Genomic DNA, 70,882 nt, shown 5'->3' on the forward strand with positions numbered 1-70,882 from the left:
TGTTAGGAAAGTTGGTGAGGCCATTGCCTACCAGAGTTTATGGTCCCCACCTGGAACTAGCCACCACTGGAGGAATGAGTTAACTGTGAGCCTCCCGTTAGATGCAGGCCTCATGCCAGAGATAGAAGTCAAGATGGCTCTTTTGGTTGATGGGAATTGTGAATGAGTACCGTCCCCCTGAGCAATTATTACATTCATAAGAACTTGCAACGAAAGTGACTTCAATGTATATCAAAACTGAGTATGGCGAAACCGAAAATAAAGCCAGGCCATTGGTCCGTTTTGTCCAGTATTGTCTGCATTGATTGGCAGTGAGTTCCAGAAAGGAGTCCCCCCTCCCCACTTTCTACACAATAGCCCTATCTCAGGGATGGCAAACCTATGACACGGGTGCCAGAGGTGGCACTCAGAGCCCTCTCTGTGGGCATGAGCAAACAGAGTCGCCCTTCCCTCCCCCACACATCTAGGCTGGCCTGGGCCACTGGGCTTGATTATTAACATTAAACCTAAGACCTAGTTTTGGGGAAGCAGTGCAGGTAACCCTGTTAAGCGCTGTTAAACCCCACTGATTTTCATGTAAAGAACTAAAGTGTGATCCTTTACCTGGGAGTAAGCTTGGTTGCTGGCAATGGGGCTTGCTTCTGAGTAAACCTTCTTAGGGTCATGATTCACCTGTTGGAAGAGTTGCACAGTTGCTTCAAAGCAAAGCCACCAACTACCACCAAGCTTACTCCCGAGTAACGCACGCCTCGGAGCCAACCGTTTTTTCTAAACTAAGACCTCAGTATTCAGGTTCAATTGCCGTGTTGGCACTTTGCGATCAATAAGTGGGTTCTGGGTTGCAATCTGTGCACTCGGTCTCGAAAAGGTTCGCCGTCACTGCCCTATCTTGTACTCTGATACCTTAGCATTCATTGATTAGAGTGGGAAATCAAATCCGGTCCCCCAGATTAGAATCCACCTGCTCTTAACCACTACACCACGCTCGCTGGATCCAACCCATTGACTCACGACTTCAGAGAACGCAACGAGCTGATCCACTTTCACTAGCCACCGAAACAAAGCATGGTGGTTAAAGTAACTTGCACACAACCCATTTCCCCATGCCATGCTGCATGACTGGCATTTCCTAATCACCCACCACCAAACATTGCTAGGTTCCACTCCCCTTGCCAAGGCTTGGCAGAGTGCCCAGGAATCCTGGTTCTTCCTGTCCTTCTACCCACCGGGCAACATGATCTTCTTGGAGAACCCAGGAATCCTGTTTCCCCATCCGCCTCCTCAGTCTGGCTACCTCCTGTGCCCTCTGCAGGAAGGAAAATGCCAAACAGTTTTAAATAGCAAACCCTCCCGCTTTTCTCCAGTAAGCAGATCCCCATTATTCCTTGGGAACAGCCGGTTCCCTCTTGAGCAAAGAAAGGATTAATTCTCCCCACAACCTCCATGCGCAGTTGTGTGTTTAAGGCCCCGGTGTCTCCCACGCCCTGTGCCTGCTCCGGTGTCTCTTTAAATCATTCCTTGCTTGCCTTGCAGGCCCTGCCAAGTGTCCTATTTTTAGAGGCGTTCCTTGCCTCCCGTCCGACCCGCCCCTATCAACCTGTTTTGCTGCTTCTCCTGCCAGCCTGTCCAAGCCTGGGCCAAGGGGGCAGATCAGTGCCAACTACCCCCCACATCCCAAGATGGTCCCCATGTCTTTAGATACACCCTCCCGCCGGTACTGCCACAAAATATCCCACCACACACTTTGGGTTCTGGACATTTGCATCCAAAAGGCCACTCCAAAGTAGTTGCAGAAACCTTGCTTGTCCCCTCTTCATTCAAAGCAAGCTGGGATGGGGGGGGGGGGGGTTTCTACTTCAAGCACTGGGTTGTTTTGTATGCCTTTGTCAAAACCCGGCGCTTTCTCGCTTTCTCTTTTTCTCCGGGTGCTCCCCTTTCGAACTCGAGAGGCGGAGGGAAGAGAAAAGAGCAAAGTTGAGGCCGGCTTCTTGGCACCGCTCTGAAGAGCCGGGAACAACATGTCCCAGAAGCTGGTCCAAAAAAATAAAAGTTGGGGTTGAGGGGTGTGAGGAGCTGAGGAAGAAGAGCAAGGAGCTCTCTGGAAATGCCAGTTGGGCTCGCCTGGTAATCCTGAGGAGAAACAGGCACTGCTGGCTCAGATTTTGACACCAAAGCGGACCCTTGATATGTAGGCAGATTTTTGGGCGCTGTTGGGGGCGAATTGTCAGTTATTTATTATATTTGTGCTGTTGGCATGGTGCTGTTTGGGTTTTCTGTCTCCAGTGCCAACATATCTTAGGCCATCCCTATTAGGATGGCTTCCTATCATTACAAAATGTAGGACTTTCAGGAAACCTAAATTTTTTTTCTCTATATACACATGCACAGCCTGGATGTATGTCCATCTCGTCATAAAGTACATGAGGCAGCTTAATTGTTAAACGGCCTACTGTAAAAGGTCTTGGGATCAAAGGGGTGGCACAAAATTGGTAGGAGGGCTGTAGTTATGTTAATCTACGGTACCAAAAGTTTAATGTGTCAGCGAGGTTTTGTTTTATTTAGCAATGATAAATTGGTGATAGCTGCTTCACCAACATAAATATACAAAAAGTATATATACTTACCAGGATTTTTTTTATCCACATAGTCTTCTTGGGTTCAAAGAGGTTTACAGTAACATATTCCATATATAACAAACCTAAAATTTTAAAAATACCACGAAATATCAACAGCCAAGGAATTAGGTTGAACACAGAACTCTACAACTCAATAGCCACTACCCAGACAACTCGGTCAGGTCTCACTGCAGTAATACCCTCCTCCCAATGATTGCTGTGAGACACTTGCTAAAGCATGAGCAGAAATTATTACTTAAAGGCTCCTGTAAGACAAAAGCCCATCCACAAAAGATGCTGCCCGTTGTATCTCTGCATGCTGTTACTCTAGCCTTGCATCTTTTCTCATCAGCCTCTACTAGGGTCAGCTAATTCTGTTGCATCAGATGTGATCAGATTATTCCATCAATGTCAGTGCAAAGAGGGAAACAGAATTACTGTCTTCAGAAGAAGTTGTGTGTTGCATCTTGGTCCTGAGTTTATCTCCTACTGAAGAAGCAAGTTCAAAAAAGTGATATCAAAAACAATGAGATGTTTTCCCTTAAGAACAGGTAATTCCCACTGTTGGGGAAATACTGGCTTGCTTTAAAGTCTGCTGGAAGTGAAAAGTCTTAATATGGTTTGTTTTCAGATTACTGAAAGAGAAGAATATGTGTGCACCTCCAAAAGATATGCATTTCAGAAGCAGGGGGAGGGGGGGGGCTAATTCTGCCCCTGACCAGTTCTCACTTATTTCAGTGATGAAACCTTGAATGTGAGGAAGGATATAATAAAACAGGGTAGATAAAAATTAGTGATTTTTAAAATTGAAATCAGATTTTTTGATTAAATTTGGATTTTTTTAACCAAAGACCCCTTGAGGAACAAAATCTTTAACTATTTTCTGTTCAAGATCCATTATAGCCCAAAACCTACCTATTAATCATGAAATAAGAATTAATTTTAGATCATGAGATCTAAACTTTCTTCTGGTTGTAAATATTAAGATTATACCAGCAAGAATGAGTTTTTATGTAGAAAACCATGATTTAAATCAAGTCTTGCTGGCTAGTAATTTAAATTGTGATTTAAATCCAATCCACCCTGTAATTAAAAAAGTACTGATATTCTTGATCACTTGTCCCTTCCTGGTATGTTTATCAAATGTCAAAACATGCATGTGTAGAAACAGGGCCACGCATATTTACATTTTGTGTTTTGGGGTGTACAAAGACAGCCCGGATACTTTGGGGCCTCTGGGCAGAAAAATCCCAGCGGCCACATCCTCCTTGGTTGATATATAAACTTAAGTCACAAAAACTTGACTGGAAAACCTGCTGCCGGAGGCCGGCTGATTTACCCTGGGGCTAGCTCTGCATGCATAGTTGTTGTTGCAGAGCCTGAGATTTGAATGGTTGTATAAACCTAAATTATTGCAAATGGTTTTGGCAGACAGTAGCAGGAAAAGCAAGAGGAAGAAGAGATGAATGCATAATTTAGAGGCTTAACAGTGACATTCTAAGTAGAATTCCACCCTTCTCAGCCCACCTTTCAACAGACATACAGTGGTGCAACTCTGGTTATGGTTGTGCTGCCGATAACTACCTCGCATTGCAGTTTGAGTGCTGTTATTTTGTTTACATTTTTTAAAATTAATTTTTAATAAGTAAAAAGAACAAAAATACAAAGGAGGGCAAAAACACAAAACGACAATGCAATGCAAAACCGTTACAAAACCATAGCAGCCATCGCAATCAAAACTGATGAGCTTTCTTTAAAAAGAAATAGCAGAAGGCCGTCACAAGAAAATAGTTGGATATGCCAAAAAATCCCAAAAGCCAACAGCTCTAAAATTCTTAGTCATGTTCTCCCCCCTTCCCCAGTCCCAAATTCAGATTTTGTCATGCCACCTGGTACATGCACAGTGTTTTTCTAGACAACCCTTACAAGTAATTATTACATTAACACTTCAACAAAACACACACAAGGCCATGACTATACCAACATCTTATTTGGGAGCAGCTGTTGAATATATTTGCTGTAATCAGGTAACAGGGATAGGCTTGACTTACCATACATCCTGGTTTGGCTGGGACAGTCCCAGTTTGAAGGGTCTGTCCCGGTGTCCCATCCTGGTCCCCTCCCGTCCCACTGGCAGCAGACCCACCTGCTGCCATGACTCTTGCCACCCCTGCTCCTGCCAGGCGCCACAGCCAATAGATCTACAGTTGCCCACCCAGCCTGCCTTCTTCCTCCTTAAATATGCAGAGAGAGGCGAGGCGAGGCGAGGCGAGGCGAGGAACCGAAAAGGATGGAGACAAGGCCCACCTGAGACTGTTTATTTGTTTCATTTATAGTCCACCTTTCTTATAAGTCTCAAGGCAGATTATAGAACTGGAAAACAAAGCACTGAAGACCAGGGTAACACATATAATAAACAGTGCTTTAAAGAAAAACTTCAGAATTAGAGAACAGTGTACAAGAAAAAGAGTCAAATAATACAATAAAAATATTTTTACTGAATATTTCCTCCTTCGGTTGTCATTCTAATCCTCTTTACAAAAGAGCTTATCTGAACCATTTCGGGCCTCACCAGGAGGTCATTCCACAAAACAGGAGTGACCATAGAGAATTCTCGGAGTCTGGTGGCTGTTAGTAATTTGCATCCTTTCCTCCAGTGGACTAATGCCCCTTCTGCACGCGAAGAATAACGCACTTTCAATCCACGTTCACAATTGTTTACAAGTGGATTTTGCTATTTCCGCACAGCTGCAAAGTGGATTGAAAGTGCATTGAAAGTGCATTATTCTGCATGTGCAGAAGTGGTGGCGAACCTTTGGCACTCCAGATGTTATGGACTACAATTCCCATCAGCCTCTTCCAGCATGGCCAATTGACCATGCTGGCAGGGGCTGATGGGAATTGTAGTCTATAACAACTGGAGTGCCCAAGGTTCGCCAACACTGGAAGCCATGACTCACCAAAACTCATACTTGTCAGAAATGTTATTAGTCTTTAAGGCGATACTGGACTTTTGTTCTTTTTTACACCTACAGATCAACACAGCTACTCATCATGATCTGTATGTCAGGCTGTGAGCGTGCCTGTTTATTCATATAACTGATGTTTACACGGATAACTTTTGAAGTAAGAAAATAACCAAGTGCATGAAAAATTTGATGTGGGCACAAAGGAATTTTTTTGGATTTTCCTCCAGTTTTGCCTTGGGGTGACAACAATATACTCTTAGCAAAATAATCTAATACGTGTGCCTGTTGTTAGATTTACGACCCCATCCAAAGGAGGGGGCGAATCCACCAGTGGGAGCTGTGCAGGGTCACGCCGGTGGATTTGCCTTCCCAGGGCATTTGCCCCAGTGGAAGGGTGAATCCACAGGTGGGAAGCCAAAGGAGCCTTAGGTTGAGCCTAAGAAATTGTGGTAAGCCTACACAGGGGGGGTTGTCTATACAAGGTTTATACATCAATAGCAAAGACGGGGAAAGTGGCAAATAGGAAGGAGGGTTATATGAACAAGACCTGTACATTTATTTATTTTTAAAATCACTGCTTAGTGTGATTGTTTTACTTAACGGTTCTTGGCCCCTTCTGCACATGCAAAATAATGCATTTTCAAACCACTTTCACAACTGTTTGCAAGTGGATTTTGCTATTCCACACAGTTTCAAAGAGCACTGAAAGCAGTTTGAAAGTGCATTATTCTGCATGTGCGGAATGAGCCTCATCTTGTTCTTTCTGCAGTCAATCTTGAAAAGAAATGTGGGGAATTAAATTCCAAAACCAAATAAATGCCAAGTTCACTGTGAAAATAAATGCACCTTCCACTTGTATATGCATGCAACCTAACCAACCAGCCACTCTCCTAAGCCCATTGACTTCAGTGGATTTGGGGGGGGGGGGGGGGGGGGTGTCTGTGAAAAGTATTCTGCAAATGTTCAGAAATACCCACCCTTCTGTTATGCATTCACACTAGGATCAGAGCTGCAGCGTTCATCCGATTGAATTCATGCTTGAGCGCGATATCAAACTGGGAATGTATGGGAAGCCTCACCAAGCCATGCAGTGGGTAAGCAGGGAACAGGGCGTGTTTCCATGTGGGCTAGTGACTGTGCTCTAGGATTGGGTCAGGATGCAAGCAGCTCAGAGGGAACCTAACTGGTTCGACCAGATCGACGTGCCCAAGGAATGCGCCAGGCAAAACAGTCCCACCCAGCCCTGCCAGAAAAAGCAACGTTTAAGTGGGTGGGCTTGAAGAAACAGAACACGGCCATAGGCTGAGAAGTGGGGAAAGCAAGAGGCTTAAGAAACAATTCCTTTTTTAAAAAAGGGTCGGGGGGAGAGTCGCAGTGGCTCAAGGCTGTTCGGGGCTTGCGCTTCTGATTTTGCCGTGTCTGCTTTGCTTGGCAAGGGGGTGTAAGTTAGCACACGGGACTTTCTTCTTAGAGGAGGCTCACCCCACTTGTAGCTGTCCAAACCAGTGTTTCCCAATCTTTTCGAGGTCAGGGTACCCTTGACCTCACTCTTCATATCTCACGGTACCCCTGCCGCCACCCCCCACCTTCCCCTTCCATTGCCCCTGCTTGCCACACCCCCCACCTTCCCCTCCCAGGGTGAAGGGAAGCACTGGGGGGGGGGGGTGGCTGCTGACCTTGCGGCAGGCCCTGCCCCATGGGCCAGCTCCATGTCCTTGCCGGTGCCAGTGGGAGACACCACAAAAATGAGGGGGGTGGTAGTGTTGCTGCGGTACCCTTGGGACATGCTCACGGCACCCCAAGGTTAGGGTTAGGGTTCCAACCATGGAACCCTGGTTGAGAATGGCTGGTCCAAACTAAATATAACATCCCTGTAGGGTTGCCATCCTCCAGGTGGTGGATGGAGATCTGCTCTTACAACTGATCTCCACGCGACAGAGATCAGCTCGTGTGGAGAAAATGGCCGCTTATAAATTTGCTATAGATACCCCATTGGAGTCCCCTCCCTCTACAACCCCCGCCTTCCTCAGGTTCCAGCCCCCAAATCTCCAGGTATCTCCCAACCTGGAACTGGCGGCCCTACTTCCCTGCCATGGGTCCCGTGAACACTCTGGTTATCCTATCATCTCGGCTGTGCAAGCAAGCCCTAGCAGATAACAGTGTGTGCCTATTGATTTTGCTTGATAGATCAGAAGTGTTTCAGGCCTTCATTAGTGGAACTAATCAGGGGACAGCCTAGCCAATTTAAAGATTTCTTTCACTCTTCCTGCTGCGTGCGGCTTGCAGATCTCTCAAAATTACAGCTGATCTCTAGACAACAAGAACAATTCCCTTGGTGACAAAAAGCCTGCATTGAAAGGGGAACTCTAGGGGGTGGGGGGGGGGGGGGGTGGGGGGGGGGGGGGGTGGGGGGGGGGGGGGGTGGGGGGGGGGGGGGGTGGGGGGGGGGGGGGGTGGGGGGGGGGGGGGGTGGGGGGGGGGGGGGGTGGGGGGGGGGGGGGGTGGGGGGGGGGGGGGGTGGGGGGGGGGGGGGGTGGGGGGGGGGGGGGGTGGGGGGGGGGGGGGGTGGGGGGGGGGGGGGGTGGGGGGGGGGGGGGGTGGGGGGGGGGGGGGGTGGGGGGGGGGGGGGGTGGGGGGGGGGGGGGGTGGGGGGGGGGGGGGGTGGGGGGGGGGGGGGGTGGGGGGGGGGGGGGGTGGGGGGGGGGGGGGGTGGGGGGGGGGGGGGGTGGGGGGGGGGGGGGGTGGGGGGGGGGGGGGGTGGGGGGGGGGGGGGGTGGGGGGGGGGGGGGGTGGGGGGGGGGGGGGGTGGGGGGGGGGGGGGGTGGGGGGGGGGGGGGGTGGGGGGGGGGGGGGGTGGGGGGGGGGGGGGGTGGGGGGGGGGGGGGGTGGGGGGGGGGGGGGGTGGGGGGGGGGGGGGGTGGGGGGGGGGGGGGGTGGGGGGGGGGGGGGGTGGGGGGGGGGGGGGGTGGGGGGGGGGGGGGGTGGGGGGGGGGGGGGGTGGGGGGGGGGGGGGGTGGGGGGGGGGGGGGGTGGGGGGGGGGGGGGGTGGGGGGGGGGGGGGGTGGGGGGGGGGGGGGGTGGGGGGGGGGGGGGGTGGGGGGGGGGGGGGGTGGGGGGGGGGGGGGGTGGGGGGGGGGGGGGGTGGGGGGGGGGGGGGGTGGGGGGGGGGGGGGGTGGGGGGGGGGGGGGGTGGGGGGGGGGGGGGGTGGGGGGGGGGGGGGGTGGGGGGGGGGGGGGGTGGGGGGGGGGGGGGGTGGGGGGGGGGGGGGGTGGGGGGGGGGGGGGGTGGGGGGGGGGGGGGGTGGGGGGGGGGGGGGGTGGGGGGGGGGGGGGGTGGGGGGGGGGGGGGGTGGGGGGGGGGGGGGGTGGGGGGGGGGGGGGGTGGGGGGGGGGGGGGGTGGGGGGGGGGGGGGGTGGGGGGGGGGGGGGGTGGGGGGGGGGGGGGGTGGGGGGGGGGGGGGGTGGGGGGGGGGGGGGGTGGGGGGGGGGGGGGGTGGGGGGGGGGGGGGGTGGGGGGGGGGGGGGGTGGGGGGGGGGGGGGGTGGGGGGGGGGGGGGGTGGGGGGGGGGGGGGGTGGGGGGGGGGGGGGGTGGGGGGGGGGGGGGGTGGGGGGGGGGGGGGGTGGGGGGGGGGGGGGGTGGGGGGGGGGGGGGGTGGGGGGGGGGGGGGGTGGGGGGGGGGGGGGGTGGGGGGGGGGGGGGGTGGGGGGGGGGGGGGGTGGGGGGGGGGGGGGGTGGGGGGGGGGGGGGGTGGGGGGGGGGGGGGGTGGGGGGGGGGGGGGGTGGGGGGGGGGGGGGGTGGGGGGGGGGGGGGGTGGGGGGGGGGGGGGGTGGGGGGGGGGGGGGGTGGGGGGGGGGGGGGGTGGGGGGGGGGGGGGGTGGGGGGGGGGGGGGGTGGGGGGGGGGGGGGGTGGGGGGGGGGGGGGGTGGGGGGGGGGGGGGGTGGGGGGGGGGGGGGGTGGGGGGGGGGGGGGGTGGGGGGGGGGGGGGGTGGGGGGGGGGGGGGGTGGGGGGGGGGGGGGGTGGGGGGGGGGGGGGGTGGGGGGGGGGGGGGGTGGGGGGGGGGGGGGGTGGGGGGGGGGGGGGGTGGGGGGGGGGGGGGGTGGGGGGGGGGGGGGGTGGGGGGGGGGGGGGGTGGGGGGGGGGGGGGGTGGGGGGGGGGGGGGGTGGGGGGGGGGGGGGGTGGGGGGGGGGGGGGGTGGGGGGGGGGGGGGGTGGGGGGGGGGGGGGGTGGGGGGGGGGGGGGGTGGGGGGGGGGGGGGGTGGGGGGGGGGGGGGGTGGGGGGGGGGGGGGGTGGGGGGGGGGGGGGGTGGGGGGGGGGGGGGGTGGGGGGGGGGGGGGGTGGGGGGGGGGGGGGGTGGGGGGGGGGGGGGGTGGGGGGGGGGGGGGGTGGGGGGGGGGGGGGGTGGGGGGGGGGGGGGGTGGGGGGGGGGGGGGGTGGGGGGGGGGGGGGGTGGGGGGGGGGGGGGGTGGGGGGGGGGGGGGGTGGGGGGGGGGGGGGGTGGGGGGGGGGGGGGGTGGGGGGGGGGGGGGGTGGGGGGGGGGGGGGGTGGGGGGGGGGGGGGGTGGGGGGGGGGGGGGGTGGGGGGGGGGGGGGGTGGGGGGGGGGGGGGGTGGGGGGGGGGGGGGGTGGGGGGGGGGGGGGGTGGGGGGGGGGGGGGGTGGGGGGGGGGGGGGGTGGGGGGGGGGGGGGGTGGGGGGGGGGGGGGGTGGGGGGGGGGGGGGGTGGGGGGGGGGGGGGGTGGGGGGGGGGGGGGGTGGGGGGGGGGGGGGGTGGGGGGGGGGGGGGGTGGGGGGGGGGGGGGGTGGGGGGGGGGGGGGGTGGGGGGGGGGGGGGGTGGGGGGGGGGGGGGGTGGGGGGGGGGGGGGGTGGGGGGGGGGGGGGGTGGGGGGGGGGGGGGGTGGGGGGGGGGGGGGGTGGGGGGGGGGGGGGGTGGGGGGGGGGGGGGGTGGGGGGGGGGGGGGGTGGGGGGGGGGGGGGGTGGGGGGGGGGGGGGGTGGGGGGGGGGGGGGGTGGGGGGGGGGGGGGGTGGGGGGGGGGGGGGGTGGGGGGGGGGGGGGGTGGGGGGGGGGGGGGGTGGGGGGGGGGGGGGGTGGGGGGGGGGGGGGGTGGGGGGGGGGGGGGGTGGGGGGGGGGGGGGGTGGGGGGGGGGGGGGGTGGGGGGGGGGGGGGGTGGGGGGGGGGGGGGGTGGGGGGGGGGGGGGGTGGGGGGGGGGGGGGGTGGGGGGGGGGGGGGGTGGGGGGGGGGGGGGGTGGGGGGGGGGGGGGGTGGGGGGGGGGGGGGGTGGGGGGGGGGGGGGGTGGGGGGGGGGGGGGGTGGGGGGGGGGGGGGGTGGGGGGGGGGGGGGGTGGGGGGGGGGGGGGGTGGGGGGGGGGGGGGGTGGGGGGGGGGGGGGGTGGGGGGGGGGGGGGGTGGGGGGGGGGGGGGGTGGGGGGGGGGGGGGGTGGGGGGGGGGGGGGGTGGGGGGGGGGGGGGGTGGGGGGGGGGGGGGGTGGGGGGGGGGGGGGGTGGGGGGGGGGGGGGGTGGGGGGGGGGGGGGGTGGGGGGGGGGGGGGGTGGGGGGGGGGGGGGGTGGGGGGGGGGGGGGGTGGGGGGGGGGGGGGGTGGGGGGGGGGGGGGGTGGGGGGGGGGGGGGGTGGGGGGGGGGGGGGGTGGGGGGGGGGGGGGGTGGGGGGGGGGGGGGGTGGGGGGGGGGGGGGGTGGGGGGGGGGGGGGGTGGGGGGGGGGGGGGGTGGGGGGGGGGGGGGGTGGGGGGGGGGGGGGGTGGGGGGGGGGGGGGGTGGGGGGGGGGGGGGGTGGGGGGGGGGGGGGGTGGGGGGGGGGGGGGGTGGGGGGGGGGGGGGGTGGGGGGGGGGGGGGGTGGGGGGGGGGGGGGGTGGGGGGGGGGGGGGGTGGGGGGGGGGGGGGGTGGGGGGGGGGGGGGGTGGGGGGGGGGGGGGGTGGGGGGGGGGGGGGGTGGGGGGGGGGGGGGGTGGGGGGGGGGGGGGGTGGGGGGGGGGGGGGGTGGGGGGGGGGGGGGGTGGGGGGGGGGGGGGGTGGGGGGGGGGGGGGGTGGGGGGGGGGGGGGGTGGGGGGGGGGGGGGGTGGGGGGGGGGGGGGGTGGGGGGGGGGGGGGGTGGGGGGGGGGGGGGGTGGGGGGGGGGGGGGGTGGGGGGGGGGGGGGGTGGGGGGGGGGGGGGGTGGGGGGGGGGGGGGGTGGGGGGGGGGGGGGGTGGGGGGGGGGGGGGGTGGGGGGGGGGGGGGGTGGGGGGGGGGGGGGGTGGGGGGGGGGGGGGGTGGGGGGGGGGGGGGGTGGGGGGGGGGGGGGGTGGGGGGGGGGGGGGGTGGGGGGGGGGGGGGGTGGGGGGGGGGGGGGGTGGGGGGGGGGGGGGGTGGGGGGGGGGGGGGGTGGGGGGGGGGGGGGGTGGGGGGGGGGGGGGGTGGGGGGGGGGGGGGGTGGGGGGGGGGGGGGGTGGGGGGGGGGGGGGGTGGGGGGGGGGGGGGGTGGGGGGGGGGGGGGGTGGGGGGGGGGGGGGGTGGGGGGGGGGGGGGGTGGGGGGGGGGGGGGGTGGGGGGGGGGGGGGGTGGGGGGGGGGGGGGGTGGGGGGGGGGGGGGGTGGGGGGGGGGGGGGGTGGGGGGGGGGGGGGGTGGGGGGGGGGGGGGGTGGGGGGGGGGGGGGGTGGGGGGGGGGGGGGGTGGGGGGGGGGGGGGGTGGGGGGGGGGGGGGGTGGGGGGGGGGGGGGGTGGGGGGGGGGGGGGGTGGGGGGGGGGGGGGGTGGGGGGGGGGGGGGGTGGGGGGGGGGGGGGGTGGGGGGGGGGGGGGGTGGGGGGGGGGGGGGGTGGGGGGGGGGGGGGGTGGGGGGGGGGGGGGGTGGGGGGGGGGGGGGGTGGGGGGGGGGGGGGGTGGGGGGGGGGGGGGGTGGGGGGGGGGGGGGGTGGGGGGGGGGGGGGGTGGGGGGGGGGGGGGGTGGGGGGGGGGGGGGGTGGGGGGGGGGGGGGGTGGGGGGGGGGGGGGGTGGGGGGGGGGGGGGGTGGGGGGGGGGGGGGGTGGGGGGGGGGGGGGGTGGGGGGGGGGGGGGGTGGGGGGGGGGGGGGGTGGGGGGGGGGGGGGGTGGGGGGGGGGGGGGGTGGGGGGGGGGGGGGGTGGGGGGGGGGGGGGGTGGGGGGGGGGGGGGGTGGGGGGGGGGGGGGGTGGGGGGGGGGGGGGGTGGGGGGGGGGGGGGGTGGGGGGGGGGGGGGGTGGGGGGGGGGGGGGGTGGGGGGGGGGGGGGGGGTGGGGGGGGGGGGGTCGGGGGGGGGGGGGTTGGGGTGGGGGGGCTCGGGGGGGGGGGGGCGGGGGGTGGGGGTGCGGGGGGGGGGGGGGGGGGGGGGGGGGGGGTGGGGGGGGGGGGGGGTGTCATTGTTTAACTACATTACCTGGATTAGTGCTTTGCCTGTTTAAAATTCATGATGCTCCCCACTGCAAAATGTCAGGCCTCAAGCCTATGCGCATTTGAAATCGCATGTAGGAAGCACTGGGTGAACGAACTGTGTGAGCAACGGTGCTAAAACAACCTCTATTTTGTCCTCAGCCGGGAGCTGAAATTAATGTTAGGGGAAACGATCTCATCGAATGCTCCCTGGGATTTTTGCCGCAAGGCACATTGAGGGAGATGCTGGAGAGAATCTCAGAGCATGTGCAGACTCATGTGCGGAGTATTTGCCCACCACCACCACTCCCGAGGAAACACAACCAGCCCTCCCAGCCAGAGAAGGTCGACAGCCCCCAAATGCCAGAGTGCAACTTTGGGGCCGATTTTGAGGTGCTTCCCCTAGACCAGGGGTAGGGAACCTTTAACACTCAAAGAGCCATTTGGACCCATTTTCCACGGGAAAAGAAACACTTGGAGCCGCAAATAATTTTTGACATTTAAAATAAAGATAACACTGTATATATTGGGTTTTTTTACCTTTTACTCGGCTCATTCTGAGAAGCGCATGGATGCGTCCGCCCCGCTGCTTGCAGGGCGGGCAAGGATGGGGCCAGCAGCTCGGCCTTGCCGGCCGCCGGGAAAGCGCCCGCCCTGCTCCAATGGGGCGGGCGAGAGGGGGCAGTTGGTGCCAGCCATGGGCAGTTGGTGCGCCTGCCCTGCTGCCTGCAGGGCGGGCAAGGATGGGGTTGGCAGCTCGGCTCAGGGCGCCGCAGTGTAAGGGCAGAAGAGCCGCAGGTTCCCTACCCCTGCCCTAGACCATCACCTGATCCCCATCTCAAATGCAGGAGGTGAGTTCCAGAGTTACCTAAAACACACTCTGTAGGTGCTGGTGACATTTTTCTATTTGGCCCCCCAGGACTTTGTTCCAAAACAGGGTGTGTGTTTTGGAGGGAGGGGGGCGAGCCTTGCGGGTTTCAATGATGCTTCGCATTAGCCCCTGAAGCGAAGGTCCATTGGGTGTGATTGTTTGTTTGTTTGCTTTGTTTGGGAATATCCGCTGTCCCAGTGATGGCAAACTTGATTCTGCTGCCGTGTCAACCCCACCCCCCCAACAAAAGTGAAACAGTTCTTAACCTATTCATTTAAGCTATTTATAAAACATATGTTTTAAGCTTATTTTTATATTATTTATTGTCTGGATTGTTTTATATATGTTTTATTGTGAGCCGCCCTGAGTCTGTGGGAGACTGGCGGGATAGAAATGTAATGAATAAATTAATATATATATGGACATCTGGAGTCCATGAACATCTGGAGCACCAAAGGTTGGCTACCCCTGCCATAGGCTATTCCACTTGTGACACCCCTCCAAATCCACCACCCTCACAACTAGATGGAAGAGTGTTTTAAACAAAATTGAGTAAAGCTGAGGATGGTGATGGGGTTTTAAAATCCCACAATTCACTATTCCTGTTCTGTAGGACATAAGATGTTATTGTCAAATAACGATAATGAGGGGGGGGGGGGGGAACCATAAATAAAATGCATCCAAAAATACAAAATTGCAGGTCAAAAACATTATACACCTTGGCCGGAGGTCCCCTAGATTTTTAGCCAAACTTATAGGTAAATCCTGAACTGGGTGTCATGTCATATCACCCTCAAACTCGTGGCGGGTCACCTTTGACACGCGTGTCATAGGTTCGGGCAGAGTGGAGGTTTTGTTTGAGGGGGACTTGTGCCCTGCAGGGGGCGCTGCCTCTCCGCTTCCCATCCGCTTCCCCAAACGTTGTTGCTGTCTACGTGCGTGCAAAAGTCTCTCGGGCCAAGGCGACCCGGGTTCGAGCCCCGGGGGGTCCTTCTCCCGCCCTTCGCGGGGACCCCCTTTTGTTGCCGGACTCCGGAGAAGATGGTTGCCTTTCGACTGCCTCCTCCTCCCTCCCCCCTCCTCCTCCTCCTCTCCACCCGCCCCCTTTCCTTTCCTTGTTGCCAGTCCGGATTGGCAGAGGCGGAGCTGGGGGGAGGGGATCTGGGGGGAGGGGTCTCTCCCCGGGGGGGGGGGGGGGGGGAGGTGTCGTTTGCAGTCAGAGTCAAAGGCAAGTGAAGGTGGAAAGGCAGACCAAGCGACCGAGAGCGGGCAGGGCGGCCGCCGCAGACAGACGGACAGACAGTGGGTACCAGCCTGGGGAGGTGGGGGGGGGTGCCAGATTTTCGGGAGGGGGCCCCGGAGTGCCAGCTTTCCAAACCAAGCTGCTCTTTTTCTCTCTCCCCCACCCTCCCCACCCCGGGTGTTTGCATCTGATCCCTCCCAAGAACCCCGAGACGGGGGAGGAGATCTCTGGCCAGATGTTGCCCGGTTTAGAGGGGATTAAATGCCCTTTACACCAACCCCCCCCCCCCCCCCCCCCGCCCCAGCCTATTAGATCGTGTGCCCTTCATCCCCGCGGCAGGTTATACAAAGGAAATCTCCGCTCCCTAAAGACAAAAAAATAGCAAACAGTGTGTTGTTATTGTGTGTGTGTGTGGGGGGGGGGTGTCTCGGGGGGGGGGGTTTGCTCCGGTTCGGTTCGCTTGCATTTCCCTGCCTGCTCGCCTCGCTTGGCTTTTTTGCGATTGACACGAGCCCGCGGACTCAAATGTCAAATGGAAAAACCCCGCGTGGGTAGCCCTCCTCGCTGCTCCCCCCCCCCCAAGACACCCCCTCGAGGGCACCCGGTGGACGATGCGTGGATGGGGAGGTCGGCCTCCGTGTGAAAGGGGGGGGGGGGTCCATCATGTTGGAGCGGGGAGAAAGAGGGGAGTGTGCAGAGGCTGGGGTGGGATTTTGCCTCCTGCTAGAGAGGAAGGGGATTAAAGGGGGCTTGCAGAGTGGGGGGTCCGGCGGGGGGGGGGGTTCCTGGATTCTTGTGGAGGGGAGAAGGTCGCCAGCGTGGGGTGGGGGGCGGGCCCAATGCTGCTGGGTGCTGCTGACCCTGTTTGTGGGAGAGCCACCGAGCGAAGGGGGTGTGGAGAGCAGAGGAAAGGCTGCTCGGTTCCAGAGCGTGGTAGGGAGGCAGGTTCCAGAGCGTGCTAAGGAGGTGGATGCCTGGATTTTCCGGAACAGGTGTGATCCAGGCAGGTGAGAGCAGGTGGGGACGAGTCCAGAGAGGGTTTGCTCCCCCCCCCCCCCCCCGAGTTCGCAACTTGGGCCAGGAAAGAGCTCTTGTCATCTTGACTCTTAGGTTTTAACTTCAGGGCAGTAAATGACTGGGCGTTCCTGGAAGAGGCAGGTGGGTCTGGGGGCATCTTTGTCCTTTGGGAGTGATGGGCAGGAGGGGAAGCCAGGACTTTGTGAGGGGAAACTGGGTTCGAAGGTGAAGGATCTTTGGGGAGCAGGTCACACGAGGACTCTGGAGGGATCTGGTAGGACTCCACCTTTGGTTCCAGAAGAGCTGAGGTGCGTGACCTAGAGTTTTCAAGTCAGGGACTTTTGACTCTTTATCAAGCGGACAGGGGGTCTGCCCAGCTCTGTGGTGCGACTCTTTTGCTTCATGATTCAGCGGCAGCTGTAATCTTGGCTACAGGTGTGTGCCTGTCTTTCCAATGCATTTGGTACGGCTGCCAAGGGCTGCTGGCACACTGTGTGCCAAAGGTTCCTGGCACGGAGTAACTCCCTGTGTATGAACCTGCAGTTGCGTGGATGCTCTCTGTCGGCCCACATTGTGTGGCCGCCCATATTGTGTGGCAGTACACACACGTTCATACACGCACGCTCTAAGACACCACAACGGTGCCCCCCTTCTTTGCTAGATACTGGGGGGAGAGGGGATAGTTAAAAATATTGGGGACCCACATGCTATCCAGAGTTTATCTCCAGCTTTGTGGCCTAGCTTCCTGGTTTTTGGACCACCACGTGGGCAAACCCCCTCATTCCAGCAGACGTGAAGGACAGAATTAAGACAGTCTATTTCCCTGTCCAGTTACCTGCAGTCTAAACCAATGGACTGGATCGCAATTGGCATGTTGTAGGTCAGAGCATTGGGTCGGAGGGGGGTATGGCAGGAGGACAGCCTTGACGGAGCCTGACCTTAGTCCAGAAGACACTCACATAGGCGAGTGGTAGATAAATTACGTTGTTGTTCTTTTAAGTTGCAGTGCCGAGATGCCAAGTTGGGAGCATGGGTGAGATATTGCAGAACTTGTGACGCTCTACGCCAAACACAGACTGCCAGTTGGTCCTACCAATCCTCCGCTTTTGTTTTCTTTGCTTCCTTGGGACTCCAAAAGATGGGGGGGGGGGGGCGGGGACAGGCCAGGCTATGTCCAGCTTGATATGGATTTGGTTCATTTCAACAACAGGAGTTGCCAGAGCTCTGGTTTGCTTTTAACACTGTGTGGATATAGCGGTGGGAGGAATTAACTTTGCACATGCTCAGTGACGCTCATTCCAATATTTCTTAAGGTTGTGAAAATGCGGGAGGGATTGAGAAAAAGTCCTGGATCAGACTAGCCTGTGAGAGATAGGAGGGGGAAGAGAAAATTTCTCACCTTCAAGCAATCTTTGACTCTATGGCTTAAAATCCTTTGCAGTACCTTTGTGAGTTGCTACTGCTCTGCTGGCTTGGTGGATGGAAACTTCATTCCTGGCACGCTCCTGTGCCTTTAATAGTTGCCAAACAGGCATACATTCAACAGGTGTTACTTCCTTCCACCAGTGCAACTCCTTGCCAGGAAAACAACACCTGTTGGGCTTTGGCTTGGCAATTCAACTGATGAAATCACCAAAGCCCAGGCAGGGAATTGTGGGATAGCAGTTTTCAAAGGGCTTACCTATCAGACAGTGTGACAGAAGGGAACCAGGAACCCAGAATCCTTCAGGCTTTCTTTGGTGCCATCTGGGCCCCTGGATTTGCTGTTTTTGTCCTCTTGTTATGATGTCTGCCAAAGATGACTTTTATGTATGCGATTGCTCCTTTGGAGGCAACCAAAGGGATTATCTTCTGACTTGCCTGTTTGTCGCAGATCCCGTTACGGGGCCCCAGAAAGGCAGGGAGCCACTGGTGAACTGGATCTCTGCCTGGGGTCGGGATGAGGGAAGCAGCTATTTATGGCCCAGGAAGGGGGATCCTTGGATAGAGGCCAGAGTGGAAGCTAGTTGAGTCACCTGGGAGAAAGCGAGACTGGATAAGAGGGGGGGGGACTGCCTGCTCTTCCCGGGCTCTGGGGAGGCAGCCCCTGTGCCAGCAGTGGAAAGTCACCCAGGGATGGGGGGAGAAGAAGGCTTGAAGCCAGAACTCCTGAGTTCTTTTCCCAGCGTTGGCAGGGAAGCTGAGTTGGTAGGGGGGAGGTGCTTAGTCATCCAACACTCCCTTTGAACTGTTCTCTTTTTCCTGCTCTTGGAAGATAATTCCATTTTTTTAATCCCTCAGTGGCATGGTCGGGCACGGAAGAGTTCGCAGTAATCTATCAGGAACGTGGGAGAGGGATAGAAGCTGCTCTAATGAGGGCCTTTTCCGCACATGCAGAATAATGCACTTTCAGTTCACTTTCACAATTGTTTGCAAGTGGATTTGGCTATTCCGCACAGCTGCAAAGTGCACTGAAAGTGGATTGAAAGTGCATTATTCTGCATGTGCGGAAGGGGCGAGGACATAAAGAATCCCATAGTTCAAGTTTGAACTTTTTGCATCTTTGCTTCAATGCCTATTGAATGCTACATTTGCTTGATATAGGAGCAAGTGTAGGTTAGGGTTCGGGGGGCAGGGGGTTAAGTTCTTGGGAACATAATTCGGTGATCTCGAGGGGGAGCTAGGTGCAATGTGCATCTATCCCTTTGCTATTTGGCGTGCCTCAGGGAGGTAGGAATATCAGTTTTTCAGCACAGAGTTTCATCAAGATCTGAGTTTTGGCAGTGTATATGTGAACACACCCCTGTCCAGTTCATTGATTTCAAGAGCATGAGTCGTAACAATGGACCCCACAATCCTCATCTTGTTTTGTCTTTACCACGCAACCTTGCAAGAATGGTTAAGGCCCCTTCCACACGTGCAGAATAATGCACTTTCACTCCACTTTCAATGCACTTTGCAGCTGTGCGGAATAGTGAAATCCACTTGCAAACAATTGTGGAAGTGGATTGAAAGTGCATTGTACTGTATGTGCGGAAGGGGCCGAAGCTGGAGTGCCAATTCACATGTTTTCTTATGAGATGACTGCTGTCTCACGTAATGACTTGTACGTGTGAATTAGTATTTCACAGGTAGAATGGACACCACCTCTGGAGACGTTCAGTTGCCTGTCATCAGATATTGATCAAGTGGTGACCGAAGCCCGTGTGGATCATCTTGGGAGATAATGTGATTCACCCAAAACCCACATAACGAGCTTTGTAGCTTAAGCTGAAAGGGTTGACTTAAATCACCGAGTTGGCGGCGGGGTCTGATTTAAATCAAGCTTCCCATTTTGAAATCCATACATAATACCTGGCTGCTCTAATAATGGAACCAGCAATCTCAGGACACAATCAAAAATCTTTGGCAGGAGGCCAGTGTGTTTTTAGTATTGTGCTTGGATCAACGGCTTGCAGTTTGGGAATCCTGCCGTATACACGCAAGGACGCTGAGCAAGATCGGTTACTTGCAGGCTTCCTCTATTCGCTCAAGTGGGATTTGGTCCGCCGAAGAATAGTTTATAGCTTCAGCCTGTACATATTTGCTCAGATGTGACTGTTCGGAACATTCAGTAAATAATGTCTAGTAGTTCCTGGATGAAATAGTGTTCCTCAATTAGATGGAACATAGATTTCCATGCTGTGTGATTAACTGAGTCATAAATATTCATAATGGGAAGAGAGAGCACATAGAACAGTGGTTCTCAACCTGGGGGTCGGGACCCCTTTGGGGGTCGAACGACCCTTTCACAGGGGTCGCCTAAGACTCTCTACATCAATGTTCTCCATCTGTAAAATGGATAAATGTTAGGGTTGGGGGTCACCACAACATGAGGAACTGTATTAAAGGGTCGCGGCACTAGGAAGGTTGAGAACCCCTGACATAGAAGAATACAGATATTCGGAAAGTGTCGAATGGGAGTACAAGATTGCCCAGGCTGTCAATTTGGATGATGCTGGTGGTACAGAAAGGATGGCACTTGTGCTACCTTGCTCTTCCCCAGGTCTGATGGGAAGTTCATTCTGATGTAATTGACACATGACCATGCACTTAATGTACAAAGAAGACTCCACGGTTCTTTTTTGTTTTGTTTTCAGAACTAAAAAAAAACCAACGTTTAACTCTTCATTGGGTCATAGATGACCATGCTTTAGTTTTAAAAGTTTGCAAGCGCAGACTGTAAGAAGTCTGTATTTCAGATTAGGTTATTCCGGGGGGGGGGGAGGGGGGAGGGGGGAGAGAGAAGAAAAGACATAGGCTCATTCCACACATGCAGAATAATGCACTTTCAAGCTGCTTTCAGTGCCCTTTGAAGCTGTTCGGAATAGCAAAATCCGCTTGCAAACAGTTGTGAAAGTGGTTTGAAAACGCATTATTTTGCGTGTGCGGAAGGGGCCGTAGTGTTGGACCTGGCACAGCACTTCCACCAGTTTTAGGAGTTTTGCTAGCAGTGGGTTAAAAGCACCCCATTCCCATTGCATCCTGAAATGCCCCCTGAAACCTTCACCGTGGGGCCCCCTGAACCCAGGAAGAGGATCTAATGAGGAACTTTAAGCTGATACAAATGTGTATGGGGGGTGTTGACAAAATCATGCCGCTTGGGCCAAACCCCTTTCTCCTGATTTTAAAAACCCTCTCATTTTATGCAAACGCTCAGGTTTGGTTTGGTTTTTTTTTTTAATTATTTATTTATTTATTTATGTATGTATGTATGTTTCAAATTTCTATCCCGCCCCGTCCCCGAAGGGCTCTGGGCGGCGCACAACATATAATGGATACAATCATAAAATATCATAAATAAACTAAAACTTGTAAAAGCAGCGAAACTAACTACACATTAACATTTAAAATGTGAAATGAGTAAAAGCACAAGTATAGGTATAGGTGGCGCCCAATACCTAATATCAAATACTTCCCCCTAGAGATAAAAGGCGTCCAACCCCAATTTAAAACCTACCCCCATGGGGGGGGGTGGGTGGCAGGACCCCTCAATATGAGGGGACCCTGATGTAACTGTCCTAGGGGTAAATCATATCGGGGTAACATTTCCAGTATCAGGGATCTGAACTTAAATATTTCAGCCGCTACACATACCAGCCAGGAAAAGCTGGCTTAGAAATAAGGGTGAGGAACAAGCAGTTCTGGGGAAACTTCAGAACCTGAGACATGGTATAAAGTTTTCCAGTGGCCCAAGCATCGGGACTTCAGTTCCCAGACTAATTCTTTGCCCTCTCCGTTTATCAAATGTGCTGACCGAGTTTTTCAAAAAGAAAACAGTTCTCTGCGAATTTGCTTATTCTCACAAAATCCAACTATCCTTGGTAAATTTGGTTTCCCTTAGATTTGGGTTTAAAAAAATGAACACAGAAGATAAACAGCTCCGTTGCTTGTTCCCTTTTCACAAATTGCGTCAAACATCTCTTCTAATTGAACACAAATAAGAACACAAGAGGAGCGGATCAGTGGTCCATCTAGTCCAGCATACTGTTTCATGGACTTTTACACAACCTAAATAAAACGTTTTGAGGCAAGAAAGACAGTATTTCCTCCATTGAGTTCCACAATGTTTTTCGCCCAAAATAGTTTTATTTCCAGCCTCAAAACATTTCATTGGCATGCTGTTCCCTTGCAATTATTTTCCCAAAAACATTTTGAAGACATTTTCGTTTGCTGTGAGATCTCTCTGTTTCCCACACCTCCCAGACTTTGTCATCGGTGCCATTTTCTGAGTTTGCGCCAGCTGTCTCGTGCTGTATTTCCTTAATTTTGTTTTTATTTTGCGGGGGTCGTGTCTTCAAAGCTGCAAAGACACAACCCCTAGAGCAGTGGTGGCGAACCTTTGGCGCTCCAGATGTTATGGACTACAATTCCCATCAGCCCCTGCCAGCATGACCAATTGGCCACGGCCCTAGAGAAACGCAGCACGAGGCTTTGAAGCCTCCTAGCATCAGATCCACAGATCAAACAAAGAAATGGAATGACCACAAAATGGCGGCCTGGCATCATTTTGAGGGGCTGAGTGCGAACAAAGGGGGTGGGGAAATTGAAAATGTTTTCCAAACATTTTCAGGATCTTGTGCAGAATGAACAACTGGCTAACCAGTTGTAAAAGCCCAACAGACAAGGCCTTCCCGTGGTGTCACCTCCTAGTACTGGATATGGAGGTTTTTTTTGTAGTCACCATAACTAGTGTCCACTGATGGAGCTGTTCTCAAATTAATGACCCTCTTGTAAACCCAGCCCTAATTCACTGTTGCCATTCTTGGTTGTGTATGTGCTTCTTTCAAGTATTAGTATGCCACCTGGGCATAGCTGGCCCGGAATGTTCTGTTGCCTTTGAGCAAGGAGGGTTGAATCCCAGTTGGGTTGGGAGATGTGCCACTACGCCTGGAGCATAGATGTACGCCATCTGAAAACTGTTTTGTTCAACTGCCTTATAAAAAGTATGATGTTACAGCTTTTGTGTAAAACCTGACTAGCTGTTTTTAGCTCGCTTCAACATTTCTGAGGAAGTGCACTGTGACTCATGGAAGTTCATATTGGAAGAAATGTGGTTAATCTTTAAGGGCCTGTTAGAATTTTATCTTATTTTGGCTGTTTTATGAACGGGGGAAATATCTGGTTGGAAGTCACCGGTAGTGATTGATGCCCGCCTCCCAAAAAGTTGCAGAGTGCCAAGCTCCAACCATGTGACCTGGCCTATCTTTGCCAAACCAAGATTCCCTCTAGATTTTTTCCAACGCTGCAATTCTCTAATGTTTAAAATCTGGGCGGGGGCACCTTTTCCCTGCTACGGTTGTGACCTTGGCAGGGTGTTTCGTGTGGGAAAGGGAAAAGTTAAAGGATCGCTTATTTATTTAAGGACGGTAGGTGCAGTAAAAGCTTCAGAGCGAAATAAATGTGAAGAAAAGAATAACTGTTCTTATCAAGTTTCTAATGCAAACACTAGAAGGCTCTTGAGCTTGGCAAAGGGCTGGATGGAATGTCGTGTTGCTTCTCAGAAAATGACTGATCTCTTCCCTTCGTTTCTCAGAAGCCCCACCTGGAAGGCAGCCTCCATCAGTGAGGGAAGCCAGCTACACAGCCCTGCCAAACAGTTCTGTTGTTGTGCTAACTGGGAAACGTACCCCCCGCCTCGATTGCTTGAAATGTTGCAGACAGTTGTGGGATACAAACATTTCCCAACGTACACACGAGGCTAATCTGAGTGGTGTACCCTGACCCACACTGAGTAGTGTTTTGCTAGTGCAAATACCCCTCTTCCCTGAAGTATTGATGCCCCAAACCACTGTCAGTGCAATCCAGAGGGAAGGATAGCTGTGCCCCCACTTCAACTGGCATAAGTTTGTGCCAGAAAATGGGGGAGTTCCCAGGCCCAAAGGACTCAGGAAAGCTGACCACATCCCCCTTTGGCACCGGCTCGCACACTCAAGGAGCGCTGCCACCACAGCTGCACTGGTGCCCAGGTGTTGCTGTGCCGCTACCCACCACTGGTGTAAATGACCCAGCACCAGCTTAAATGCCGTTTATGCCAGAGCAAGTGGCATTCACACTAGCGTCGGGGTCACACCACCTCCCAAGCGGTTTCATCTCCCCCCCACCCTTTTTGGACTAAACTGTGTGTTGTTTACTTGTGCTGTCGGGCAAGGCCTGGCCCCCTGCCAAGGAATAGCTATTGAAAAGTTACATAAGCAAAGGATTTGGGTGGACAAGCCCTGGGCTTTCCACATCTCTCATTGTGCTGCCTTGAGGCACCCATTCTCTCTACCCTGTTCAATGGGAGATGGATTTCTTCTTTGGGGACACCCCGCTCCCCAAAAGCAGCCATAGAGTTTGTGCTGAACCAATTCCAATCCATAAACAACCCAAAACAGCAAGTGTGCCATCAAATGCACAAATGAGGTGAAAGTAATCTGAAGTGTGTTTTTCCGGATGTTTAGCTCACAAAAGTTGACTAACGAAAATTTAGCATTTAGTGCGTTTTGTTATAAATTTAATTAAAATTAATTACCCTGACAAGAGAAGGGGAAACAAATAAAATACACCGGAGAAGGACATCCTCTGTTTATTAAATACTATCAGCCAAAGAAGAAAAATCATGAAAATAATTTTTAGTTCCTGTCTGACCTTCAGAAGCTGACATTTTTGTCTGTATCACTGTAAAATGAGAGTGTCTTCCCTCGCAGGGTTGATGTTGGCTCAGCCACAAATGTTGACAAAAATGTATGAATGACAAATTGTAGTAGTGGTATGTAGGCTTTGGCTATTTTTTTCACAAGTGCTTAAAACTGGTTATTTGTCTTTTTTTCTGTACTTGTTTTTGCTTCATTATAATTTTATTCAGCAAAACAGTTGAATGCTTTACAAATTTATCTTCAATTCTACAAACAAATAATTTGGAGGTAATTAAGTTCATTTCATCATGCCAGTCAGAATAACATTCTGTTTATCTCAAGTGTGGTCATATAGCATTTAAAAACCTTTAGGCTCATTCCGCACATGCAGAATAATGCACTTTCAAACTGCTTTCAGTGCTCTTTGAAACTGTGCGGAATAGCAAAATCCACTTGCAAACAGTTGTGAAAGTGGTTTGAAAACACATTATTTTGTGTGTGCGGAAGGGGCCTTACATTTTACTGGTGTAATATTTACCTTTTTAATAGCAAATGATAAGCACGTAACGATTTTATGGTTTCCTTGGAATGTCCTCCATTTTATTATTCTGAAACTTGTGTTTTTTAATTCCATGGTTTACGATTGGTTTATGACCGTAAATAAATAAACCTGAATCTAATAAATTCATCTAACTTTTAGCATGCAACCAACATAGAGGTTGGTTTATTCAATGTATACATTCCTTTAGTTTCTTCAACCACTCCTCCATATTTGAAGTTATATTCCTTTTCAATGTCTAGCAAAGATTAACCTTGCAAAGGTTATGACATTAAAAACAAATTGTTGAAGATCCTTAGAAAGGAACCAGATACTTTTACAGGAAAAGGGTAACTCTTTGCCTATTCCTTGAGAACTACCTCTAGAAATGTCAGCACCTGTAATTCAAAACCTTTAATTTGGCTATTTGTAGAAACCTTTAAAGTAGGCTCTTGGTAATAAACATATTGTGGTCTACTTTGGCCCTGTGTTCAGAGTGGGCAAGGAACTTAGAAGTGAAAGCACATTTGGTCATGGATAGTGCTTAGATTATAGGTGTCAAACTCGCTGCCCTCCAGATGTTATAAACTACAGTTCCCATCATCCCCTGCTGCATCATAACATAGTCCATAATATCTGTACGGCCGCGAGTTTGTCACCTGTGCCTTAGATGTAAGGCCCGTATACACTTCATTTGATTACCTGGACTCTAGAGCTGGCAACTGAATATCTGAACTGATGCCTCTAGAAAGGATTGTATGGAAAAGGCTATAAAATTCTATTTGTGATTTTTAGCTTTCATGGGGGCTCCTTGGTCACCTAATGTACTCATCCAGTGACAAATGTTCAAACAGGCTGATAGCACATGGCAGATTGGATCTAGCCTGCTTTTCTACTGTGGAAATAGCAGGAAAGTCCTCTTTGACCCCTCCCCCCAAAAAAAAGACTGTTCTGGAGATCGTGGGACCTGAATGGGCAAAGTTATGACATGAAGATTGCAGTCTGGTGGTGAAATGGGTGGGGACTGCTTGAAAAAGCTGGCTGAAACCAACTAACCTTTCAGGATTGATTGGAAATGGAACCCCATTCCTAATCTGTGGTGTATCAGATTTCAGAAAGCCACCAGCAAACGTGGAGCTTGATGTTTGCATCTTTTGCTCCAGGTGCCATGACGGAACTCAAAGAGGTACAGATAACGGAAGAGAAGCCACTTCTCCGGGCCCCTGATCCGGGCAAGGTCAGCAAAAGGATATGATTCCTCCAGTTTCTCTTTGTCCCTTTTCTTCCTACTTCCCACCAGTGTCCCTCAGGTTTTCCACTTCTCCTAATTTCCCTCCCTCTTTTCCATCTAAAGTGGGTTGCATTGGAAGCTGCCGTATTGCATCAGCTCCTTCATCCCTTCTAGCGTGATATTTGTCTAGCGGCAACTTGGAGCAGCCTTAAGACACAGGACTTTCTCGGCTCCTTCAATGGAGAGCCTTTTAGCTGGGTGTCTAGGGTTGCCAGCCTCCAGGTGGGGACTGGAGATCTCCCAGAATTACAACTAATCCCCCACCCATGAAGATCAGTTTCCCCCTGGAAAAAATGGCTGCACTGGAGGATGTAAACAATGGCATTATATACCTTGCTGAAGTCCCACCCTTCCCAAACTCAGGACTTTCCAGACTTCATCCCCAAATCTTCAGGAATTTCCTAACCCAGAGTTGGAGGCCCTAGGGGTGACTGATCATGAGTTTTTCAACGTGATCGTGAGATTTTCAACATAAATGGTCTGCCAATGATCCACTTTCCTTAGAACTTGCAAAGGGCGTTCTGCACCGAGCTGCAAGCTATGTAGAAGAAGAAGAAGAAGAGAAGAAGAAGAAGAGTTTGGATTTATATCCCCCCTTTCTCTCCTGCAGGAGACTCAAAGGGGCTGACAATCTCCTTGCCCTTCCCCCCTCACAACAAACACCCTGTGAGGTAGGCGGGGCTGAGAGAGCTCCGAGAAGCTGTGACTAGCCCAAGGTCACCCAGCTGGCGTGTGTGGGAGTGTACAGGCTAATCTGAATTCCCCAGATAAGCCTCCATTATTTCAAGCTGGCAGAGCTGGGAATCAAACCCGGTTCCTCCAGATTAGATAATAATTTGTTCTTAACCTCCTAATGCACCACTGCTGCCTGGTAGGGACTGCTTTGCAGGGTCCAAGACACTTCCTAACTGATGCCTCCTTTTTTTTTTCCCTTTTTGAACCATCAGGAGAGTCAGGCTCTGTAGCGCCTGCCATTTGGCGCCTCATATCTAGCCCCCACCCAGGAAGACTCAGCTGTCAACAAGCAGTGCTTAGATCGATATCTAAATTTGGCCGCAGTTGATCAGAGAGATTTTTAACAAGGCTGCTTAAGTCGAATCAAACGCCGGCATTTTCCCGGCGAGAAGGCTGCCAAGTTTTCAACCAACAATCCGTCGCCGCTCTTTGAAAAGCCGCTTGATCTATAGCTATCAGCAGGCCATCCTGTCTTACCAGCGTGAAAACTGTCGCATGCTGGGGTTTTTTTTGCATAGACGGCCTCTGTTAGTGGGTCAGGGGAAGCTTATTTCTTTGTCTTTCCAGTAAGCTGGCCCAGTCACAGTTCTCCCGGAACTCCTGTGACTCTCTCAGCCCAGTCACAGTTCTCCCGGAACTCTCTCAGTCCCCCTGCCCTCCGCGAGGGGCAATGGGAAAACGCTTCTGAATGCCTCTTGTTTTGAAAAGCCCACGGCAGTGGTTCTCAACCTTTTTTCTCTCGTGTACCCCTTGGCAACTCATTTCCCTAAAATTGTACCCCCACCATAGCAAACTGATTATGTAATTTTATTCTTGTACCCCTGAACACCCTGGAGCATGCCCCAATGGGTATGTATACCCAGAGGTGGGATCCAACCAGTTCTCACCACTTCTCTAGAAGTGGTTACTAATTTTTTCTGAGTGCCGAGAAGGGGTTACTAAAGCAACCTCCCTGCCCAATAGGGACTGGAGGTGCGTGTGTGCTGCGGCGCCACTGTTTGCATCCCACCACCATCAGAACCTGTTATTAAAATTTTTGGATCCCACCACTGTGTATACCCCATGTTGGGAACCACTGCTGTATGGGATCACCATGTCAGCTGTGACTTGAAAATGCACACACACACACACACACACACAAATACATTGGTGTTCCTTTGCAGCGCAAGTGGCAAAAATTAAACGATGGCAGTGCATTATAAATATGCTGTTCGGAATCCACTCATGAGCTAGTGTGGTGTAGTGATTAAGAGCGGGTGAACTCTAATCTGGAGAACCAAGTTTGATTCCCTAGTCCTCCACATGAGTGGCAGTGTCTTATCTGGAGAACCAGATAAGACTCGCTCCTCCACGTGAAGCCTGCTGGGTGACCTTGGGCTAGTCACAGTTCTCTCTCAGCCCCCCTTCCCTCACAAGGTGTCTGTTGTGAGAAGTGGAAGGGAAAGGAGTTTGTAAGCTGCTTTGAGACTCCTTACAGGAAAGAAAGGTGGGGTATAAATCCAGACACTTCGTTTCTTCTCCTTTAGAGTCCAATTCCTAAGAACTTTTTTTTCTGAGAGTAAGCCTAGTTGAATAGATCTGAGTAGACCTGTTTAAGATTACACTACTACTGTGACAGCAAACGGATCAATTTGGTCCAAAGGTGGGCTGGAACTGTGCTAGATAAAGAAACAAAGTGAAATTATCTTCCCTAAAAGGTTAAGACAATATAAACATATGAGCTAGAGGTTAACAGCTTAAATGTAAGCAAATATAGGAAGATACATGTTTATTAAAACATTCATTAAAAATGTGTATCTTGGACCCAATCATAGCCTCACAAATGTACATAAATACAGAGCCATTAATTCCCTTTCTTTTTCCTTTTGTAAAACTATAATATTATACAATGACTTGACTGCAGTGATCTTGTGATGTCTCTATTAATAAACTACGGGCTACATTTAGATGTCAGTCTAATCACCTTGTGTGTCACCAGTGACAGGCATGCTGGTAGAATTTTTTCCCCCTCATCTGGACTCCTGGGCCTTTAACATCAGGTGTAGCAAAGTGAGAAGTTTCAGTTGCTGAATCTCACTCGGTCCGTCGCACAGCTGTTAAAGGCTCAGGTGCCCTGTCAGAGAAACAGCGTTCCACAGAATGTCTGCTCTGCTGCCCTGAAGAATGCCGCAGGGAAGTTCGCACCCTTTTTAAAATGAGGCCCTTTCCGGGGAATCAGTGTGGCATAGCGGTTAAGAGTGACTTACTCTGATATGGAGAACTCCTCCATGTGAAGCCTGCTGGGTGAGCCTGGGCCAGTCACAGTTCTCTCAGAACTCTCTCAGCCCAAGCTGAGGCAGACAACGGTAAACCATCTCTGAATGTCTCATACCTTGAAAACCCTAAGGAGTCACCAGAAGTCAGCTGTGACTTGGTACCATCACTTACATTCCAGCAAGAAGGTCCAGATGTGGACCACTCATCTTGAAGCATCACCTGAGGTCAGAGGGGCCTGTTCCTGGGATGTCCTAGGACATCTGGAAAAACAGCTGCTGCAGTTTAGGTCTCCTTATCCATCAGCGGCAACTCACTGGGACCAGGATGTTGGATACAAACTATATTTTCTTCTAACGGAAGGCAGTTTCCTCAACAGAATGGAACTTCCCTTGTTTCCCGCATCCACTGCAGCCAGATCTCCCCTGATTCTGGGGGACGGGACCCTCAGGAATGGCATGAGGAGAAAACAGGTCTGTCGCAAGAAGGAGGAGTTGTCAGAAATTACATTTCCCTGCCCATTCCCAGGTTGGATCCGGGCTACATTTTCCACTATTAGTAGGCTATCAATCCAAATGGCTAGCTTCTCGCATTCAAAATGTGTAGGGAGATAGCTTTGCTTTCCCCCAGAGAACCTTCTGTGTCCCCCTGTTGAGCGATTCATAAGCTTTGGTACAGAGCAGATGACCCGTTTGATAACCAGGTTGCGACCCTGGAGTGTGCTTAGACTTCTGATGGATCTCCCAAGCTCTAGATCTGCTTGTCCCCCATGGATCTCCCAGGCTCTAGATCTTCTTGTCCCCCATCCCAGGTTTTAACAATCTCAGCATAGAACGGCAACTGCAGCTTACTATGTTCCAGCATGCACACACCCCACTACCTCATCAATCCTGATAACTTTCCTCATTGACCTCCCACCTTCTTGCACTTTCTGTCTGTCTTTTCCCCCCTTTCTTTCTCTGTGTTCTAGGATGCTGAACTGATAACCGCCAAACTTCTGCAGGAACATGGACAGGTAATTCTTTCCCCAGCTTCCATGTTGTTCATGCGGAAAAGAACGGGTTCCCTAATCTTGCAGAAAATCCCCTCCCCATCAGAAAAGTGGTGTAGTGGTTAGGAGCAGGTGGACTTTAATCTGGAGGACCAGGTTTGATTCCCCATTCCTCCACATGAGTGGCAGACTGTCATCTGGTGAACTGGATTTGCCCCCCCCCCTCGTTAAGCCTACTGGGTGACCTTGGTCCAGTCACAGTCCTCTCAGAACTCTCTGAGCCCCATCTACTGCGCAAGGGGTCTGTTGTGGGGAGAGGAAGGGAAAAAGAGTTTGTAAGCTGCCTTGAGATTCCTTGCAGGAGAGAAGGGTAGGGTATAAATCCAAACTCTTCTTCTACCTGTTGGCCCTTGGTGGTTCCTCATCTCTCTGCTCCCAACCCAGGCTTCCACATCTATAATCACTGGACGCAGAAAGAAGACAGGAATCTGAGTGTATTTCTCAGGCAGAAATCTGCAGGTGTAGCTTTTCCTGGTCTGGAATAATAGTGATGGGAAAAGCTACACCTGTCCATCAGACAACTGAAGAGGTACTGCCTCTCTGTCAGGGAAGAAGATGGCAATCCGGGGATAAATCCTGGATCGTCTCCCATGCTGTGGGGGAGGTCTAGTGAGTCAGCGTAAACAGAGTTCGGTGCGATGACTTCTGAGTTTCCTGGGAGCTATTTGAGGCCTCGAGGGTACGCGTGGGTCTCCTCTAGAGCTGTCACCCCTCTGGTGGCATTCCCATGCCTCTGACAGCCCATGTGAGAGGCAGAAATTCAACCAATAGGCTGATCCTCCTGTTGCCCCACCGAGAAAAGTTACATTGGTCGAATTTCTGCCCGTTGTGCAACTGTTCAAAGCGCAGAAGCCCTGCCAGAAGAAATGTGGCAACCCGCCCAGGAATCCTGGCTCCCAGCCCAGCCTGTTCCCTTGTTTGCTGGCTTCAATTCTGCAGTTTTTCCTCTCCCAGTTCTAACAGCCTAATCGCTATTCTAATTTGACATCTGCCAATTTCTCCCTCGGATAGTGAGGTGGCCTACCCAGATCTGGGGTTGAATTATAAGAGCCACCTTCTTTGCCCCCGCTCTGGGGATTTACCAAGTTGTGCCCGCCGTCGCATCTTTGGGCTGCCGAATTTCTATGCTTTTTAAAAAGCATCTTGATCTGAAGCATTGACAAAGAAGCATGGCCTTAGTGTCACGCTGGGAAAAGATTTAGAACCTGGTTTCTGCAGCTGCCCTCAAAGCCATATAAGGAGGAGGACTGCGCCCCCCACCCCACCCCCCGGGACTTCGTTGCACCTCCAAGCTGGAGGAACCTGTGGATATCTGCTCATCACGCAGCTAATGAGGTCAGTCCTGTAGCCACTTAAGTCTGACATCATTGGCTGCTCTTAGGCAGGGCATAGTCTCCTTTCTCTTTCCTAATGTGTAAAGTTAGATAGCACAGCAACAGTTGACCGAGCAAGAGCTAAGTTGCTCCGTTGCCTATTTCCTGCATAAGGAACTGAGAAACCAGCCTTGCCCAAGGCCAGATGAGAGGGTGGAAATCTTTTCCAAAAGGTCCAGCACTTGACTGGCTAGTTTCAAATTCCACCCCAGAGTTTGAGAGAGAATATCTAGAAGAAGAAGAAGAGTTTGGATTTATATCCCCCCTTTCTGTCCTGCAGGAGACTCGAAGGGGCTTACAATCTCCTTGCCCTTCCCCCCTCACAACAAACACCCTGTGAGGTAGGTGGGGCTGAGAGAGCTCCGAGAAGCTGTGACTAGCCCAAGGTCACCCAGCTGGCGTGTGTGGGAGTGTACAGGCGAATCTGAATTCCCCAGATAAGCCTCCACAGCTCAGGCAGCAGAGCTGGGAATCAAACCCGGTTCCTCCAGATTAGATACACGAGCTCTTAACCTCCTACGCCACTGCTGCTCCTTGTCTTCCCAGACTTACTGTTCAGCATGGTGGCTTTCAAGTGGTATAGCTACCTAGCATCATGCCAGGCTTCAAAGGCATGGTTGTCCGATGAAACCGTTAAGTCCAGATTCTCTGCCTCTCAGTTATGCTGCCTGTGTTCTGTGCTGTCTCTTTTGCCTCACCTTCTCCTTTTTCCTACCTGTGTCACTGTGGCTCTGGAATGGAATATCAGCAGGTGCCAAATCGCTCAGCCCTTCCCTTCCTCTCTGCTTGCTTGTGAACGCATTGAGGCCCTCGTGTGCCATACAAGAAGGCCTCGGCAGGAAAAGTGAGGAGAATAAACAATGAACTTCTATTTTTTTTAAGAAGTCCAAACAGAATGTGATTGTTTTGAATACTGACTAGTCATTATGTACCATGGGAGTGGTAAAACAGCGGGCATGCTGCTCGTGTCGAATTCCACACTTATTCTGCTAACGCTGTGACTGGTTCTGGTCTCGTAGAGTTTTGATTTTATATTTAAGCACCCAATATATACAGCCTTGCGCACGAGGGCAAAATGGATATGGCTGAGCCCCAGGTTTTGACATAGCCCATTTCTCTGCTGTTTCTCTGCCCAGAGAGCTTTTTTCTCAGTCCTGCGCTCTGAGGTCCCTTAAATGGGAAAGCCAAGATCGAACCTGGGCATTTACTCATGCAAAAGATGTCACTGAAGTATGGCTCTGTTAACATTCCCTAGGAAGGTCTGTTTTACAAATATGCTGTCCAGGAATCCCAGCGTTGCTTTGATTCGCTCTTATGTGTTTCCTCTCCTTTTTCCCCCCCAGAAACACCAAGTGGAAACACCCTATGGGATTGTAACAATCACCATCCACGGGACACCCAAGCCGAAACGCCCAGCCATCCTCACTTACCATGATGTTGGACAAAATCGTAAGACTAGAACACCGTTTTGTTGGCTGGGGGGGTGGGGGCACTGGAGTTTTTCCCCCGACTCTGTCGCTCCAAGAGAGAACTTGGAACTTAATTTGCCAAGGCGGGTCTCCAGACTCATAACGGACCTTGTATTTCTGAAAGAACCCCAAGAATGTCTTATTTCGAAGCTGCTGGGAGTTCTGCAGCCACACGTGAATTTCTTGTATGTCTCCCACTGGAAACGCAGGGACGTTCCCCTGCACTCTACCCCACACCTCACAACCAAACCACCACCCCCTTCTCATGAGAAATGAGAACCAAATTTGGCAGGCCACCTGAGAACCGAAGCTTAGATTGTGTGTTTCTAATTAAGTGGCTTTAGGCAAGCCCCAGTCTGCCTGGCCAGAGCGTGCCTACCTTTGCTGCATTGGAAGTTCTGGGCCAACGAATTGGGGTTGGGATTCCTCCAATGCGACCCTCAGAATCCTCCCAGACAACAGCTGCTGGGAACTAAATTGGAATTAGAGACTCAACCCTGTCCCCTGAATGTTGTTTTCCTAACTCAAAATGGCCCTGGGGTGATTACCCCCCCACAACTGTTGCAGGTCAGGCAAACGGGTGGGCTGGGGGGGTGCTGAGGCCCATCTGCCTCCACAGCATGGACCTCGGCAGTGCTTGGGAAGTTAGTTTGCTGCCATCCAACAGAGAGCTGGCTTGTTTTAAAAAATGGAACATCTGGTTTGGTCCTAAATCTGCTAAGATATCTGATACATCCCTTACCTATCAACAGAAAAGCCTGGGCCTTTCCCCACTTCCCCTAAGCCCCGCGCTACTCGAGGAGAGTAGCGCGGGGTCCCTCGGCACCCCCCACTGAGAGGGGCGGCGACAGCGCAGCCGCCCCGAAGCTGCTGCTGTCGCGCCCCTCAGCGCGCAGCATCCCAGGCGCTCTTCTCAACGGCGCCTTTTGATGGCCCCGCGCAGAGCGCGGGGTCGTGGGGACGGCCGGGCGCGTACCTGGGATGCTGCGCGCTGAGAGCAGCGCGCGGCATAGAGGAGAAGGACGAAAGTGGGGAAAGGCCCCCTAAAGCGGATTTTTTTTTAAAAAAAAGGTCCTTTTGGTCATATTGTTCTCTTTCGTTCTGTACGCGAAGAACCTCAACTTGTATTTAAAACAAAAACCAAGCTGGATGTGGTGGGTTTTCCAGGCCATGTGGCCATGGTCTGTTCATTTTTGCTTCTAAAATTTTGCCTACATTTATGGCTGGCATCTTCTTGCCTACATTTATGGCTGTCTGGCATTGCCTACATTTATGGCTGGCATCTTCAGAGTCATGTCATGGTGAAGGTGGCAGCCATAGATGCGGGTGAATCGTTAGGAGCACAAACTACCTGACCATATCTACGTAGCCTGGAAAACCCAAAACAGCCAGTTGATTCCGGCCATGAAAACCTTCGCCAATACACTGAAAAAACCAAACTCCTTCAGCTTATAGTAGCAGGCGCAAAACTGTAAAACACTGGTAAAATCTCCAGATATGGGACAGCAGTTGGGTTGGCTTGCCCACTCTTGAATCACGCTTGATAGCTGTGATGCTCTTTGTCTCTTCTGGTGATTTTTCTCTGGGAGCTGGCAGCCGCAAGGAATCTTAGGCTGATTCCGCATGGGCCAAAAACAGCAGTGTGAAAACAGTGTAAAAGGGTTTATACCGTTTTCACACCGCTGTTTTGGGCCCATGCGGAATCAGCCTTAACTTCAAAGAAAGAGATCGTGGAAGAAATGTTGTTGAGGAAGAAAGGCAGCCATCAGAAGGTTTGCTGTGTCTGCGATTTCTATCCGCTTCAGGAATGTTGCTGAGGGAACCTTTAGAATTTTACACCAATGTCAGATGTGGCCCTACAGTTGTCCCTATGGAAAGCAAGAATGGTGGTAGCCTTCCTTGCAGAATTTGACCAGAGGTTATGTTCTGACATCATGGAGTATTTCAGTTTGCGGTGCTTCTGTTTAACGTTGTGATATTGCTGTCCTGCTTTTCAACCACAAATGGGGGTCTCACAGAAGACGAGAGCCAGTATTTGAGACAAGGGCCTCGGCTCCGTGGTAGAGCGTCTGCTTGTCACGCGAGCAGCCCGGGTTCAGTTCCTGGTACATTGCAGTTAAAAGGATCAGACAGTGGGGTGATGTGAAACTTTTCTACCTGAAACGCTGGAGAGCTCCGGCTGGTCTGAGAATACAGTGCTGAATCTGGTGGTTTGACTTGCAATAAGTCAGGTTTGAGGTAGATGTCCAATGAAATGTCCTTACGTGGTGTAGTGGTTAAGTGCTATTCTGGAGAACCGAGTTTGATTCCCCCCTCTGCCACTTGAGCTGTGGTGGCTTATCTGGTGAGCCAGATTAGCTTGTGCACTCCAACACATGCCAACTGGGTGACCTTGGGCTAGTCACAGTTCTTCGGAGGTCTCTCAGTCCCACCCACCTTGGGGGGGGGGGAAGGGAAAGGAGATTGTAAGCCCCTTTGAATCTCCTTACAGGAAAGGGGGGATAAAAATCCAAACTCTTCTTCTTCTACTACTTCTTCTTCTTGGGAGGGAATTCTCAGCTCAGCATGGTTGCGGAGGGGCTGGCTACTTTTACTTCTTCCTTTGATGGCTTCTGCATAGGGAACCCAAACTCCTTGGAGCTCTTGGCTGGAATTAGGTTCTGGTTTCATTGTCTGGTCGCTTTCTGCCCTCTGTCTGGTGTAACTGATCGCAAATTAGGCTTTTGTTTGAGAATTGCTTTTTTTGTGCATGGAGCTCAAACAAAACAGAATAAAACAAAACAAAAACACTTTGTAGATTGCCACGTAGACTATCTTTTCCGTCTATAATAAACTAAGAAGGAGCCCCATGGCGCAGAGTGGTAAGCTGCAGTACTGCAGTCAAAGCTCTGTTCATGACCTGAGTTCAATCCCGCCAGAAGTCAGTTTCAGCTAGCCGTCTCAAGGTTGACTCAGCCTTCCGTCCATCCGGTTGGTAAAATGAGTACCCAACTTGCTGGGGGTGAAGTGTTAATGACTGAGGAGGTTAATGGCAAACCATCCCGTAAAAAAGGTCCACCCAGTAAACATTGTGATGTGATGTCATCCCATGGGCCAGTAATGGCTGGGTTCTTACACAGGGGACTACATTTATCTAACAAACTAACTTGGCCTATAACTCTCAAATTCTATAAGCATATAGTTTCTACCCTCCCTCATACTTTTTGGTTGTAGTTCCTCGGCTTAAGATCCACTTCTTGCTCCTTTAATCAAAAACCTGGATTTAGATCTTGAAATTTTTATCCTCACATGTTCCAGTGTCAAACTCTAATTTAAAATGGGTGTTATGTTTTCTTTTGCGCTTCTCATGTGGATAATACTCCATTTTGAAAGTTGCCTGCCTCTCTGACAGGGTCCCCTCATTCTGAAGAGATAGGGCTCTCTTTCTCCCCGACACTGGTGTTCCTTACAAGTCCTGACATCCTGAACCCACTAGATATTTTGAAACCTGGGGGAGGAAAACCAAAAGAGGCCTCTTATAAAATTATGCAGAATTTAACAGTTTGCCGCTCTTCAGTGGCACCTTAAATCTGACACCTACGCTAGGAGCAGCAGTGGCGTGAGAGGTTAAGAGCTCGTGTATCTAATCTGGAGGAACCGGGTTTGATTCCCAGCTCTGCCGCCTGAGCTGTGGAGGCTTATCTGGGGAATTCAGATTCGCCTGTACACTCCCACACATGCCAGCTGGGTGACCTTGGGCTAGTCACAGCTTCTCAGAACTCTCTCAGCCCCACCTACCTCACAGGGTGTTTGTTGTGAGGGGGGAAGGGCAAGGAGATTGTAAGCCCCTTTGAGTCTCCTGCAGGAGAGAAAGGGGGGATAAAAATCCAAACTCTTCTCTTCTTCTTCTTCTACTGCATCTCGTGACAAATAAGGCTGTCCCTTCAAAAATATATATTTTGGGCCTTGTCAGTCTGACGACATGCCTCTTGCCCTTCACTATCCTGACACCCCCTTCTTTTGTCTCCCTAATCCCGTCCCCACCCAGATCATTCGTGCTACGACACCCTCTTCCACTTTGAGGACATGCAAGAGATCATAAAGAACTTCGTGGTGATCCATGTGGACGCGCCTGGCATGGAGGAGGGTGCCCCAGCCTTTCCTCTGGGGTGAGCCTTCCAGGCCCCACTACCGTCCCACCCTCATGGTTGGGTGTGATGGGGACGCTGCCCAGCTGTCTAACACAGCCCCCGCTTTCTGCTTTTTTTGCTTAGGTATCAGTATCCTTCGCTGGATCAGCTCGCTGACATGATCCCCTGCATCTTACAATACGTCAAGTAAGTCCAGGGGGGATGGAGAGGGGGTGGGAATGAGCAGTGCTGTGGTTTATTGGCGGAATATTATCTAGCAAGGGGCACTTTGGGTCTCCCATCAACATCTCAAAAGTGACTGGATCACTCCTGAAAGCAAAATCAGCATAGATACAGCACATAAAGTAATCCTGGGGCAGTGCTGACCTTGAAAGATACTAAGAACCAGCACGGTGTGGTGGATTAAAAAACAGCAGATTCTAATCTGGAGAACCAGGGTAGATTCCTCGCTCCTACACATGAACTTATCTGGTGAACCAGGTTTGTTTCCCGTTCCTCCACGTGAAGCCTGCCGGGTGACCTTAGTCTAGTCACAGTTCTGTCAGAACTTTCTCAACCTCACCTACCTCACAAGGTGACCATTGTTGGGAGAGAAGGTGATTGTAGGCTGCATTGATTTTCCTTAAAAGGTAGAGAAAAGCAGGGTATAAAACCCAACTCTTCTTCCAACGTGGCTGCAAAAACTATTAGGTTTTCCTTAATGGGGTTCACAGTCTTCAGTGGCTACTTGACTGGGAGAAAACCAATAGGTACAGCTTTTCCAATATAAAGATTTCACAGAAGGGAGGATGTAGCTGCTGCTTCTTGCTAACCTGTTGAAGGTATATGTTCAGAGATAGAAGCTGCAGTCAACCGATTCCATGGGCCTTTCCCCACTCACCGTTTGCTACGCGCTACTCTTGCCAAGTAGCGTGGGGTCCAGCAGCACTCTCCACTACAGGGGTGGCGACAATGCAGCCGCCCCGACTCTGCTGCTCTTGCGCCCCCTCAGCCCACGTAATTTCTGGCGCTGCTGAAAACGGCGCCTTTTGATGACCCGCGCAGAGTGTGGGGCAGTGGGAAAGCCGGGGAACACAATCCCCGCGCTGAAAAGGTCCACGCCGGATGAAACCAACGTCATATTTAAAAGTGGGGAAACGGCCCATGTTGTCATGCACCAGAGCTCAGCTGTCCTCTCAGATAGGGTTGACAAGTCCCAGCGGGGGGGATTTATTAGGTGCCAAGTCCCAGCAACCATCAGGGAGGCGGGGGGGGCTTACTGGCTGTTTGTGGGTCCCCACCAACAATACACTGCGGTCACTTTTTCTGCAACATCAGAAGTGTGAAGCTAGTAATGCTGGCAATTGGGAAAACCCTATGATTGAACAATAGAGTTCTGGGGTGCTGTGTGGTTTCCGGGCTGTATGGCCGTGTTCTAGCAGCATTCTCTCCTGACGTTTCGCCTGCATCTGTGGCTGGCATCTTCAGAGGATCTGATAGTAGGAATGGAAAGCAAGTGGAGTATATATACTGTGAGGTCAAAAGGTGAGGCCCTCTGAATAGAGTAGCCTGGTATGTGAGTCACAAAGAAGTCTGTAGCCTGGGAGTAACAATGAAGATAGCAAGGTCAATAGGTGAATGCATCTGAATAGAAAGCCTTCGACAATAGAGTTCTGCCCAAATGCCAGAACATCTCCAGCATCCCCCAGCGATGTGCTGACATCACTTGAGGCGCACAGGAAGTGATGTCAGCATATTGGAATGCTTCTGCCCATCGCTTCATTTTGGCGCCATTCCCCTCCCCCCAGCACTGGACAGTTGAACAGTAGTGGGGAGCCCCCACTTTTGTTTTGGTACTTACCATTGTTATCATTGCTGCATGAGCTCATGAGATAAAATAAATGTTTTTTTTTTAAAAAAGGGCTCTGTAAGCACAATAAACATATATAAACAATACAAATAAATATGTATAAGGAGAGAAGACGTCTGAGGGGGCATATGATTGAAGTCTATAAAATTATGCATGGGGTAGAAAATGTTGACAGAGAGAAATTTCTCTCTCTTTCTCACAATGCTAGAACCAGGGGGCATACATTGAAAATGCTGGGGGGAAGAATTAGGACTAATAAAAGGAAACACTTCTTCACGCAACGTGTGATTGGTGTTTGGAATATGCTGCCACAGGAGGCGGTGATGGCTGCTAACCTGGATAGCTTTAAAAGGGGCTTGGACAGATTTGTGGAGGAGAAGTCAAACTATGGCTACCAATCTTGATCCTCCTTGATCTCAGATTGCAAATGCCTTAACAGACCAGGTGCTCGGGAGCAACAGCCGCAGAAGGCCATTGCTTTCACATCCTGCACGTGAGCTCCCAAAGGTACCTGGTGGGCCACTGCGAGTAGCAGAGAGCTGGACTAGATGGACTCTGTGGTCTGATCCAGCTGGCTGGTTCTTATGTTCTTATGTTCTTCTTATGTTCTTATGTATAAACTAAAGCAGAACTCACTCCTGTTTCAGAGGGGTGGTGGGAGTTCCTTTTTCTCTGTATATTTTGTAACTTGACCTTTGCCTCCCGCAGCTTCACCAGCATCATTGGAATTGGAGTGGGGGCTGGCGCCTACGTTCTGGCGCGTTACAGTGTAAGTTACCCTGGACAAAGGGGAGGGGGGGGGAGCCGCCTAGCATTGACTGTGAGAGATGGAGCTTGTTAAAAAAAATGTTTGCCATGCCAGATGGATGTGGTAAGATTCTCTCTTGGGAATAAGGCCGGCCCTTTGGGTTCACACCAGGCCATAGGAATGCAGGACCCTGCCAAGGTGAGGTCTGAATTATCTGCTTGAACTGAGATACAGCGGGAAGTTGGGTCTGGCGCCGGAGAGTTGCAGTCACATTGGAGTTAGGACAGCAAGCTGCAGGATCGGGTTCGAATCTAGACGAGCGACAACCAAACAAAGTTATTGTGCCCGGGCTGCAACAAAAAGCAAAGAGTTGCAAACTAACGCACACATTTATTCTAACAGCGAATAGAAACAAAATGCAAGGATCAAAGTCCTGCGTGAGTTTGTGCTGCCAAAACGCTAGTCTCACCCCATCAATGTGCAAACAGCAAAAAAGGGCCGGAGAATCCAATATGCAGATGAGCTCCCTGGTGTACGCCCCAGTATACCCACAGCACTTGGTATTCTGAGGTTGTTTGCTACTCTATCTAATATTTCTGTTGGCTATGAATTGGCCTTTTAAAAACCATCTACCCCGAAATCTAGCCCTGCTGTATACTTAGAACTGCTTGTTAATTATAAGTGCAGATGGGTCATGACAAGAGCAAGGTGCAACTCATTCCCCTCTGTCTATCTTCAAGGTCGTCTCCTTAACATCCCACAAAGTGAGCGTTGCTGTCGGTACTGTCCCAATGCTATAGACTCAATCCCTCATATCCTGCTTTACTGTTCAAGGTATAATGATATTAGAACTGATCTGGGAGCTTTACTACCTCTAGAATTTATGTTTCTCTCAGACAAACAAAAAATGTCTAAGCTATTGAACAGCCCTCATGTAGAAATTTCTGAAGCAGTTGCTGCATTTTTAATCCATGTTCTACATGATATGTAACAATGATCCCGTTTTTGTATTTGGAATGTATGGTACTTCTGGTTTATGCCTAATAAAGGTTTTTGGATTGGATTGGAGAAACCATCTATGGTGTGGGGGTTATCCCCATCTCCTGAAGCAGTAAATTCCTCCCCGCTCCACCCAGAAAATTGCTGTGTTGTACGAAAGAATACTTTCTCACGTCCCTTTTGTATCTATTGCCTAGGAAAACAATCAGCACAGTAAAAAAGATCTGGAATAGAACATTTTTCTGTGCTGGTATTCTCTTTACAGGAAGTTTTTTTTAATGTTCAAAAGTGTGATGCGAAACTGTGCCACCTCATTCTGCTATATGTGTAGACCTGGCTCGAAACGCTGTACATGACATGCTTTGAACGTGCGGAAGAGCTGTTTCCATGCTAAAGGTTATGATTCTCCACAGCTTTGCTCAATCTAATAACTACAGTGGAAGGAGGTTTGGTTCCTGGTGGCAACATTGACTGGCAGCAGCCAAGGAGCTGTGGATGGACTGAAGGCTCACAAGGTGAGGAGGAGGCGGGGCTTTCAGGGTAGCTTGTCTGTCCACTAAGTTTCCCCTGAAATTGTGAGAGATGATGATTGGCTGTGGCCCCTGTGTATATCTAAATGTGTGCCACTGTAAAATACAGTACAATTACTTTGCGAGGTGATTGTGGGAAGCTGTTAATGTATTAGAGCCAAGAGAGGGGGTTACAAAAATCCATCTAGATCAGTCTGTGTTTGGAGGGGATCACATATCTAGTTCAGCCTGTGTTTGGAGGGGATCACTTGACAGTTCTAAATCAACCCAGCTGTTCCAGCCATTCGCCATTTGCGTCAATATTTGCAGGCATAAACTAGCACATGAGTTGTAATTTAAGAATGTATATATGGCTTCATGCTGGCCCCGAGCTTTTAAAACACCAGGATGAACACTTGATTTTCATGAGCTCATCCAAAAGTTTAGTTGGTTAGAAGCAGGTGGCAGTGTCTGATGGGGTTATCTGCTTTGGCCTTGTTTCCCAGGAGGACGGGCGAAATGACTTTCTTGAAAGAAGCGCACATACCAAAACTTGTCTAAAAGCAGTACCTGAGATATGGAGGACTGCCCCCACCCTTGTCTTAGTAGAGGGAGGGAGGGGCTGTTATAATTCAAAGGTGCAAGAAGAGACACTCTCTGCTTATGCTCATCAGCAACCGCTTTGTGATGACTTCACTGTTCTAGGGCCAAGCTGCTTAATGGAAGTAGCGGGAAAGAGTCATGGTGATGATAGAACAGTGGTGGCGAACCTTTGGCACTCCAGATGTTATGGACTACAATTCCCATCAGCCCCTGCCAGCATGGCCAATTGACCATGCTGGCAGGGACTGATGGGAATTGTAGTCCATAACATCTGGAGTGCCAAAGGTTCGCCACCACGGCGATAGAAAGATGATAGTAGGGTTGTATAGTCCTCCATCACACAACAAAGCATGCCAGACCTTCTTCACACACGCCAGCTGGGTGACCTTGGGCTAGTCACAGCTTCTCGGAGCTCTCTCAGCCCCGCCTACCTCACAGGGTGTTTGTTGTGAGGGGGGAAGGGCAAGGAGATTGTAAGCCCCTTTGAGTCTCTTGCAGGAGAGAAAGGGGAGATATAAATCCAAACTCTTCTTCTTCGTTGTTGTAGAATACTCTGCCTGGGCCCTAGTGCCTACCTAGCCCTATTCCTCCCATCCGTTTGAAATTTTGAAAATAAAAATACATTTTGGCACTTGTATCGAAGTACCATGTTCAGTAATGCACAAAATAACGGTTTTGACAAAGGCAGCTTGTAAAAATGAATGATAATTCTCATATTTGTTCGGGACTATATTCTAATGTGGAAGTGTACAGCTTTCTCATCTGCTGCGCCTCAACTGACTGAACTATCATCTTTCTGTGAAACAGAGTATATTAGGTTCTGCATAGAGAAATAAAGACCAGAGTCTCAGGGATCTTTACCTGTCAGGAGGGTGAGGTGATTCTCAATCTTTTCCCAGTAGCCACAAATCTCACAAGCCAGCCTTGTGTAGTCATTAAGAATGTTGGGTTGGGGTCTAGGAGACCCATGTTCAAGCGTCCCACTCTACGATGGAAGCTCTCTGGGTGACGTTGGGCAAATCATGATTCTCTCTCTTTGTTGAATGTACCTCACAGAGTTCTGAGGAGGAAGAGAGAATGAAGTTGTAAACCCCTTTGGGGAGAAAAGCTCGGTAGAAATATTTATGTAACAAACATCTTGAAATCAGTACTGATCATTCTTCTCGTTTTGGTCTACAGCTGACGGGCCTCACATCTTCCATCTCAGAGATGATTATGGGACATCTCTTCAGTACAGTAAGTATGCACAAGAGGAGAGAAATGGACAGCAGTCTAAATGTGGAGAACAAAGGCAGGGAAAGAGTGGGGCTGGGCAACATGTGGTAAAATAAAGCTTTTGTAAAGTATAGTGCGGGCATCCCAAATAGCCCAGTTTCTCCTGAGCTCATCAGGGCTAGGGGGCTAAATAAGGATGGCTTGGGAGGTAAATAAGGATGGCCATGGTCAGTACTTGGATGAAAGATCACTGGGGAAAATGGGTTGCTACGCAGAGGAAACCAATAGCAAACCACCTCTGCTCATCTCTTGCCTTGAAACTCCTGTGGTTGGCATCACCGTGAGGCGTTTGCAACTCAATGGCACGTCCTTCTTCAAGGTAGGCCCCATAATCTGCAGCAAAGTTGTTCTGGTAGTCAAAGCCAGCTCCCGTCTCACTTTTTCACTAGCAGGGAAACCGATTGGTTTTGGCACACTGCCCAAATTTACACAGTCTCGGAGGAGGAACCATTTTAGTCTGTTGCAGCAAAAATAAAACAAGTTCTAAGGTATCCTAAATAATCGGGGGTGGGGTGGTAACCCCTATGTGGAACTCCACAGAAGAAATATTTTATTTCCTGCCTCAAAACGTTTTGAAGTGTCTGTGTGGAAAGGACCGGTTTATAAGTATGGCGAGTATATGGTCATGAGGCCCCCTCTCCCTGCTCTCCACCAGGAGGAACTTTCCAAGAACACTGAGATGGTGCAACAACAGAGGGACATCTTGAGTCATGCAACCAACTTGCCTAATATTCAACTCTACTGGAGCAGCTACAACAGGTACAGCAAGGGAACGTGGCCCACGAGGAGCAGGAGCTCTTCGCTCTTCCTCTCAACCTAAACCAGCCACAGAGCCGCTATTTTCTCTGGAGGGGAAACTCATATGTGGCTAGCCATGGCTGTTTCTGACCCTTCTGTGGGGAAGGCCCTGTGGAGTTTTCTGGGTGGGTTGGGGCCAGTTACTCCTTCTCAAAGTAAGCTACAGAGTTGTTGTGAGGATAAAGGGGAGGAGAGCACTGTTGAGAATCATTTTGGGTCCTCACCGGGGAGGAACAAAACAATGGGGTGTTTGGGGATTGGCAAGTTGAGAACTAGGGTCATATAAAAAGGAAGAGACAATGAGGCAAGAACTAGCTTTGGCCCCTTCCGCACATGCAGAATAATACACTTTCAATGCACTTTGCAGCTGGATTTTACTGTGTGGAATAGCGAAATCCACTTGCAAACATTTGTGAAAGTGGATTGAAAGTACATTATTCTGCATGTGAGGAAGGGGCCTTTGAGGCTGGAAGGTGGAAATAGAGAGAGGGAAAGGGGAAGGGAATTGCTAAAGGAGAGCTAATTGTACAAAAAATGTTTACCATTCTCCTCTTCCTCCCTTTATAGCCGCAGAGATCTGAGCTTGGAGCGTGGAGGAGACATCACCTTCAAGTGAGTGGCTGTCTTGACTCCCCTGTTATACACACTGATTACAAGTTGGTATATACTATTACCATATTCTTGCTCATATAAGCACTATCCAGAATACTTGTTTTGTTGTCTCATGGCCCCTTCCGCACAGGCAAAATAATGCGTTTTCAAACCACTTTCACAACAGTTTGCAAGTGGATTTTACTATTCTGCACAGCTTCAAAGAGCACTGAAAGCAGTTTGAAAGTGCATTATTCTGCATGTGCGGAATGAGCCTACGATTGCTCTGTTGCGCTTGTATATTTTTGACATACGGCTGACGTTTGCCTGTAATGTACATACTGAATCACCCTGTTTTTGCTAATATGAGGTCTGAATAGAATCTTTCTTTTGTTATAAGCACATTGTGCTGATAAAAACATTTTTGGGTTATGTGAAATAAAATGCTCATGCAAGCATAAATGTCCATACATATTGTATTCTAGTGAATAGTCTCAACACAAGTCCTTGTTTTGGATCTTAGATTTACACTGTGTTGCTTTTTTTGGTTTTCATTTGACTTCCCCTCCTTCAGCCACTCTTAGGCATTTGGCGTAAGGTTGATATTTGTTACTTTTAACAGGGTCCATGAGTCTTTTAACATGAGGTGGGTGTTCAACCAGGACAGTTTCTCTTGTCACATGTTACATGAGGTAGATATTCAAAAGGGAGAGTTTCTCTTGTCCTGCTGTCTTTCAGTATAGAGAGAGCCATATTGTAGATATGTAGATATTGTAGATTTGTTACAGCCCCAGGAGCCTTGCCAGACAAATCATATCCTCTGCATGACTTTTCAAGTGGGCATTGCAAACTAAACCATTGCTTACTTCCACTCAGACAAGAAAGAGCAGGAAAAGAATCTGACTTTTATCGTGTCCGTTCAAAAGGAGGTGAATTAATCCACATGAATTGCTGAATGAACATCAGTGACTTGCGGAGAGAAAGAAAGGACATTATATGTATTTTGTTCCCTTTCGGGTTGTTCTTGCCGTAGCGCTAAGAAAAAGGTATAGGAATAGGGTTGCCAACTGATTGGGAAAACCTTGCCTTCCTGTGCCTTTAACACTGACTTGATTTACAGAAATCAGCAGGTGGTGCCAATGCCTGAATGCTGCTGCTGTTAAACGCACAAGAGTAGGGGGCTGGTTGGAAAGCTGGCACCTTTATATGTCAATGTTTGGCATTTGCATTGAAGTAATTAAATCAGTTAATCAGAGGGGGGAAAAACAGCGGAAGAGAGGGTTTTTTAAATGCATCGTCGTCATCCAGCAACTTTTGCTTTTTTAGTTCCTCACTCTAATTAATCCTGTTCTAGATTAATTAGCTGCAAACCTGCTCCATTTTTCACTTTTTTTTCCCATCCCCAAATGGATACGTGCTTGTATGGTTAATTAATTTAAAACGAGAGGTGTGACCTTGCGAACAGCCCCAGAAGGAGTCAGATGTCATCCTCCCAGCCCAGAAAGAGACTAAATATAGAGTTTAGATTATGTCTGAACTCAAGCAGTCTTCTACCACTGTTTTTTGACTGGACCCTGCTCAGTGTGCTAAGGTTGGGCGTCCTGAGATAGCTGCCTGGGCTCCAGCACCACAGAAAGGTGCGCAGTGTGTGAAAAGTGCCATCAAGTCACAGCTGACTTAATGGCAATCCAGTAGAGTTTTCAAGGTGAAAGAATTACAGAGGTGGTTTGCCATTGTTGTCCCCTGCTTAGTGACCCTGGTATGCCTTGGTCGTCTCCCATCCAAGTACTAACCAGGACAAAGCCCTGCTTAGCTTCTGAGATCTGACAAGATCAAGTTAGCCTGGACCATCCAGGTCAGGACCAAAGGTCCATTACCAGGTCCTGATTCCACCACCCCAACTTCTCTTCTTTTCACTGCCACTGCCAGCACATTTGATTCCTGTCAGTATGAGTGTACATAAAGAGGTGAGGAAGAGGAACCACCACCTCATGTGCTAGGACAGTGATGGCGAACCTTTTCGAGACCGAGTGCCCAAATTGCAACCCAAAACCCACTTATTTATCACAAAGTGCCAACATGGCAATTTAACCTGAATACTGAGGTTTTAGTTTAGAAAAACGGTTGGCTCCGAGGCATGCGTTACTCGGGAGTAAGCTTGGTGGTAGTCGGTGGCTTAGCTTTGAAGCAACCGTTCAACTCTTCCAACGGGTGAATCACGACCCTAGGAGGGTTAACTCAGAAGCAAGCCCCATTTCCAGCAACGCAGCTTACTCCCAGGTAAAGGATCACACTTTAGTTCTTCACATGAAAATCAGTGGGGTTTAACAGCGCTTAACAGGGTTACCTACACTGTTTCCCCAAAACTAGGTCTTAGGTTTAATGCTAATAATTGAGCCCAGTGGCTCAGGCCAGCCTAGATGTGGGGGGGGGGGGACTCTGTGCGTGCCCACAGAGAGGACTCTGAGTACCATCTCTGGCACCCGTGCCATAGGTTCGCCACCACTGTGCTAGGAGTAAGTGTATGGAGGGAAGAAAAGTCTACTGGAAGGTGACTAGCCAGAAAACCTGTAGCCAGCACTGCCTGTATATAAAATTGGTTACTCTGCTGCCCTTCATGAGTTTCCTACCAACGGATACTTGCTTCTTCTAGGAACCATAAGTTATACTTTGGTCAAAATGTTTTTTGCTGGTGTGTGGGCCGAGGGACTGCTGTTTCTCTCAGTAGCTTTTGGACAGAGGCCTGGCCCATCTGTCAAGTCCAGGAGGAGCAGACAGTGCTGTCTCAACTTAAATTGCTGTCTAGCCAAAAAAAATTAATTCTCTTTCCCCTCTGCCCACCCCCAATTCCTGTAGTCTATGGCAGTGGTGGCGAACCTATGGTACGGGTGCCAGAGGTGGCACTCAGGAAAGGCCCACTCTCTGTAGGGCACTTGTAGGCGCCAAACAGAGTGCCTCCCCACATGCACATCTATAGAGCTGGCCTGAGACAGCTGGGACTCCAATTATTAGCATTAAACCTAAGGCCTAGTTTTGGGGAAGCAGTGTAGGTAACCCTAAACGCTGTTAAACCCCACTGATTTTCATGCGAAGAACTAAAGCATAATCCTTTACCTGGGAGTAAGCTTGGTTGCTGGCAATGGGGCTTGCTTCTGAGTAAACCCTCCTAGGGTCATGATTCACCTGTTGGAAGAGTTGCATGGTTGCTTCAAAGCAAAGCCACCGACTACCACCAAGCTTGCTCCTGAGTAACGCATGCCTCGGAGCCAACCGTTTTTTCTAAACTAAAACCTCCGTATTCAGGTTAAATTGCCATGTTGGCACTTTGCAATAAATAAGTGGGCTTTGGGTTGCAATTTGGGCACTCAGCCTCGAAAAGGTTCGCCATCACTGGTCTATGAGATGGGTGGAATGTGGTCTCTCTTCAAGGGTTTTCCCAGTTTCTCTTACCTCTTCTCTGTTGATGAGACGGAAATGGTCGCTAAGGAGTGCCTGATCCAGACCATGTTGCTAGGATTGCTCACAGTCCTGAAGAAGAATGTCCTAGTCTTTTCATAGAGGCTTAATGGGATGTTATTTGCCAGGTGATGTTATTGACCTCCATACCACGACAAGCTTCAATTGCCCATTTTCACACATCAACGGACAGGACATTCTTCTCTGGGCCAATTGGCAACCCAGACTGTTATCCAGAGGGTCAGGCATATTCTTCCCTTGTGGGCTTTTGAGAATAGGTTTGTGCCTCTCGGATCCTGCTTCTCCAAGTAACTGCCTGAACTGACTATTAAGTAGGGCTTCCCTGGCCGGGTTAGGATGTTGGAAACATGCTACAATTGCTAAGCAACCCTCGAAAGGGCTACTCAGCCTCAGGGAAATAGCTGGGCCCAAACTGGTGCAGCCAGCAAGAAAACATGGCTGGCTAGCTGAGCTGCCCCGTTAGGACAAGCACCCCGGAGTAGACGAGGCCTTGTCTTTTCCAGCTCTTTCACTGAGGGGTTCTTTCTAGCCAACTGTCTGGCTTTTGTCCACCATCCTTCGGGCACATAAAAGTCACTCTGAGTAGTTTGGTATTTGCAAGGAGGGAGAAGATAAGATGGCCAGAGAGCTGGCTTGAGAAAACAGTCCTGTCACATAAGAGCAATGCCATGAGGGGGGAAGGGGAGGCCGTGAGGCAGGGACAGAAGCCCGGCATGCAACAGAGAAGGAGCTGCCATTTCAGCATTCCTTAGTTATCGGTTTCTTTTAAGAGGCTAATTTTCCTGAGCAGTGAGGAAGGAGAGAAAAATTAGCTGCTGAGAAGAGCAAGATTAACCCAGAGATGCCAAAGGGTGACTAGCAACTCCATTTTCACAGGGAATTGGGTCTTGCCAGCTTTGTTTGCTCACTCTTGCTCAGCTTCCCTCTTTTATTAGTCTCTATCCTACATGGTTGTAGTCACTGTAGGCCTTATGGTCCCCAGCTAATTTGTGTGTGGAGGAGTCAAAGATGACTCGCATCTGCCTCTTTGACCATCAGAGAAAATTGGTTGGATCCAACCCAGTATGTGTTTTCCATCTCTTCTCACATTATGATAACAGTGTGTCAAGGTCAATAAATGGTTTAAGGGGTCACTAAATATAGCAAAAACACATTTGCATTTATTACAAACTTAAAGTCATCTACACAATATGAACACAATATCACAATTACAATACACAAAAGGGTCGTATGGGACACTTTTTTGACCCTTAAAAACAGACGCATTTTTGGCCAACTGGCCTTCCTCAGTGGTCAAAAGTAATACAATAATAAAATATTTAGCTACTGTAACCTCTGCTTGTGGGTTCTGTGGGGCAGAACGTGGAATGAGTTTGCAACAACAAATTTTTAAAAACAAAATGGTTTACTTTCTTAACGTATAACATTTAACATCAACATTCAACATCACATTTCAAGGTCCTGTTCAGGTTGCATTTTCAAGTCCTTATATTTACAGTCTACTGATACTGCCAAGTCCAATTCTTCTTTGCAAGTGGGTTGGCTCCTGAAGACTCCAAGGGCTTGCTGAACAAGATTCAACATGATGAAGGTTTCCAGGAGAACTCTCACCCATTACAACCACAAAAAGAAACCCTTAACAAGGTGTTAAGGGCTTATACAACCAAGGTCCGAGTCTGGTAGCCTTGTCTCCTCCAAACTAGCTCTGCAGCCTTCTGCTGCTTTGAGTCTCCACCCCTTACTGGGTCAACCCATTCTGAGCATGGGGGTTACACTACCAGACTACAAATTGCAATTATAACACTTTTTAAATGACTGATTGTTGGAAAGTTGTTTAAATTGGCATCTAGGTCTTCCACACAAGGTCATGTCCTCTTAAAGACTACAATACATTGTGACAGTCGCTCCTGATTCTGCTATGGCAAAATCTTATGATGGCTCAGTCATAGGAAATTCTGGAGCAAATGAATTCATGATTGACGTAATGTATTTATATTTGGTGTCCCCTTAACCAATTTCTTGACCTTTTAGATAACTTAATTCTGGTTTTGTAGGGTTAGGTTGTTGGTTTGTGAGGTAATAGTCAGTTTTTTATACACTGGCCCTGTTTATGTGGGAAGCAAGTTCCAAGTCAGCAACTTGAAACAGTTCTTCCCCCCCCCCCCTTTTCTTTCCCCTTTCTGTCGATGTTGCCAGGTGTCCTGTGATGTTGGTGGTGGGAGACCAGGCTCCTCATGAAGATGCTGTGGTGAGTGATGGCAAACCCCCCCCCCCTTCCCCGTCTCTCTCTTTTGAAAGCTCCACAGCAATGAGAGGGTGAAAGAAAGGGAATGCGGCTCCTGCATTTCTCGATGCCCTCTCCCCTAGTTTACCCAAAAAAACTAGCATTCCGTCTCGTATCTGGGTCTGGCTTTTGTTCTCACACTCTTTGTGCTTCACCAGGTGGAGTGCAACTCCAAGCTGGATCCGACCCAGACTTCTTTCCTCAAGGTAAGCAATGACCAGTCAACTCCGCCCAACCAATGTTCAGCCCTCTTCCTCTGTTCTAGTTGCAATTTCTGCTTGTTCAACTGGCAACACAAGAAGAGACTTGAGTAGCCGCCGTCGCTCAATCAGAATGATTGTATCCCTGCTTGCATTTCCGCTTGCGCAAGATCTTGGGCAACCAATGTTTGGGTTCGGTGACATAGGGAGGAGAGCACTCAGTTGCCCCTTGGATCTTGCACAAGCAGAGCTGCGCTAAATCCAGTCATGTTTCCGCTTGCCCATTGCTGGGTCCAATTACTTGCCCCCCGGTCAGCCACCACCTTGTCCTGCATCCCTGCATGTGTGTGAGCGGATGGAGCTGTTTTCTTCCACCAGATTTTTAGCACCCTCCTTGTATCTCCCATCTTTCCCCTTCTGTCTTTGAGCTTTTGAACACTAAGGCAGCTGTGGCGTAGTGGCAAAGAGCAGGTGCACTCTTATCTGAGGAACCAGGTTTGATTCCCAGCTCTGCCGCTTGAGTTGTGGAGGCTTCTCTGGGGAATTCAGATTAGCCTGTGCACTCCCACACACGCCAGCTGGGTGACCTTGGGCTAGTCACAGCTTTTCGGAGCTCTCTCAGCTCCACCCACCTCACAGGGTGTTTGTTGTGAGGGGGGGAAGGGAAAGGAATTTGTAAGCCCATTTCAGTCACCTTACAGGAGAGAAAGGGGGGATATAAATCCAAACTACTACTACTACTACTACTACTACTACTCTTCTTCTTCTTCTTCTTCTTCTTCTTCTTCTTCTTCTTATGCCCCCCTTCGCAGAGCGCCGCCTGAGGCAGCCACCTAGAACTAAAGGAAGCCCTTCCCGCCTGCTCCCTTTGCCCTCTTCCTTCAAGTTCTACCCATTTGGGTCTCTCTTTTTTGTCTTTGCAGATGGCAGATTCAGGGGGACAACCTCAGCTGACCCAGGTGAGGAGAACAGAAACGAGTTGGGAGCGAAGAGATGGTTCTGAGCAGGGTTATGGTTGGGCTTTGTTGACTCTCTGTGGGTATCATTCTTAATGCTTCATGTGAGTATCATTCTTAATGCTTCATTCCTTGGCTGGATCCAACCAGGCTTTTCATTGAGTTTCACCCAGTTTCACTTCAGATGATAGTCTCCCACCCCACATGGCTTTTGTACATGATCATATTCAGAGGCAGTAAACATCTGGTACCAAGCCCTATGGCGCAGAGCAGTAAGCTGCAGAACTGCATTCGAAGCCCCACTCACAACCTGAGTTCAGTCCTGCCAGAAGTCAGTTTCAGGTAGCCAACTCAAGGTTGACTCAGCCTTCCAACCATCCAAGGTTGGTAAAATTGAGTACCCAGCTTGCTGGGGGTAAAGTGTAAATGACTCTGGAAGGCAATGGCAAACCACCTTGTAAGAATAGTTTGCCTAGTGAGCATTGTGATGTGAAATCACCCCGTGTGACAGTGATGACCCGGAGCACGCACCTTTATCTTTAAACTCTGAAACCTGGTGGGTGGCATGAGGCGACATCAGGGGAAGGCCTCAGCTTATAAGCCCTATTGTTGGCCATCTAGAGTACCTGGTTGGTCAATGTGTGACACAGGATACTTGACTAGATGGGCCACTGATCTGATCCACCAGGGTTCTTCCCATGTAGGATTTGGGGGTAGAGAAAAGGGACCCCCCCCACACACCTTTTCCATCAGTGGTAAATCTTGTTGGATACAACCCCTTCTTTCCCCCCTACTGAAGTGCTCAGAAACTTAGGCCCCTTCCACACATGCAGAATAATGCACTTTCAATGCACTTTCACAATTGTTTGCAAGTGGATTTTGTTATTCCGCACAGTAAAATCCAGCTACAAAGTTCATTAAAAGTGGATTGAAAGGGCATTGTTTTGCATTTGTGGAAGGGTCCATAGTGTAGCCCAGTGGTGGCAAACCTATGGCATGGGTGCCAGAGATGGCACTCAGAGCCCTCTCTGCGGGCACGCACAAACAGAGTGTCCCCCCAACTTACACCTAGTCTGGCCTGGGTCGCTGGGCTCGATTATTAGCATTAAACCTAAGACCTAGTTTTGGGGAAACAGTGTTGGTAACCCTGTTAAGCACTGTTAAACCCCACTGGTTTTCATGGGAAGAACTAAAGCGTGATCCTTTACCTGGGAGTAAGCTCGGTTGCTGGCAATGGGGCTTGCTTCTGAGTAAACCCTCCTAGGGTCGTGATTCAGCCGTTGGTTGCTTCAAAGCAAAGCCACTGACTACCACCCAGCTTACTCCTGAGTAACGCACGGCTCAGAGCCAACCGTTTTTTCTAAACTAAAACCTCAATATTCAGGTTAAATTGCCATATTGGCACATTGCTATAAATAAGTGGGTTTGGGGTTGCAATTTGGGCACTCAGTCTCGAAAAGGTTCGCCATCACTGGTGTAGCCCCTCCCTTTCTTTAGATGCTGTAGGAAGCATAAGATACCTTACATCTCCAGGCCTAATTAAATCTGATGGCTTGTTTTCTGTGTGTGTTTCAAGATGTTTAGGGAGGTGGTGATTTGGAGCTAAGAAACAGCAAAGGAAGGGATTGGTTCACCCTTTCTGTGCTGGCTGTTCTTCCCATGCAAATGGGCCTCCCCACCACCACAATTCTGAATATGTTTGTGGATACTGCATTGTTTTTTTCTAGCCTTGAAACTTACAATACACACTTCAACACATCTTCCTGTCCCAACAAGGATGTAAATTTGCACAGCCAAGTTTTAGCTCTTTATCTCCAATATCACTTCTTAGTAGGGCCATCAGCCTGCTCGAGATCTCTTGGAATTACAACTGATTTCCAGATTACAGACATCTGTTCCCATGGAGGAAAGAACTGTTTTATGGGATGTAATCCACAGCATTATACCCTGTATTTCCCCAGGCCCCGTCCCCAAATCTCCAGGAAGTTAGCAACTCTGTGAGTCCTGAGCCAATCAGCATATTTTATTACAATTCCTATTCAAGCAAACAAACCCCAATATTATCTGGGTTTATCCTTTGTGGTGTATCAGAGCAGAAAGTCACACCATGGTACGTTGCCACTTGGCAAACGGGTTGGCCATTTGCTGGGCTTTTATTGCATGCAATTTCATCTGTAAGATGGTGAGAAGATAAGCGTTGGTTATATCTCTTCGTGAATAAAGCAAACATCTCAGCAGCATGTGCTCCAAAAGATGAATCACTGCTTGGTAACGACAGCTATCCCTTCATAAAACCCGTACTTTGATGTTTAACTAACATATTTAAGACATTTTGCTGGTGTTACATGGTGAACCCATGATGGCCTAAGTCAGTGATGGCGAACCTATGGACGCGGTGCCAGAAGGTGGCACTTCGAACTTGCACTTTCTCTCTGTGGGCACTTTTCGCACACGGTTAGTTAGACGTAATAATGGGAGGCGGGAAGAAAATCCCCCTCCCACACACAAATCCCTAGAGCTGACGCTGGGCCACTGGGCGCGGTGACGATGCGCACGCAGTGAGGCAGAGAAGGGACTCGGCTGGCGGGCCTGGTGCCTGTGCTCTGGGTGGCTGCTGCCCAAGGGGGGAGGGTGCAGAGGAGGCAGAGATGCTAGAGAGGCACAGAGCGGTGCGCGCGGGACTTGCTGGAGACTAGAGCAGGCTGGCCCCTGCTCGAGCGGGTGGGCTGGAGGAAGAGGGAGCCAACCGTTTTTTTTTCTAAACTAAAACCTCAGCATTCAGGTTAAATTGCTGGGTTGGCACTTTGCGATAAATAAGTGGGGTTTGGGTTGCAATTTGGGCACTCGGTCTCAAAAAGGTTCGCCAACACTGGCCTAAGTCTTCTATGACATCACATTCACAAGGAATTAGTATGTTTATTTTTCATACTTTAATTTTGTGTGTGCGTGTCATTTTTATTTTGGCAAACAGTATACACAAGTAGAGGAATTATTTATATTTCAATCAGCAAATATATAGTATAGTAAGAGCTCCTAGCAAATGTCGGAACTCTAATGTTTAAGCTTCCTTTTGCTTAGGGCAAAGCACAGCAATATTAAAAATTTCTTTGTTTTAATTGTTGCCGGAACGGATCGGAACCAAAATATTTGGAAAATAAGCTCAAGCATTCTTCACAGTACCTTGCGTTAGTGAGCTGGTGTAGGGTAGTGGCTAAAAGAATGAGCTCTGAGTTAATATTTGTGTGTGTGCTCAAGGTTGTCATAAGTCACAGCTCACAACTGTAGGATTGTCACGGCAAGAGACACTTGGAGGTCCTTTGCCATTGCCCGCCTCCATGTGGGCTAAGAGAGTTCTGAGAGAACTGTGACTGGTCCAAGGCCACTCAGCGGGCGTCATGTGGAGGAGTGGAGAACAGAACCCGGTTCTCCAGATTAGAGTCTGCCTCTTTTAACCACGACACCACACCGACTCTCTATGCAAAAGATGCTGAGTTCAGATTTTGCCTCTGCTGCAAATTTATTAAGGCCCCTTCCGCACATGCAGAATAACACACTTTGAATCCACTTTCAATGCACTTTGCAGCTGGATTTTACTGTGCGGAATAGCAAAATCCACTTGCAAACTATTGTGAAAGTGGATTGAAAGTGCATTATTCTGCATGTGCGGAAGGGGCCTAAGTGGCCTTGCTCAGCCTTCCATCTGCAGTCATACTTGCCTACCTTACAGGACTGTTGTGAAGATTTATGCAAGATTTATGGTTGTGGAACCATTGAATCATTAAAAAATGTGGTAGCAATGTTGATTCAAGCCCTTGAAACTTACCTTGCTACTAAGAATTTAATATTTTATTCTGATATTGGAAGAATTTTTTCCAACCAATGTGTGCAAACAGGTGGCAGATTCCTTGAGAAAGCCATCACTGAAAGAAAGGAAGTAAATATTTTAAACTAATCCTTGGTTATTATCGTCATTATTATTATTATTTATTAGATTAGATATCCCACCTCTCTCCTTTCAGGCTCGGGGCAGCATGCAACAGTCATAAAAGCAGCAATATTAAAACATTCATTATCCCAGATCTCCTATAAATAAATATAAATTGTCAAATGGCGACTGTTCTTAATTGTTGTTCATTCACCAAAGCTGTATTGGTGAGTCTGCCTGCCAACTTTCCAAAAATTAGGTATTCCATCCTTCCGGATAACCCAAGCATTAAAAAAAGAGAGAGATAACTTTATTTTGAGAAGCAGCCATCCTATTCTATCATAGAGCAGTTTTCTAGTATGTGCATAGCTTTCGTGTCAGCTCAATTCTTTATCTCTTCCACCCTTCAGCCTGGGAAACTGACGGAGGCCTTCAAATACTTTGTACAAGGCATGGGATACAGTGAGTATCGGATCCTTAGACTCTGTTCCCATATGCGTCGCTGTAAATGTTGTGCGCTGTACTTAATGCAATCACCAGCAAGCGTTCATGGAACAGTCGTCCCTTTGCACCTCGGATGCACAGCTGCTGGAACTTTTGGACTTTACCAGTGGTGATGGCACTTTCACACGTGAATGCAGCAATGCACTTTTGATACACTTTCAAGGGCTCTTTGCGACCGGTTCTTGCTGTGTCCAATGGGAAAATTCACCTGCAAATAGTTGCTCAAGGGCATTGAAAGTGCATTATTCAGCATGTGTGAAAGTGTCGGTGAGGCTGGGGGGTTTCCAGGGCCAAGACTGATGAAGAGTCTTATAGAGCCAGCATTGTTGTTTCAATGTGCTGTTCTACCAAGTTTGATGTGATGGTCACTATTATTATAACTTAGTGATCAAGCATGTGCCTACATGAAGAAGGCCCGAGTTCTTCAGCATCTCCACTTTAAAAAACCAGGCAGTGAGATGAAGAAGAGAAGAAGAGTTTGGATTTATATCCCACCCCTCTCTCCTGTAAGGAGACTCAAGGTGGCTTACAAGCTCCTTTCCATTCCTCTCCCCACAACAGACACCTTGTGAGGTAGGTGGGGCTGAGAGAGTTCGGAGAGAACCAGGACTGGCCCAAGGTCACCCAGCAGGAATGTAGGAGTGCGGAAACACATCTGGTTCACCAGATAAGCCTCCTCCACTCAGGTGGAGGAGTGGGGAATCAAACCCGGTTCTCCAGATTAGAATCCACCTGCTCTTGACCACTTAACTATACACTACAGCTCTTCTTGAGATAATGGATGGTCACTTCCAGTCAGAGTGGGCAATACTGAGGTTGGTGGACCAATGTTCTGACTTGGTATAGGGCAGTTTTATGTATACCATGTTGACTGGGCCCTGCTCTCAGAGCTGACCAAGACTCCTTGCGATAATACAGGCCGCTCTGAGTCCTCCTTTCTGCTCATGCACTGCATCTGGGCCTCAGCTGTATCCATGCAACAGTTTAAGGACACTATTAGGCTAAGTAGCCTGAGAACCCCTTAAAGTTATTCTGATCCCATCCCCTAACAACAACAATAGTGCATTTTCATCCCCAGAGAGCCATTTTTTTTCGGTCGTGGATTGAGGTGTTCTCTCCTGTTTCTCCTCAGTCCCTCATGTACTGGACAAGAAACTGAGTCAGGGGTCAGGTACCTTCTGTGTCATTTCCCCCCCATCCCACCCCATGCCCTGGCACGCTACCCCCAACATGTCTACTCACCACCACCTCCTCTCCATGACTCCCTCACTCCCGTATGCTCCTGTAACACAAACACGCACACACAAAAAAACCCCCATTGAGACACCAACTGGTTTGCAGTGATGGTGAGCGAGCCGAAACGGCTTCATTTGGCTTTGTGTTGTGCGTCTGAGTCAAAAACGGCTGGTGATGTGCCTTTTGCTTTTGAATAACTTCCCAGGGCCAGGCCTGGCCTGTGCCAACCTGTTCTCCCTTCCGCACCATGGAAACCTCCGGTTTGCTTTCCAAAATAAGATTGCTCACATTATTAACATGTTATGCAAATCGTCTCATTTCCATCCAGCCTTGATCAGTTTGCAGCCTGTTTCCTGCATCTAGTATTTGAGGGTTTTTTGTCCAAATTTGGGCGAGGGAGGGGGAAGGAACTGTAGGAGCGGAGAATCAAACTTGGTTCTCCAGATTAGGTCCACCTGCTTTTAACCATTACACCATGCTGCCGAAGGGGGTAAAGTACTGTGGGGTGGGATGCGTGACTTCAGGCAGGGATGACCAAGTTAAAACAGGTATGTTTGCAAGATGCAGATCGGCAGTACCTATACGCCTTTAAACATAGTGTTGCCTTCTTGTAGGCTGAAAACATGTGGCATCCCCTTCTCATCCTCTGCCTATGCAGGGGATCTCTAAAGGCTTCTACTGAGAGGAGGAGGAAGAGGAGTTTGGATTTATATCCCCCCTTTCTCTCCTGTAGCTCAGGTGGCAGAGCTGGGAATCAAACCCAGTTCCTCCAGATTAGATATACTAGTTCTTAACCTCCTACGCCACTGCTGCTCCTAGATGGAGAGGTCACCTTCCATCTCCTCCTGCCCATTGTCAGTTTCTCCCTCTTGTTCTGAGATCTTCAGTGTGCAGCCAGCAGTGGAAAAAGCAAAAATCATAGATCTGGAAGAGACCACCAGGGCCATCAAGCCCAACCCCCTGCCATGCAGGAATACACAAAGCACCCCCAACAGGGGGTCATCCGGCCTCTGTTTAAAAACCTCCAAAGAAGGAGACTCCACCACCCTCTGAGGCAGTGTGTTCCACTGCCAAACAGACCTTATCAGGAAGGTCTCCCCAGTGTTTTGGTGGAATCTTCTACCTAATGTTTAGGTAGACCCCCCAACCTCGAAGAAATTGAGGATGGCAATCATGAACAACACTTTCAGTGCCAGGTCCCTATGTGACTCCCAAAGGTTCTCACGTCCACTTTGTCGTGCAAGGGGAGGTTGAGGGCATCACTGACCTGGGAAACGCCATCACTAGCTCTCGTCACTTTAGAATTAAGGCCTTGAGCTCGGAACACGGGTCCTTCCGATGCAAGGTCTTCGCCTGATTCCGCCCCTTGTCTTTTCTCTCTCCCTTCTCCCCACAGTGGCCAGTCCCTGCCTTGACGCGCCTGTCACCATCACTTGTACCTTGCCTCTCTCTCGAGTGCACTTACTCAGGGGCGGGGAGCCGGTCCGCTCGCGCACCCTGTCCCAGAGCAGCGAGGCGGGGGCACCTCAGCCTCCGGCCCCCACCATGGAGGTGTCCTGCTGAGCGCCAAGCCTGGGGACGAGACCGCCTCCCACCTCTGAACAGGACTTCTTCTGCTATACCTACAATGCACTCCGGCCACTGGGCCGTGTGACGATCTCCCCTAACGGTACTAAACATCCAGGGAGGCCCAGATGGAATGCAATGTACTCTTCTCTCTCTTTTTCTCTCTCTCTCTTTTTTTTAAAAAAGCAAACCTTAACTCCCCCCCTTTACCTTTTCTTCTCAACCAACACATACACACCTGCAGCTGTACATATCCCAAATCCCTCTTCTCTCCCATAACCGAAACCTCGTTCCAGCCCCCCACCCCGGTTTCCTTAGTGACCCTCAACACTTAGGGAGATACGGATGGAATATTATCAGCTTTCTAAATGATTAAACTCTGAGCACTTATTCTTATTCTTCCTTTGTTCTCTGTCTCTTTGCTCTCTTTGTTCCCTTAATGAGGGAGGTCTGGATTGTTTGATGTTTCTTTTCTTCTGTCTAAACCGTAACTAACCGTTGTCCCTCCCCCCTGAGTTCTGAGCGATAAATGTTCTTGGAGTTGTCAGGTTAGGGATCGGCTTGCCTCGCTCGTTTTCTCCCTCTTTCCTCCTCCAGAATGTACAGAGGCACAACTAGGACTTTTGGTAGAGGAAAACCTGAGCCCCATAAGGCTGTCAGGTCAGAATAGCCCTCCCAAAACAAGGGGGATTCCTGAGACTTTCCTCCATCCCCATCTGGCCTGGTTGGTTTTAATTCCTTTGTGGGGCTTAGGCATAATTTCATTCCCTGCTCTTTTGCTCCAGAAGAACCACGACCCTCCCATCTTTCCCCGACTTCCCCCTTCGTTGCGTTGATTTTATAGCCCTTACCACCCCATTCACACAACACTGCTTTTGTCTTACGTCCCTAAATCCAGTCCTCTTCCCGCACAAGGGCTGCATTTCTTACCTGTTCTCCGTCCTGCTCCTCCCCCTCAAAACTAATCCTTTGTAGAGCGTAGCCGCTTTGTGATGTGCATGTACGGTTTCCGCTAAGGCAGCGAGCGATTTTTTTAGCGGTTAGGGGCTTTGGGGGTGGCTGGGTAAAGCTGAACTGGGGGGGAGGAGATTTCTCTGGGGGAGGGGGGGGATTGTTCCTCTGATGATGTTTGGGGGAACCACGGGGTGGGAGACGCTTGAGCCAGACTGAGCTGTCGCGACAGTGCCAGGTGCAGATGGCAAAGGGCTACGGTGGTTTTGGCTTCGTGTAAGGAGATGGGTGGAGGAAACTGTGATTTTTCTTCTTTTTTTTTCCTTCTTTTTTTGTCAAAAAGTGCTGACTTTCAGTGGGTTCCGGCTGCTAGCTTTGAGCAGGGCTCTTGTGGTGCCGTGGAAGGTGAACGTTGGGTCAGCTTATTACGTAAAAAAGGATTTCATCTACCAGTTCTTTGATGTTATTGTCTGTATTTTAAAAAGGAAAAAAAAACCCACATGCACACCTTTAAATGTATAGATAGCAATTCTTTTGGCCATGTTACCAACTCAAAATAAGGGGGGGGGGGGAAATCTTTGGATCAGCTGTAGTGAGAGTAATCAGTATGTAAACTTTTGAGAGATACAGAACACTTCATTGAACGGCAGAGGAGAAGATTCTGTGTAACCCAAAAGCTGGAATACTCCCACCCCGGAAGCCAATGGTCCAATTACAAAGTCACCTTACTTATTCCTTAAACCTGAATAGGTGCTGGGAGTTAATGGCTCAGTGGCCTATATTAAAGGGGCATTGTTTGAATTGGGTTCCAGCTGGAATTTTTAACTCTCGCATGTAATGGGATCCTGTTGTATTTGAGAATGTGTGAGCTCTGTTTTTTTTTTCCCCCAGAGCAGTCGATGGTGAATTCCGACTCTAACAATAAAGTCTCTAGAGGAATGAGTTTTTGCTTCTTTTTCTCATGGTCGAGGGAGATGCAGTCTGCGCATTCAGCAGACCTTGGGTCCAAAGCAGGTTCCTGTGCACCCAAGGACATTCACTGAGGACTGTGCCTTTAAGATTTGACCGCAATCATGACTGCCTTCGGTGGGTCAGTCAGCGATCACCTTCAAGAAGCTTATCTTTCATTGGTCAGCTTTTACAAGCAAGGCGTATAATATTCAGCGCTTAAATGATGCTATAGATCAGGGTTCCCCAACCTTTTTGAACCTGTGAGCGCATTTGGAATCCTGACATGGCTCGGGGAGCAATATGGCGGCCACGGGAAATGGAGCCAGACACAAAATGGTTGCCACAGTTAACTTCAGCAACATGATGGAGATCCTTGCTGTTTGCTGGCAGTTGCTTCCAAAGCAACCTTTTTTTAAAAAACCCTGCAAAGCCAATTAGAAGCCCTGCTTCTAACAGAAGCCCTACTTGGCCCCACCTGCTTTCTAAAAACACTTGGCAGGCACAAGAAATAGTGTTGGGAGGCATCATGCCACCCACAGTCAGTACATTAGGGACCCCTGCTATAGAATTTCCCCATACATTGGTTGAGTAATTCTCACACCAGCCTTGTAAGGTAGACCTGTAAGCCCTATATTATAAACGACAAGGTGGTGAATTGGTGGCTGCCAGAGTTGAATGCATGCCTTCCCAATGGGGCTCACTTTCTGAGGCACTGCATCCTGCCCTATTGTCCTTCGCAAGGAACAGTGTCTATCCCACCCTACATTAAAACAGCACAGGGTAGACCAGACAGTTCTCTCCTTCTCCATAATTATACAAAGTAGGTCATCTTGAGAGGCCTAAAGGTTCCCTGACGGTAGGCTCCGTGGCTTATTAGGACTTTGAGCCCGGATCTTCCTGGTCCCAATCACACTAACCGCTCTTCCGCACAAGCTACAGAGAAAACGACGTGTCCTTTAATTCAGAGCCAGTTTATCGACAGCCACTCCATCCGAGACATCCGTCTGACCTGCCTCAATCTGCCATGTTTGCAAGCAGGAACGGAGATTAGGAGCTCCACTCGGTTAATAAGTTTGCCTCCCAAGAGTAGAAAAAGTAAGCTCTTTGATCCTTCGGCAAATTGGGCTGGACTCATACTTTGGATTTGCACGGCATGACAGTGGGGTGATGAAATTTTGAACGGTGTCAGGTCAGTAGCCGCCTCTGTGCTACAAACTAGGGCAGCAGAAAGCACCGAGACTCTGACAGGTGCGGTGTTTGTCCAGTCGAGGAACAACTGCAGGGGGTTGCAGGGGCAGGCACTCCCTTTTGCATATTAATTTCCTGCGCCTTCTTTCAAAATAAGATCTCCACGCCCTGCCCTCCAGCCGGCTTGGTCTCATCCACAACACCCACAACATCCATATTGTGTGAGTTGCCGCTTAACTGCATTAAGAAATATCTATCCTGGCTTAAAGGAGCAAGGGAAGGCTTCTTTAAAAACTCTCTTGCGCAGAATTCTCCTCGCAATGTGTTTTCCATCTGCGCCTTCTTTCCAGCAAGGCTGACTTTTTACCAAAGCCAAAAAAAGTGTACTTCCCCCCCCCTCTCCCTTTGCCACCCTGTGCCAATAAGCGGCTTTTGAATCCCAAAGGCCGCTGAACGCTGCCAATTTCCCCCTTCTTCCCTCCCGCTTTGAAAAGAAGGGTCAAAACCCCTTATTGTTCATCTCAGAAACAAAAGGCGTCTCCAGCTCGGCGGACTGGAGGAGGTTTCAACCTGTCTCTATAAAGGCCTGGGCCCTCGTCCCAGCCTCGGCCCATGTGACTGCATCCAGTGTTTTCACTCTCAATGGAATTTGGGTCCTCCTATCCCTGCAGTGGCAAAAAGGAGCTGGAAAGCCTTGTTGTTTTGAAAGGCAGCCATGTGAAGAGCCGAACTGGGAACACTGTGGCAACATCCTCTAGGGGTGAAGTCATCCTAATGTCGAGCGGGGTTTGGTGCTTCTTAGTCAAGCTGTGGAGCGGCAGAGGCTCATAAACCACATATGTTCCCATCCAGCTGCATGCAGTTACATGGGATCGGTTGCACTGAAGGGACATGAACGTCTGAATGTTAGCTGTTGTGGGTTTTCCAAGCTGTGGGGCCGTGGCCTGATAGTTTTTGCTTGCTCCTAATGTTTCAGGTGCATCTGTGGCTGGCATCTTCAGAGGCAAGACATAGTGACATGTGTTTCTCTCCATGTCCTTGGGATTCAAAAGTTGGTGGCAAAGGGAAAGGTTAAAAAAAGATTTAGAAGCAAAAAATACCAGACCATGGCCTCTTCTGCACACGCAGAATAATGCACTTTCAGTGCACTTTGAAGCTGTGCGGAATAGCAAAATCCACTTGCAAACAACTGTGAAAGTGGATTGAAAGTGCGTTATTCTGCGTGTGCGGAAGAGGCCCATGGTCACCCAGCCTGGAAAACCCACAACACCTAATTGATTCTGGCTGTGAAAATCTTCGATGATATGTATCTGAATGCATATCCAAATGAAAGTGACATGGCAGAGAGAGGATAATCTATAGTGGGATGGGCTTGTGTATCTGCTTGTGGATGCACGTCCCAGTCCTCTGTCGCTACTGCATTACTTAAAATTGGGGGTACATTTCCTGGCACTGCAAGTTGTGTTGTGTGGGTCTAGAGCTGCACTGGAGGAGGAGCTTATGAAGAACATTTCCTCAAGAAGTAGTTAAGGTCCAGCGCTTCAACACCAGGTCATGGCTGCCAATACATATGAAGACAGGTGTTTGGAATATGCTGCCACAGGAGGTGGTGATGGCCACTAACCTGGATAGCTTTAAAAAGGGCTTGGACAGATTTATGGAGGAGAAGTCGATCGATGGCTACCAATCTTGATCCTCCTTGATCTCAGATTGCAAATGCCTTAGCAGACCAGGTGCTCAGCAGCAGCAGCAGCAGCAGGCCATTGCTTTCACATCCTGCACGTGATCTCCCAAAGGCACCTGGTCGGCCACTGCGAGTAGCAGAATGCTGGACTAGATGGACTCTGGTCTGATCCAGCAGGCTAGTTCTTATGTTCTTAAGACTTGAATCCAGAGGTGCACCCAGTTGAAGATAATGCAACATAGATGCTCAACAGGCATCCACAGATATAAATAAAATGCGCCGTAAAACGTGCCTGCTGGTACAGACGTCATCTGTCTGTATGGTATTAGCTTACTGCTGGATGTAGAATCCAAAGCTCATTCCAGCTTGCACGTGGCGTAGTGGTTAGAGTGTCAGACAAGGATATGCGAGATCCAAGTTCAAATCCCCACTGCCTTGGAAGTTTGCCGGTTGAACTTGGTCTTGTCACACGCATTCTGCCTAATTTGTTGTGCAGACAAAATGCAGTAGAGAAAGTGGGATATAAATGAAGCAAATACCGTAAATCCCAATGTGCATCTGCAGCCAATAACTGTTCAGACTGCTGCATCCAGCCAATATTTTTTTGGTTAATCTCACCCACAGTTCACACGGCATCTGGCCATATAGCTCCTATGATCCCCGGAATAGTATTTTGGATGGTCAGAAGGGATCCCTCCTTCCACTTTTTACTAGTGGAAAGGCTGGTTGGATTTAACCCAGGATTAAGCACATGCAAATACAGCAGAACTGAGAGGGCTGGACTGTTTTTCTCGTGTGATAAAATGATAAAATCAGTCTTTCCACTATAGAACACAAGAACATAAGAAAGAGCCAGCTGGATCAGACCAGAGTCCATCTAGTCCAGCTCTCTGCTACTCGCAGTGGCCCACCAGGTGCCTTTGGGAGCTCACCTGCAGGATGTGAAAGCAATGGCCTTCTGCGGCTGTTGCTCCCGAGCACCTGGACTGTTAAGGCATTTGCAATCTCAGATCAAAGAAGATTGGTAGCCATAAATCGACTTCATAAATTTGTCCAAGCCCCTTTTACAGCTATCCAGGTTAGTGGCCATCACCACCTCCTGTGGCAGCATATTCCAAACACCAATCACACGTTGCGTGAAGAAGTGTTTCCTTTTATTAGTCCTAATTCTTCCCCCCAGCATTTTCAATGTATGCCCCCTGGTTCTAGTATTGTGAGAGAGACAAATTTCTCCCTGTCAACATTTTCTACCCCATGCATAATTTTATAGACTTCAATCATATCCCCCCTCAGACGTCTCCTCTCCAAACTAAAGAGTCCCAAACGCTGCAGCCTCTCCTCATAAGGAAGGCGCTCTAGTACCTCAGTCATCCTCGTTGCCCTTCTCTGCACTTTTTCTATCTCTTCGATATCCTTTTTGAGATGTGGCGACCAGAACTGAATACAGTACTCCAAGTGCGGTCGCACCACGGCTTTATATAAGGGCATGACAATCTTTGCCGTTTTATTCTCAATTCCTTTCCTAATTATCCCCAGCATAGAGTTTGCCTTTTTCACAGCTGCCATGCATTGAGTTGACATTCCCATGGAACTATCAACTAAGACGCCCAAATACATTTGAGTCCCCCTCAAGGATAGAGTTAGACTTGCTTAAACCCATTGAAATTATTGGGCCCAAGCAGACTTTAAAATTGCTCTCTTTGAGTAGCAGAAAAATAACTTTCCCCCCTCCAATGTAGCTGTGTTCAGTACCAATAAAGCATTTGATCGGCAAAGGGAAAATAAAAGGTCACTTTTTTTACAGTTCTGTCTTCAGTTAAAAACATTCATATCTGCACATGAGATATCGTGTGGAAATCACAGCTGTCAACCAATTAAAAGAAATTTTTAAATTGATGAACCATCTGCTTTTTAACCGCTTAATGGCATTTTTGTACTTGAGAGTGCATGTTCTTTATGGAAATTACAGCAAGTGTCAGATAACTTCGAAGGTACTAAGGAAATGTGACATTCGTCACAGGAAAGGATGTGAGTTATTTTCTTCTTCCATATTCCAGCAACCCCCTAGCGTCAAGCATCCTTCCGTTGCAGCTTCTCTGACTGAAAGTAAAAATGGGCACTAAAACAAGCTGAATTTATGGAACTCAGTGGCATGTACTTCTGAGAAAAGATGCCTCAGCTTCGGTTGCAAAAACAGCAGCCAAAGTGAAGGAGAAGAGTTTGGATTTATACCCCAAATTCTCAACTGTAAGGAGTCTCAAAAGTGGCTTCATAATCACCTTCGCTTCCCCTCCCCACAACAGACACCTAGGCCCCTTCCGCACATGCAGAATAATGCACTTTCAACCCACTTTCACAATTGTTTGCAAGTGGACTTTCCTATTCTGCACAGTAAAATCCAGCTGCAAAGTACATTGAAAGTGCATTATTCTGCATGTGCAGAAGGGGCCCTAGTGAGGGAGGTGGGGCTGAGAGAGTTCTGAGAGAACTATGACTAGCTCAAGGACACCCAGCAGGCTTCATGCGGAAGAGCAGGGAAACAAATCCAGTTCATCAGATAAGAATCCGCCACTCATGCGAAGGAGTGTGGAATCAAACCTGGTTCACCAGATTACAGTCCACCATTAGAGTAAGGTGACCAGATGGTCACCTTGTGAACCCGGTACGGGGGTAGGCGGCTGCGCACGCACAGCCGCAGGAGCACACTGCCTTCTGGGGCGCTGCCGTTTCCCGCCGAAATGGCAGCGCCCCAGAAGGCAGTGATCCTGAGGCCGCGTGCGCATGCCTCTGGACCTTGTCCTGTGACAGGGCGGGAAACGGCAGTGCCCCAGAAGGCCGTGCTCCTGCGGCCGCACACGGGGGAGGCTGCCGCACTGCCTTGCGCCCCAGAAGGCAGTGCGGCAGCCTCCCAAAAATCGGGACAATGGAAGGAACCTGCAGGACGCGGGACGAATTTTGCGAAGGCGGGACTGTCCCGCCAAAAGCGGGACGGCTGGTCAGCCTACATTAGAGTCCATCATGTGAAGGAGTGGGGAATCAAACTCCATGTCTAGTACTCAGCCAGTCATTTGCCCTTGTTGACTCCTGTGGTCAGTCTGCCATTTGCTCTCATGCATGCTGACATGTTCAAGATGATCCACTTGCTGTGATTTGTATTTATACCCTGCTTTTTCCCTAATGAGGACCCAAAGTGACGTGCAGTTCATTTTTCTTCTGTCCATTTTTTTCTCACAACAACCCTGCGAAGTAGGTTAAAGTGAGAGAGACTGGCCCAAGGTGACTCAGTCAGCTTCAGTAATGGAGGGGATTTGATCCTGGGTCTCCAGGTCCTATCCTGACACTCTTAACGCCTGCAGAATACTGCCTGTTTAGGGGAAAGGGCAGTCTAGCAATACTGAAATGGATCACAGACTGCACCAGCTGTTCCAAGGGACAAACAGCTGTTTGCGAACACACCCACCATGGTGGAAAATGTGAATCCAGAATTATGTTTCAGAGCCAATTGGGAATATATTGCTGCCCTCTGCCGACCATTCCTGGAACTGCACGGCAAGTGTCTCCAGCCACCCCCTGATGGAATGTGCAAAGTGCAATTTAAAAGGGTTTTCCTGGCTGTGCTTTATTTCAGGAGAGGTTAGATTCTGTCAGTTTAGAAAGAATGGGTTCAAAAAGCACTCTTTGGATCATGAAAGCACACATGCACAAGCACACACACACACAAAGGAACTGATACTTGTAATGAAAAAGCAAGGAACATTTCATTTCTCAAAAAGATTCCATTCTTTTTTATAGCCTTAGCTGCTGCAATAATAAAAGGGTTTAGGCTGCTGTCCCATCTCACTGTTTGCTCATAAAGGACAAGGTCCAGAGGCGACTGTCTGTGCAAACAGTGCCCAGTGACCCTCGAGGGCTGCTACCTGCCCCCTCAACCCACCCCTGAGCCTTGAATTCACACAAAACGTTACAACCCATGGCTGTTGATTTAGACTTGGCATGCTGCTATGCGGAATGGCAATCACCAGAGAGCCATTTTGACACCCACACCAAAGAAAGAGTTGTCTTTCACACCCCACTTCTCTCTACCAAAAGGAGTTTCCATGTGGCTTACAAACTCCTTCCCTTCCACTACCCACAAAGGACACCTTGCGAGACAGGTGACGCGGAGAGAGTTCTGAGAGAACTGTGACTGGCCCAAGGTCACCCAGCAGGGTGCATATGGAGGAGCGGGGGATTTAATCTGGTTCTCCAGATTAGAGTCCACTGCTCTCAACTACTGTGCCACACTGGCTCTCCAGTAGACCATGCAGTCCTGGGACCTCTAGGTGAGCCAGGAAAAGAGCTTTCTTCCACCCATCTATAAAAAACCACCAGAGGGGGAGATGCTATCGTGTTGCTGCATCTAACAATTTGGCCCGTGGAGCTGGGAGGGAAGAGGAAGTTGCCAAGAACGCTGCGTCCTCGAGTCTGTAGCCATTTCTATTCCCTGCCCAGTTGCCTGGGGCTGAGCTGCTTCTACATAGAAGCTTTGGCAACCAAACTGGAAGTTTAAAAAAAATAATAATAATCCACGCATCATGTTTGAATTGTGCTCCAATTGTTGCTTCAGTCGTGATCTTCCTCAAACCTGCTTTGCAATGTACTTTTCTGGAAGAACACAGCCCAAACGCGTTGCCTTGCTGCCCAGACGGAAGCTATGCACTTTCAAAGACCCTCCTGCACCAATACAATTTTCCTCCCATCAGTCATCACGGCCGCCATCTTCCCTGTCATTCCACTGACTGCAGAGACTGGATTTGTTTTGAGGACTTTTGAAAGGAGAATCAGTGAGCATTGCAGTGCTCCAACTTTATGAAGTTATAACCAGTGGTGGGGTCCAAAAATTTTAGTAACAGGTTCCCAGGGTGGTGGGATTCAAACTGTGGCGTAGCGCCAATGGGGCTGGGCAGGGCACGACATGGGCGTAGCCAGTCATTCCAGGGGCGGGGAATTCCTGGGCGGGGCTGTGGCAAGGACACAGCCGCTGTGCCGGTCCTTGGGCGGGAAACGGATGCACGCAGGCGCAGGTTGCCACGTACGCCGGTGCACCTCCTGCTAGACTGCTTCAAGTTCTGCGCGCTACTGTTGAGGAGCGGAGGAGGGGTGTCATTAAGGCAAAAATCACGTGGCAAAATCACCAATTAGTAACCCCTTCTCAGCACACACAAATAATTAGTAACCTACTCTCGGGAACCTGTGAGAACCTGCTGGATCCTACCTCTGCTTGCTGCCCGGACGGAAGCTATACACCTTCAAAGACCTTCCTGCACCAATATGATTTTCCTCCCATCAGTCATCACGGCCGCCATCTTCCCTGTCATACCACTGCAGAGACTGGATTTGTTTTGAGGACTTTTGAAAGGAGAATCAGTGAGCATTGCAGCGCTCCAACTTTATGAAGTTATAACACTTCAGAGTTAGCTGCCGAAAGGCTAACTTCTGTGTCAAGGAAAATGTCCAGACTTCTGTGTCAAGGAAAATGGCAGCTGATGGGGGAAACAGAAGCTCCATTTCCAATGTGTGCCTCTACATTCCCTGCAGCTGGGACAGAATCCTCACGATGTGGTATCTGCTTAAGGCCCCTTCCGCACATGCAGAATAAGGCACTTTCAGTCCACTTTCACAATTGTTTGCAAGTGGATTTTGCTATTCTGCTATTCTGCTACAGTGAAATCCAGCTGCAAAGTGCATTATTCTGTGTAGTCATCCCGCTTGGGAGTGCATTAAGCTAAGGAATAGAGAGCGGAGGGAGGTTTTGCATCTGGTGGAAACATCAGCAACAGAGCTGAGTTGCATTGATCCTGACAACTCTGCCTAATGCTGATCTCTGGCACCTTTTATTAGGGAGTTTCATTGTGAAGTGTAAAGGTGGGTAGGAGATGGCGGAGACCCGGGAGACCTGGAGATCATCATGTGATGCATGATCTCACCTGGCTACGTCTTGGGAGAGGAAGCGTAAAGCGTCTGAGCCTAATCCTCACCTGGGGGCAAGACCATTGTCCCTAAGCCCGGTGACTGAGCCAGACAGTTCATGACCCGTGACTCACTTAGGGGATGAGGTGGGGAGTCGGTCGCGACCAGCAAGGCCGTGAGTCCGTTGGCGTCTAGCGTTCTACCGCGGTGCTGCTGGGTCAGCAGTGCATTACTACATCTCCTCCTTTTGTTATTTGAAAAGGGGGGACGAGGGAAATGCTAAGAGATTTAGGGGCGCTTGTCTCCTCCATGCGTCTGAGTCAAGCTGACCAACTGCTTGTGTAACATTAGAACTTGGTTGCGGGGTAAAGAAGTCGAGGGGGCTTCTTGCACGTTACAGGCAATAGCCAGACACATGAGCGAAACAAGATCCGATAATGAGGCACACAATTAAACCAATGCAGAGCTGTGTAGCACTCAACCATCCTCCCACGACAGCCAGCTCCAGAGGGGCTGACCACCAATGGGGCAAAACATCATACTTCAGATTAGATACAACTTCTTGCAGCTCACGTGCTTTCATATGAATCAATTGGGAATTATCAGAAAGATTAAAAGCAACACATATGTACATTCTCACAACCTTGGTGATGTAATAACAATAAGTAATCAATAGCGACACACACGATTGTCTAGAGATTAAGCCAGCGAAGTTCCTGCTGCTCGGAGGCCAGAGCGTCAGAACAATGGAGGTAAATTGATGGGCCATAAGGGCACAGGCCAGCCCGGCCAATAGTCTTGGTGTTACAGAACAAGTCCGGGGCTCCCCACAAGGAGATTCGCGAGACAGAGCTCCGCCCTTGGAGAGGCGACGCATCGTTTCAACAGGAGGATCGAGAAGGCAGGCCGGGCGGCTGGCGGCGTCCGGGCTCCTGGGGTGGAGCCTGGCAACAGAAAGTCGACGAACCAGACTGTGAAGCGGAAATGCAGCAATAACAAATAACATAACTAAAATTAGGGCATGCAATAAATTTAAACAATAAAGAAACATGGCTAAACGATACATAGGCTGGATGATGTGCGGAAGGAAAACCCGGTAGTTGCATAATTGTCCAATGCATAGCTCTTGCTGTTTTGACTACCAAAGCTACAGAAGCGATGGCGTTAGAGTCCATGGATTTCTCAGAGCGTAGGAGAGCTACTGATAGTCTTTAGCATTGCAGGTTCCAGTGATTCTCACGAGCAAGGTTGTGAGAAGCGTGTTCAACAATATTCAAAGCGGCTGAGAACAGCGGAGAGTTCAAAGGGTTAATCTATCAGGAATGTCCCTGGCTGCAACTCAAGCTTCAGCCAGAGTGACAGAGGAGAATAGCGATTGTAGATGAGGAGCAGCAACAGCGGCATCAACCTCTGAGCCACAGCTGGCCCCAGGCTGCCGTTCCCAGAGTGGCCCCAGCGAGTGGCTGTGATCCTTAATGGAAGAATGGGTGTGCTGGCTCCAAGAGATCCCTCCCATCTCGGCCCAGGCTGGGAGACAATCGAGACCCTCGACAGGGGC

General features: G+C 50.6%; 1 protein-coding gene across 1 annotated transcript; it reads left to right on the forward strand.

The window, feature by feature from the left end:
- Nucleotides 1-16,077: 16,077 nt before the first annotated feature.
- On the forward strand, nt 16,078-60,494 carry NDRG2 (NDRG family member 2). Its single transcript, XM_048516996.1, has 16 exons — nt 16,078-16,096; nt 25,943-26,016; nt 32,826-32,931; nt 36,979-37,099; nt 37,205-37,267; nt 39,639-39,703; nt 41,617-41,627; nt 42,032-42,078; nt 42,938-43,025; nt 43,720-43,823; nt 44,430-44,474; nt 50,127-50,178; nt 50,373-50,420; nt 51,338-51,373; nt 55,706-55,757; nt 58,432-60,494. The coding sequence occupies exons 2-16, from the start codon at nt 25,948-25,950 to the stop codon at nt 58,596-58,598; spliced, it is 1,074 nt and encodes a 357-aa protein (XP_048372953.1). The 5' UTR covers nt 16,078-16,096; nt 25,943-25,947; the 3' UTR covers nt 58,599-60,494.
- Nucleotides 60,495-70,882: the final 10,388 nt, after the last annotated feature.

Source organism: Sphaerodactylus townsendi, linkage group LG15 (assembly GCF_021028975.2).
Source record: "Sphaerodactylus townsendi isolate TG3544 linkage group LG15, MPM_Stown_v2.3, whole genome shotgun sequence".
Taxonomy (NCBI): domain Eukaryota; kingdom Metazoa; phylum Chordata; class Lepidosauria; order Squamata; family Sphaerodactylidae; genus Sphaerodactylus; species Sphaerodactylus townsendi.

Coding starts and splice junctions, on each gene's coding strand:
- NDRG2 (XM_048516996.1), top strand. CDS start 25,948: ATGACGGAACTCAAAGAGGTACAGATAACGGAAGAGAAGCCACTTCTC. Junction 37,268..39,638: donor TGCATCTTACAATACGTCAA/GTAAGTCCAGGG, acceptor TGCCTCCCGCAG/CTTCACCAGCATCATTGGAA. Junction 55,758..58,431: donor TGTACAAGGCATGGGATACA/GTGAGTATCGGA, acceptor TTCTCCCCACAG/TGGCCAGTCCCTGCCTTGAC.